This window comes from Nicotiana sylvestris, chromosome 4 (assembly GCF_000393655.2).
Source record: "Nicotiana sylvestris chromosome 4, ASM39365v2, whole genome shotgun sequence".
Classification (NCBI taxonomy): domain Eukaryota; kingdom Viridiplantae; phylum Streptophyta; class Magnoliopsida; order Solanales; family Solanaceae; genus Nicotiana; species Nicotiana sylvestris.
Window position 1 is genome coordinate 35,154,151 of NC_091060.1, and position 72,089 is coordinate 35,226,239.

Consider the following 72,089-nt stretch of genomic DNA (forward strand, 5'->3'; position numbering starts at 1 on the left):
TGTTAGATGCTCGTGACTTGTGACACCCCGGTTAGGGCTGTGTTGGGTTGTACTTCCGCATTTTATTGATATTACGTGCTACTTAGTATTATTAAATCATATTTTAAACTGTTTTCTTGTTGTTTAACTATTTAATGTCGAATTGGGAGTAGTTGGTTGCCTTGTCTTCTCGAGAGGCACCATCATGACCGGGTCCAGGTTTAGGGTCGTGACAAGTTGGTATCAGAGCCTAGGTTACATAGGTCTCACGAGTCATGAGAAGGTTTAGTAGAGTCTCGCGGATCGGTACGGAGATGTCTGTATTTATCCTCGAGAGGCTGCAAAACCTTAAGTAAAAACTTCATATTCTTGAAATTCTTATCATGCGAACTTGTTGATCCGAGTACTAAACTTTTGTTATTCTATCCTCTCACAGATGGTGAGGACACGCGCTACCGGATAGGATGGACGATCACCAGTGCCACCAGCTATGTCCACCAGAGGCCGAGGACACGGTCGTGGTCTTGGTAGAGGCAGATCAGCCAGGAAAGCACCTGCAGATCCACCAGCTGCCCCAGTTTAGGACTTGTTTCCAGTTATGGACGCTCCAGCAGCACCAGTTCAGGCACCAGTTGTGCCCATTGTGATTCCGGGTCTTCAGGAGGCCTTGGCTCAGATCTTATCAGTTCGCACTGGCCTAGCTCAAGCAGTTTCAGCCACTACAACCGCAGCTACTTCTCAGGTTGGGGGAGGCAATCAGACTCCCTCCGCTCGCACACCTGAGTAGGTCGTGCAGGGACTTCAAATGTCGGGGGCACATCCAGCCCAGCCGGTTGCAGCTGCTCAAGACTATGTAGTTCTTTCCATGCCGGAGGATGAGCAGCGTAGGTTGGAGAGATTTGGTAGGCTTCAGGCTCCGACCTTCAGTGGTGTAGAGGGCGAGGATGCCCATGGCTTTTTTAGACAAGTGTTAGAGGATGCTTCGTACAACAGGTATTCTAGAGACCAACGGGGTCACTTTCACTACCTATCAGTTTTTAGGAGCTGCTTTCACTTGGTGGGAGGATTTTGAGAGGTGTAGGCCTGTTGGTGCAGCACCCCTTACCTGGCAGCAGTTTTCCATTCTCTTCATAGAGAAGTATGTGTTGCAGTCTCGTAGAGAGGAGCTGTGTAGGCAGTTTGAGTAGTTGCGTCAGGGAGAGATGACCATGTCGTAGTATGAGTTGAGGTTCTCCGAGTTAGCTCGTCATGCCATCTCGTTGGTTCCAACAGATAGAGAGAGGATTAGGAGGTTTGTTGATGGCCTCACTTATCAGCTCCATATTCTCATGACCAAGGAGAGGGTGACTGGTGCTACTTTTGAGGAGGTTGTGGCTATCGCCCGTGAGATTGAGTCTGTTCGTCGCCAGGAGCGAGAGGAGAGGGAGGCCAAGGGGCCTCGAGGATCTGGTAGTTTCAGTGGTGCTCCTTCGAGGGATCAGTTTCAGCACAGCAGAGGCTGTCCATTCAGGTCTACTCTGCCAGCTCGCCCAGGTTATCATGGGGCGTCTTCGGGTCATGGTTATCACAGTTCTCAGCAGGGCCAGTCATCACTTAGTGCCCTTTCGGCTCAGAGCTTGACCTGTGTTCCATCAGTTCAGGGCTCTTCCATACCGAGTGCATTTGCTAGTCACTCCGGTGTGAGGGGTTCCCTTTAGTCCCCTTCTCCAACACCTGGGAGTTGTTATGAGTGTGGTGAGATGGGTCACATGTGGAGGCAGTGTCCTCATCGTTTTGCTAGTTCGCCCTAGCAGAGGGGACAGTCATCGGCTTCAGCGCCAGTTGCTTCATCACCACCCACCCAGCCAGCTAGGGGTGAGAGTCTGTCAGCTAGAGGCCTTCCTAGAGGGGGAGGTTGATCCGGAGGTGGTCAGGCCCGTTTCTATGCACTTCTGGGTAGACCCGATTCTATTACTTCAGATACTGTCATTACAGGTATTGTTTCAGTCTGTCACAGAGATGCCTCTGTATTATTTGATCCCAGTTCCACATTTTCTTATGTGTCATCATACTTTGCTCGTTATTTGGGTATGCCCCGTGAGTTTTTTGCTTTACCTATTCATGTATCTACCCCGGTGGGCGATACTGTTGTTGTAAACCGTGTGTACCGGTCGTGTGTGGTGACTATTGGGGGCCTGGAGACCCAAGTGGATCTATTATTATTGATCATGGTGGATTTTGATGTTATTTTGGGCATGGATTGGTTATCTCCCTGTCATGTTATTCTGTACTGTCATGCTAAGACAGTCATATTGGCTATGCCGGGTGTGCCACGGATCGAGTGGCGAGGTGTGATAGATTATGTTCCTAGTAGAGTGATCTCTTTCTTGAAGGCCCAGCGTATTGTTAGGAAGGGTTGTCTTTCGTATCTAGCGTTTGTGAGGGATTTCGGAGCTGAGGCTCCCAATATTGATTCTATTCCAATTGTGAGGGATTTTCCCGATGTGTTTCCTGCAGACCTGCCGTGCTTGCCACCGGACAGGGATATTGATTTTGGTATTGACCTGGTGCCGGGCACTCAGTCTATTTCTATTTCGACGTATCGTATGACACCAACAGAGTTGAAGGAGTTAAAGGAGAAGCTTCAGGAACTCCTTGATAAGGGGTTCATTTGGCCTAGTGTGTCACCTTGGGGTGCGCCGGTTCTGTTTGTGAAGAAGAAGGATGGCACAATGAGGATGTGCATCGATTATAGGCAATTGAACAAGGTAACAATTAAGAACAAATATCATTTGTCTCGCATTGATGATTTATTCGACCAGCTTTAGGGAGAGAGAGTGTTCTCCAAGATTGATCTCTGCTTAGCTTATCACCAGTTGAAGATCAGGGACTCGGATATTCTTAAGATGGCTTTCAGGTCCTAATATGGTCATTATGAGTTCTTGGTGATGTCTTTTGGGCTAACCAATGCCTCAGTAGCATTCATGCATTTGATGAACAACGTGTTCCGGCCTTATCTCGACTTGTTTGTCATAGTCTTCATTGATGATATTCTGGTGTATTCGCGTAGTCAGGAGGAGCACACAAAGCATTTGAGAGTTATGTTGCAGAGATTGAGGGAGGAGAAACGTTTTGCAAAATTCTCCAAGTGTGAGTTTTGGCTCAGTTTAGTGGCTTTCTTGGGGCACGTGGTGTCCAACGAGGGTATTCAGGTTGATTCGAAGAAGATAGAGGCAATTCAAAGTTGGCCCAGATCGTCCTCAGCCACGGAGATTCGCAGCTTTCTTGGTTTGGTAGGCTATTATCGCTGGTTTGTTCAGGGATTCTCATCTATCACATCGCCCTTGACCAAGTTGACTCAGAAGGGTGCTTCATTTGTATGGTCGGACGAGTATGAGGAGAGCTTTCAGAAGCTCAAGACAGCTTTGACCACAACTCCAGTGTTGGTTTTGCCATCAGCTTCAGGTTCATATACTATGTATTGTGATGCTTTGAGAGTTGGGATTGGTTTATGTATTGATGCAGGAGGGTAGAGTTATTGCTTATGCTTCTCGTCAGTTGAAGCCCCATGAGAAGAACTACCCCGTTCATGATTTGGAGTTGGCTGTCATAGTTCACGCGTTAAAGAGTTGGAGGCATTACTTGTATGGTGCGTCTTGTGAGGTGTTTACTGATCATCGCAGCCTCCAGCACTTGTTCAAACAGAAGGATCTCAATTTGAGGCAGCGGAGATGGTTGGAGTTGCTTAAGGATTATGATATCACTATATTTTACCATCCGGGAAAGACCAATGTGGTGGCCGATGCTTTGAGCCGAAATGCAGTGAGTATGGGGAGTTTGGCATACATTCCAGTTGGGGAGAGACCTCTTGCAGTTGATGTTCAAGCCTTGGCCAATCGGTTCGTGAGGTTAGATATTTTGGAGCCCAGTCGGGTATTGGCTTGTGTGGTTTCTCGGTCTTCCTTATATGATCGCATCAGAGAGCGCCAGTATGATAATCCGCATTTGCTTGTCTTTAAGGAAAGAGTTCAGCATGATGATGCCAAAGATGTGACCATTGATGATTGTGAGCAAGTGATTTTTTCCCTATGTGAATTACCCCCATAAATTCAAGAAAAATAAATTTTTCCCATTGTTCGCAATTTCTTAGATTTTTGTAGCATTTTGTTAATTGTTTGCATTTGTCTGCGCATGTTTAATTTTATTTAATTCATAAAAATACAAAAATACATTGCATTTGCATTTAGGATTTAATTTTATATTTTTTAGATTACTTAGTAAATTAGTTGTTTTATAAAATATGAAAAATCACAAAAATAGTTTATTTTTGCATTTTAACTATTTAATTTTGAATTTTATAGTTCTTCTTTAAATTTAGGACTTAATTAATTACTGTAAATATTATTTTGAGTATTTAATATAATTTTGTAGGTTAATTTAGTTTTTAAGAGTTAAGTTATGTTTTTATTTTAATTTAAAAAGGAAAGAAAATTGGAAAATGAAAAGAAAAGGAAAAGAAATAAAAGAAGTCTGATTTTTTGGGCCAATTCAATTAAAATCCCCCAGGCCCAAACGATTTTGCCCATTGCCCGTTCAAAAATTGGCCCAAACCCGCGTCCTAACCCGCATCCGCCCGTTCAAGTATCCAAACGACATTGTCCTAAGTTTCCCCCAATCAAACTAATCCTAGCCTTTCATCTATCCTCATCTAACGTCTGAAACCACTTGCCCCATTTTAATTAAATCTGTCTGAAAACCTCAGAGACAGCCTAAGTCCAAAAATAACCCTCCCGTCCATCTATCTCATCTCTTTCAAGAACCCTAGAACGCCGCCCCAAAATGCCAACCTTCTCCGGTGGTGGCGCCGCCTCAAATCGGCCCCAAATCAACACCACAAAACCCCCATGGCCTCACCTCTCCCAATCTCTAACAATTTTTCCTCGATTCCTTTGGCACCTGCTCGAATCTGGAATCTAGTTTTGAAGCCCTAAAGCCCAAAATCAACTTTCATTGAATCTGTTGGCATGCATGACCATAGGCTTCCAGTTCTTTTGAGTTTTGAAGTTTGATTCAATGCAAATTGATGTTGTTCATTTGTTCTTGACAAAGAACAAGTGATTAGCATCAGTTTTGTTTAAATCAAGGCGTCCAGTGTTGGCTTCGAGTTTAATTTGGTAAGTCTTCTTCATCTGTTCTGTCCGTTTTTGTTGTTTCACCATTTCTTCCCCTCTCTTTCTTCTACTTTTCTTTAGTTTAGTTTCTTCTGATGAAATTGGTGAAAGTTTTAACTTCTGAATCTAGGTTTTCCTTATTTGTTTGGTGTTCGTATTTATTCCATGTGTTTTCCAGCTTTCTTTTAAAATTTTCATTAATTTTGTTTAGTTTATGCATTTTGCCTGTTTAGCTTTTATTTAGGTAATGTTAAGTTTCTGATTTTGTTTTAGTCTTATATCCAGCTTAATTAGATTTTGTGTTATTTTGGTCATTTAGTTTAACTATAGCTCATTGTTTAGTTTAAAAGGAAATCAGTCACTTAGTTTATATTTTAGTTTTAAAATCATTCAAAGTTATTTCTTCTTCTGTTTCTCATGAATTACCCAAAATGGATTGCTGATTTGGTTTGGGCCTTGGGGCCATTTCTGACCCATTTTCAAGAACAGCCCATTCATTTGGGTTTAAGTCTTGGGTCAATTTGACATGTTTGGTTCTAGGTGTAAAAACAAAGGGTTTAAGGGGTAGTTTAGGGATTTTAAGTAGGAGAATCTTCAGTTACTGATTTAGGAAGTTGCTAGGAAGGTGGGTTTGGGGTTGTTTTAACAAACAGATTTTTAAACTAAGGACTCAATAGCAAAAATGAAAATTAAAGGATTAATGAGCAAAGTCTGAACTCATTTCTGCTGTCCTAAAACTTCACTATAAAAGGCCCTTACTTCTTAATCAAGTCAGAGATTTTAGAGGCTGAAAAACACTAAAAATTGCAAACGGCTAAGTTTGAAAAGCTTTAAAAGAACACTGAAATTCCTGCAGTTCTTTGGTCAAAATTGGTTCAATTCTGCCTTAAAACTTCCGAGTTTGATCAGAGTATTTGAGTCTTCAAAAGGGGGTATTCATTTGGGCTCTCTACTGGTTTGAAGAAGTTGGTTTTTATTAGGTATTGCTGGGATTTTAAGCTAATTCTGCTGCTGCTGTTGCTAACTCTTCATCCTTCTTGATTCCCTTTTAATTCCCAGGTGCTTGTTTCTGGATCCCACTAAATGTGAAGCTCGATTTGAATCATGAAATTTAAATGTGGGGTTTTAAGCATAGCATCAACTCATTTGATTAGACTCTAGCCTTATTTTTCTGCACTACACTGTTTTATTCTTTGTATTTTGCTTATGCTGAATGATAGTTTCCTCCTAAGGGATGTATTAGGCCTTTACTTAGTATGTGGGTCCAGAATTCTTGTCAAGTATCTTATAGCTGGATTTTAGTTTTAATAGCTGAACTTTTGTCATTATATTTAATATCAGACTGTTAAGATATGGACATAATTTAGTGAATAACCTGTAAGTTGTATGGTGGTGTTGTGTTCTAAGTCAATTTCTATGATTTCGTTTGTCATAAATTTGGTTCTCAAATGACTTCAAAGTCTACTGTTTTGTTTGTAACTAATAGAGGCAAAAGTATGAAGCCTTTGATGTTAGGTTTCTGCTGAAAAGTATCAGTTTTGAACCTTAAGTTAGTTTTGGGTTCTATTTGGTTTGTGGTAAAATCAGTCAGCACTCTTTCATTCTTAAAAAGACCTGGCAGTTAGATAGGTTTTAGTAGATGCATTATTTTGACATCATGTTAGTTTTGTTTTGGCTAAAAATCGGATTTCTACTATGTTAAAAGACGGAATAATGGTGTTTGAACTATATAACATTAAGGTTGACATTATATTATGGAATGTGATTTGAGCTTAAGAATTTTCGTTGTGCATCTGTGCAGAGGTGGCAAGACTTGCTAGCATTTGTTTTCAAACTCAAGACTTGCATGAAAAATGTAATTTGCTTCAAGTATTAGTTTTAAATCATGAAACTGGGTTGTCATCGTTGGCCCAGTTGTGTTCAATTTCCCCTTCAACAATTAGATTATCAATCTGGATTTCATGTTGAGCCCAGTTGTTTCTCGTGCTGGTCATATAGTAATTGGCAATTGGCCAATCGGCCTACACCAGCCTGGGCCTCTTCAACAATCAATGTTGGTTTTGTTTACTACTAGTTCATTGGTTATTAAAGTTTAGTTTAAATATTTGTCTGAAAATAAAGTAGAAATTTCCTTAGTCTTTTAATCAATTAACTATGCCCATTAATTAGTTGAGGGGTGCCATATTAAATAACACCAATAGCTTATGACCCTCATGATTAAAGAATAAGAAATCATTTGAACAATTAGGTTTGAGGCGTGCCATATTAAGTAAGATATAGTTTATGGCCCTCAAAAGATTAGTTCAAACCTCCTTTAAAATTTGGACTCGAGGTGCGCCATGTCGAATAAAATCCCAAAACTAATGGCCCTCACTTAATTAATTTTAACTCTTTAGAAATCGAGGTGTGCCATTAGTTGAATTTTCCATGGCCCTCGCAAACTTGAAAGTGCGTAGTTGCTTTAGGCGTGCTATTTAAATTAATTTCCTTAAACTCGGGTGTGCATTTCATGTGACCTAACTCCAATTCTCAACAACGTTAAATTAAATGTGTCATGGACCACGGGTGCATTTAATGAGGCATGGTTCAAGGCGTGTTTTAAATAACGTTGAATCTTCCTAAAAATAATAAATAAAAGCAGTTTTAAAGTTAAAAATGTACATAGGTTTAAAAGTGTTTTAAAATTAGATAATTAGGCCAATAATAACAGTTGAGCGACCGTGCTAGAATCACGGAACCTGAAAATGCCTAACACCTTCTCCCGGGTTAACAGAATTCCTTACTCGGATTTCTGTGTTCGCGGCCAATAAACAGAGTCAATTATTCCTCGATTCGGGATTTAAAACCGGTTACTTGGGACACCATAGATTATCCCAAGTGGTGACTCTGAATCTTAAATAAATAATCCCATTTTGATTGTCAGTTTATACCCTTTCGGGGGTAGTAAAAAGGAGGTGTGACAGCTCTGGCGACTCTGCTGGGGAACGAACCCAGAATCTATGGTTCAGGGTTCAAGAATTCGAGCTTAGGATAATTGTTATATTTGTCTTTATTTATTATCTGATTTTATTTACATGCTTGGTCCTAATGTGCTAAATGTTGCTTTTTACCGCTTTGATATTGTTGAACTGTATATAAATTGTTACGAAACCCTTCTTCTCTCTAAGTCTTCTAAATCATCTGGGAAGTGTCGTGTGACTTCTTTTCTGTTAGAGTTATATCCTAGTTTTAGAACAAGGTTCGGACAAGTTGCAAAGCCGCTGAAGCTTCTGTATTCCCGGTACATTGCCCCCCTCGGTTCGAGCTGTCCGCTCGGGTAAGCCAGGTCTAGAACAAATAAACCCAGGTTTTCAAACCTAGTATAACATAGCCTCATGCCAGATCCCTAGTAGGAGCGCTTGTTTGCATCATGTGCATTTTGACTTTGGGGACTCAACACAGGGGTTGGGTCCGTCTAGGACAGGTGCACCTGAGATCAAAAGACCATCCTGATGCATTTTGTTTGCTACTTGCGCATTTATTTGACTAGGATTGCATGTTGACCGGCTTCTAGAATAAGGGAAAAATTGAGAAAACCCAAATTGATGTGAGAGAGAGGAAATTATCCGCATGTGAAAAACCTGGTGTCCAAAATACCCCGAAACTCTACCGAAATTTTTAGGAGAAAAAGCTGTTTCAAAAGTTTGTGTTTTCTATTGTGTCAAAATTGGCCGAACTACGCAAGTTTGATTCTCACCGGATGTGGGATATGTAGGCAACCCTCATCGGGTCCAACTACTCTTGCAAAAATAACCCAAAAAATGTGAAGTGTCGATGTTTTGTCATAAATAAATTAGGTGGCGCCATTCTTGTCCAAAATAGCCAAAAAATGCCCCAAAAGGTTCCGGAAGGCTGTTTTTGCAAGAATAGCCGCCTAGGATCCTTTTCAAAATTTTTGGTTGATTAACAGAAACAACCCTAAAATTTTTTTATTATCTTGAGGTGCTGTAGGGTTGTATTCGCAAGAATATTTTGTTTTAAATTTTGTGAAAATGGATATTTTTCTCTTGAGTTAAAGTAAACCACAGTCCTTTAATCAATCACCTTAAATAAATGTGCAGGATGAGCACAATTAAAAATGAACCTTTCACAGTTCGCGAGAAGATCCCGTTAGAACTACATATGTGGTGGCATGATTTGGGAGAGGTCAGCAGAAAAATTATGATAAAAGCTTTGGGTGGTCTTATTGGGCTTCTGAAGATTAAGCCGAGGAAGGATATAATTGAGGCTTTGATACCCTTCTGGGACCCAGCATATAATGTGTTCCATTTTGCTGATTTTGAGCTAATTCCTACGCTTGAAGAAATAGCGGGCTACGCTGGTTTCAATGAGAATCTCAGGAATCAATACCCAGTGGCACCTAGAACAGTGACTCCTCATAAGTTTCTGGACTTGCTAAGCATCAGCCGGAAAGTTCAAGATGGAAATTTGGCCAAGGGATTTTGCACATTCTATTTCTTATACTGACGTTACGGGAATCCCCTCGATTTTGAGATGCCAGATACCGATCTTACTCACTCGGGGAACAAAGATAAGTGGGAAACTCGGCGAGGATTGGCTTTAATAGTGGCATTCCTGGGTGTTTTGATTTGTCCCAGAAAAGATGGAAACATAGAGCTGGGGCTTGTGGGGATAGCAGACTTCATGACTAAAAAGGCAAATGGCACCATTGTATCAATGATCTTGGCAGAGATTTACCGAGCTCTAACCGTCTGCCGAGAAGGGGGAAAGTTTTTTGAAGGATACAATATACTTCAACCATATGGATGGAGGAACATCTTTGCCACCCTCCGGGGTACATGAACTATGGCATGAACGGTCTTGAATGCATTGAAAAACATGAACAAAGGGTGGATAGCTATGAGCTCCTAGATGGTACGGAAACATGGTTTGCACACTTGAGCTCCCTGACTGCAAACAAGATCGAATGGATATTCGGGTGGCTCTCGGTCAGTGAAGTCATTTATATGTTGGCCGATATGTGTTTTCTTCTATTGATGGGCCTCCGGAGCATTCAGCCTTATGCCTCGCACAGAGTTATACATCACTTAGGCAGGTATCAAACCATCCCACATGATGAGGATTTGAGTCGGCAGGTCATTGAATTGGAACCAAAAGCTGCTTTCCCAGAAGAAAGGGTGCGTCGAATTTGGCATTAATGTAGGTTTTTAGAGCCAAATACTCAGGTACGAGATCTATCCATAGGCAAGTTGGAGCCTAGTTACACAGCTTGGTACGGTAAAAGGTTCCAAACACATCTAGAGCCCGAACGGCCTGCAAAAAGGCCCAGTGTCCAACAATTTATTGATGGAGTGCAGGAGCAATGAGATTGGTTGGCAAAAGAGGCAAACTACAGAGCCACCATAAGCAAATTGGAGGGACAGATCTGAGATCTTAAATTTGACAAAATTGTACAGGCCGTTGCCAATGAAGGGGAAAAGAAGAAATTGGCTCAAGAAAACTAGGCTCTTCGAGCATAGATTCAAAAAATGAAAATAGCTGCCGAGAATCTGGAAAGGAGCCAAAAGGATGAAAGACTCATAAGGGGTCTCAAGAGGAAAGTAGCTGAGTGCGAGGATGATCTGGAAAAATCCGAGGGTAATCTGGCGAGAGCTCGGGCATAGTTAGCGAAGAACGCAGAAGGGCGAGCAGAGTTTATCCAGCAGTTGAAAAGGAAATACGAGGGAACCGCCACCAATTTGAAGAAAAGGCTAACTACCCTCGAAAATGAGATGGCCAAGCAAGCTAAGAACTTTAAAGCCGAAAGGGAACATTGCTATGCATTAATGTCCCAGCTGTAGGAAGATATGCAACAATTGCAAGGTCAAAACCATTGTGATTCCCAGCTAGAAGCTTGGACTTATCAAATAGGGTGTTTGCTCCAAGAAAAGGGTATCATCAAGGAGAGGATTAGAGCTATTGTTGACTACATCGTCATGAAGTGCCACGAATATGAAGACATGACTAGAATCACCTTCTTCGCTGTGGTAAAGACTTTTTTTCGTCAAATAATGAGTGACCTGGAGCGCCTTCAAGGGGATTTGGCGCATAGGCCCGTGGCGAGACCGACTGATGTCCCGCGAGCCCCTGGAGCAGTGGAGGCATTGACGTATTCATGATTTTTATTCGAGTTTGTATTTTCATCTTTCTGTTGGAGTCTGTTAGTCTGTTTTTGAGTCTGTATTTTAATCTTTCTATTAGAGTCTGTTAGTCCCCCTTTTCGAGTCTGTTAGTTTTTAAGATTAAATTCGGTAGGACGAGTCGTTGTAATCAAAATATTTTTATTTTATGAAAAATTTGAAAACCTCAAAACGTTTGTTATTATTTTATTTTATTTATTTTTACACTTATCTCCTAGAACTACGCTTGGTTTGATTCATGCGGCGTCATGATACGTAGGCAATCCTCATAGGATTCGATCATAACTAGAAAAGAAAAAAAGAGAAAAAGGAAAAAGAAAAAAAAAGAAGGAAAAAAAGAGAGAAAACAAGAAACTGTGGGAAGGAAACAATGGCAAAACAAGAGAGAAAAAATGAGAGAATAAAGAACAATGAGAAATCAAGCAAAGAAAGGCAGGAGTGAAAAGAGAGAAGTTGAAAAATGGAAATTAGGGAAAGCCAGGATGACGCAAGCAATCGATCAAATGCATAATAGAAATGGTTAACTACTTAGGTGCATTGCATCCCCAACATGTAGTTGCCTATCTGTTAAGCTCTAATCGCTAACAAGTTTGTTGTTGAAATCAGTACAGACAAGTGGTTAGTTTGTTTGGCATTCTGGCAACTCACCCGTACAACACCAGGTCCAAAAACAAGTTGGTCATGGCTAACCAAGAACTGGATGCAAGTGTTATTGATCCATCAAGAGAGGGAGAAGAGTTTGATATTAATCTGAAAGAGGAGTTGTATAAGCTAAAAAAACAGATGGCAGAGATGTACCAGGCATAGGTAAAAGGGCATCCACCACCATCCTACCCCGTCAACCCTGCTTTCGTCCCGCCGTTGGCTAAATCCCAGGAACTCCCACTATGGATTCATCTCCAGGCTTTCCCATTTACCGCCACTACCAAGGCACCAATTCCCAAACACCACAAGCTCCACCACCCAAGCCAGTTCCATACCCTCTTCCACCAGCTACCCCTGTTTTTGTGGCTCCCCCACCCGCTACACTCCACCGATCCTCCAGTGATCCTTTATTCCAGACCAAGACAACCAATACTATCCCCCGGAGCCTACTTTCAAGGCCCTAGAACCTTACTTCTACACTCCTCGTTTCGACCTCCCTGTTGAGACTGAGAAATCACCTAAAAATCCAAAACAGGAGGAGATGTTTAGGAAGGTTAAAAGCCTAGAACAGTCATTCAGAAACATGCAGGGATTAGGAGGCCAAGTGAGTGTGGCCTACTAAGATTTGTGTCTATTTCTTGATGTTCAACTACCAGCGGGATTCAAGATGCCCAAATTTGATCTATATGACGGGCATGGAGACCTGGTGGCCCATTTGAGGGGATTCTGCAGTAAAATGAGAGGAGCTGATGGGAAAGAGGAGATGTTGATGGCATACTTTAGCCTGAGTCTGAGTGGCATAGCGTTGGAGTGGTACACTCGTCAGGATCACAACAGATGGTATACATGGGATGATTTGGCCCAAACATTCGCTTGTCATTTCCAATACAACCTCGAGATTGTTCCAGATCGTTTGTCTCTGACTAAGATTAAGAAGAAGCCCAGTGAAAGTTTCAGGGAGTACGATTTTTGTTGGAGAGAACAAGCGGCAAGAGTTGACCCTCTGATGAAAGAGAGCAAAATGGTGGATTATTTGTTGCAGGCCTTAGAGCCCACTTACTACGACCATCTGGTATCGGCCATAGTCAAGTTCTTTAACGAGGTAGTGAAAATGGGTGGCATGGTGGAAGAAGGGCTTGTGAGCACGTGATTTTTGCCTCATACGAATTACTCCAAAATAATTCCCAGAATTAGGTCTTGGCTTTAATTATGTGTTATTTTAGGAATTATTGTGTGATTTTCCTGATTGTTTGCATGTATTTGTGTGCATGTTTAATTTTATTAATGCATCAAAAATACAAAAAAATATAGCATTTGCATTTAAGATTTGATTTTTACATTTTTTAGAATTAATTAATAATTAGGTGTTTTACAAAAATGAAAATTCACAAAAAATAACATATTTTTGTATTTTGGTCAAATTGTGTGATTTTCTTTTAATTTAAGTGTTTAATTATTTGTGATAGGTGTTATTTAAAGTTAATTAATATTTTAAGCTAATTTAAATCTTCTATAATTTAATTTAGGATTTTTAAGTTTAATTTTTAAAAGAAAAAAAAGAAGAAAGAAAAGAAAAAGAATTAATGAAAGAGAAGGAAGTCAAATTTGGGCCAAATTTTAAATTAAATCTCAGGCCCAAACAATTAACCCAGCACAACACAAGCCCAGTCCGGTCCGTCACAGCTTAGACCAAACGACGTCGTTTCGGTTGTTTCGATCTGGACCGTTGAATCAGCCTGATCGGACGGTCCCAAACCTTCCCCACAACCCGACCCATTCCCATACCCGGACCACCCAGTTACAATACAAAACGACCCCGTTTCATCAGAAAGTTAATCGGAGCCGTTGGATTCCCATCATCCAATGGCCCAAATTAACTGACTAATTTAATATACCAAACACCCCCCCCACTCGTCTCTTCAGAGACCCAGAAATGCACCGCCTCACACCACCGTCCCCCGCCCATCGAAAATCGCCTCACGGCGGTTCCGGTGGCCCAAACAGCCCCAAATTAACACCATAGAACCCCCTCACTCCCCTCATGCCAAATTCCAACTCCCTTTTCCTCAAATCACCCCATAACTCTTCGAATCTTGCATCGAAGATTTGACCCTAAACCCTAGCTCACCCGATCGACCCCAAATTCACACCGTAGAACCACCACAACTCCCTCTTCCCTAATCCATGACTAGTTTCTTTCAAATGGGGCTCGATCTGCTCGAATCTTAAATCCAAGGGTCCGAGTTCTAAAGTCAAACCTAAACTCGAGAAGTGATGATAACTTTAGAGCCGGTTTCATTACGAAATGGTGTTAATCACTTGCTTTTAACAAAGAACAAGTTACTAACATCATTTGGCGATGAAATCGAAAAGGAAATTTTGGGTATCAAGTTGTCTAGTTGAGCCGGTAAGTTTTCTTGATTATTGTTTTTTTTAGCATTTGTTTTACTTCTCTGGTCAGTTTAACTAGATTTTTTTTATTATTTAAATTTGTTTGAATTTGTTTAGTAACAAGTCTAGTTAATTTGGTGTTAATTAAAGATCGAATCACAAATGAGTTCATTTCTTTGCTTATTTCTTGTTTGTTTCAATTCTAAATCACTCATGTATGCGGTATTTTCTGATTTCCTTTCCCTTATATATTCAAAAATTGATGTTGTTTGGTTTGGCTGCTTGATGATTTTTGTTTTTATAGAATTGTTTGTGCAAGTTTGCAAACAACTAGAACTTTTAGTAGTTCTGATCAAATAATTAAGATTTCAGAATATAGTTTGAGAATTGTTTAATAAAAAGGGATATTCACCTAACTTAAGAAGTTTCTAGTGGATAGTACTAATGGATTAGATAATTGAGTGGACTAATTGAGTGGATAATTTAAAAATGAAAAGATAAGTTGTAGTGGAAATGCACTAATGGAATGCCCATTTAAGGGAGCTGAAAATCAGAAAGAAAGAAGAGGAGGAGAGAAAAAGAGGAATGGGAGGAGAGATAAAAAGGAGGGATTTTGAGAGAGATTAAAAAGAGGAGATTTGGATATAGAGAGGGGGAGAAGTGAGAAAAAACTGAAACTACTAAAAAAGCTACTATTGTTCCATTGAGCTTGTCTTTGACTTCTGAAATTTTCAATTTCTGAAACACTTTCTGATTCATCTGGGTTTAGAATAAATGGAATTTTAGTTTGTAAGATCTTGGTTTGAAGTTTTGGCCGTGCTGTGTTGAGTATTGCATTTCATTTCTTGGGTTAAAGCTGATTTTCTTGGTTGTCTCTGTTGCTGAAACACTGCTTCTTGCTATTGTTCTGTTGCTGCCTCCTCATTTACTGTGTTGTTTCTTTCGAATTCCAGGTATTCTCTTGAAACTATGTTGGAAATGAAGCCTGATTAAGTTTGTGTAAAGATCTGTGAACCGAGCTGGAGTTTAAATAAAAAACACTAAGTTCCTGCTGTAATTTCTGCTCGATTCTATCATTTTATTTCATGCTTTCAGTCTAGTTTATTTGGATATTTCATTCCTAGATGTATATTTGATTTAAATGTTGGGTGAACTTTGTTTGAATATAGGTGATTCAGGAATGTTGTAAACCTCGTATAATCATGTATTAATTGAAGATTATGATCCTTAATTTAATTAGTTAAGATTGGATGATTTGGATGTACGTTTCATGGCTGTGGTTCGAATTACAAGTTTAGGCCCTTTATGTTGTTGGTCTAGTAAGCTAGGTTTGGATTTATTTCCCACTGTCCATTTTAGATCTGTTCCTGTATAGCTTGAAATACATCACAATGGTTTTAGAGTTGTCCTTCAGTTCTGTTGTTGATAATGTACGAGCACTTTTTATCTTAAAATGGTTTTTGAATGGAGTTTGAGCTTGGTTTTTGACTTGAAACTTTCAGATTCAGATTAATCTTTCACATTTAGTTTTTCTTTGGCAAGTTTCTATGACATGTGATATGTTTTAAATGTGTTATGCTTGAATCAGAATTTAATATAAACTTGGGGGGGGGGCCTTCGAGTTTTGTTAATTGGTGAATAATTTGTGTAAAGGTGTGTTGTTGCAACTAGGATTGTATCTTCATTTTGGAACCTATGTTAGCATAAAAATGCATTTGATTCAAAGATTATCAGTATTTGTTCAATCCTAGATTTTCTTGAATGATGCAATTTGCTTCAAACATATTTGTTAGGTCGTGTATTGGGCTGCCATCATTGGCCCAATTGCGATTGTCTTCCCCTTCCGCAATCAGGCTGCCGAACTAGGCTTCAAGTTGAGCCCAGTTATTTCACACGCTGAGCCTGCAGTAATGGGCAATCAGACGTGGGTTTTTGACTAACTCGGCCTTTCCACAATCAAATATGGGTGGTCTGCTACCAGTTCAATTTTTTATTAAATTATTAGCTTAAGCTTTGGCATAACATAAGTGGGAATCCCCTTACGTTCTTTGATGAACTAGTCACGTCCTTTTGATTAGAGTTGGGATGCGCCGCACCAAATAAAAATGACAAATGTGTGGCCCTCATATAATTATTTCTTTTAAAAATACTTAAAATTCGAGGCGTGCCATTTAGCTAATTTTTAGGGCCCTCGCAAAGTTAATAACGTGTTAGTTGCTTTAGGCACGTTTAATATAATGTCGTGGTTGTGGACACGTTCGCGTGACATGATTACAATTGTAAAAATAATTCGTAGTATGCGTTCGCGCAACTTCGAACAAATCTTCTCAATAAAAATGGGTTTTCGGAGGTTATTAAATTAAATTAGCTCATATAGTCCGAGGCGCGCCGCCTACCATTTAATCATACAAAAATGACAAATGTTCGTAGTTTGTTTTAAGCACGTGCAACTATGGCCAAATTCATTTTTATAATAAAAATGTTATTAATTCAATTGTGTACACGTTCACGTGACACGATTACAATTTCTAAAAAATGAACACTCGTAGTTTGCTTTAGGCTCGATTTAGACTAGTGTTGTGTTTATGTATACGTTTCGCGTAACATGATGACAAATTTAATTCTAAAAAGTGACTTGAGGGATGCGTTCGCACAACTTCAACCCAATATTTCTTAATAAATTGACAAAAGCATTATTAATCGTGGACACGTTCGCGTGACATGATTTTGACGCGCCAGAAGTGTTATTAATTATATACACGTACGCGTGATATGATTCCTTACATACAAAAATAAAACGAATATACGTACGCGTGATTCGTTTCAAGACAATTCTATAATTACAAATAATTAAGCTAAAAGCGGTTATAAAAGCTAAAAATATACGATAAGTTTAAAACGTGTAATAAGTTAGATAATTAGGCCAAGTATAAATTGTTAAGCGACCGTGCTAGAACCACGGAAGTCGGGAATGCCTAACACCTTCTCCCGGGTTAACAGAATTCCTTACCTGGATTTCTGGCTCGCTGACTGTAATACAGAGTCAATATTTTCCTCGAATCGGGATTCCAACCGGTGACTCGGGACACCATAAATTATCCCAAATGGCGACTCTGAATTTAATATAAGTAATCCCGTTTCAATTGTCCTTTAATTGGAAAAACTCGCTTATACACTCCTTCCCGGGGGTGGAGGTAGAAAAGGAGGTGTGACAGCTCTGGCGACTCCGCTGGGGACCGAACCCAGAATCTCTGGTTCAGGGTTCAAGAATTTGAGCTTAGAATAATTTTTATATTTGGCTTTATTTTTATCTAGTTTTATTCATATGTTTGTGCTTAATATGCGAAATTTTGTTTTTTACCGCTTTGATATTATCTGAACTGTATATATAAACTGTTACGAAACCCTTCTTCTTTCTGAGTCTTCTAAATTTATGGTGCACACGTGCGCTTGGCCCACCTTTCTGTTAGAAGTCATACCAAATAGAGCGAAGTTGGGCCAAGTAACTAGGCCGGGTAGACTTTCGTGCTCCCGGTACGTTGCCCCCACTTTGGCTCAAGCTGTCCGCTTGGGTAAGCCAGGTCTAAAACAGTATACCCCAGGTTTTACACTTAGAATAACTCAGCTTCATGCCGGATCCCTAGTAGGAACGTTTGTTTGCATCATGTGCATTTGACTTCGGAGACTCAACACAGGGGTTGGGTCTGTCTAGGACAGGTGTACCCGAAATGAAAAGACCATCCTGATGCATCTTACTTGCTACTTGTGCATTCATTTGTTTCGGATTTGCATGTTGACCAGCTTATAGGAAAAAGTTAGAAAAGAAAAATCAATGTGAGAACCGAGAAAGAAAATTGGTTGTTTTCGAGAAAAAAAAACAATTTCCAAAATATTTTGAAATTCTGTCAAATTTTGAAAAGAAAAGGAAATGTTGTGTTTCTTTTAAAAATAGTTTTATTATTACGAACTACGTAAGTTTGATTCTCGTCGGATGTGAGATACGTAGGCAACCCACATCGGACCCAGCTTATAAAAAAAATAAAAAAATAAAAAAAATAAAATATAAAAAAATAAATAGATAATAAATAGTTAAAAATGTGGGTACATAAATGTCATTGTATTGTCATAAGTAAGGTGATGCCATTCTTGTCCAAAATGTGCCGAATGTCCCCAAAGGGCGCCGAAAGGCTGTTTTTGCAAGAACAGCCGCCTTTGGTCGTTTTTTTTCTTTCAAAAAAAAAAATTGCCGGCTAGTAAACATAGCTTTTAAATCTTCTTCATCGAAGTGTTGTTTTTTATATATATGAATTTTATTTTAATGCTTTTTTTTTTTCAAAATGAGTCTTGATTTTTTTTTAAATCACTCAAAGGGTACAAATTGAGCACCATCCAAAACCCACCATTCACAAATGTAGATGAGTTTCTATTTCGGCTTCAGATGTGGTGGCATGAGTTAGGAGAAGATGGTCAGAAATGGGTCATTAAGTATTTGGGAGCACTCACAGATATTATGAAAGTTAAACCGCGCAATGATTTGATTACGGCATTAGTGACTTTTTGGGACCCTGTTCACAATGTCTTTCGCTTCTCTGATTTCGAGCTTACTCCCACATTAGAAGAAATAGCTGGATATTCCGGTTTTGACGGAGATTTGAGAAACCAGAATCTTATATTCCCAAAGGCTCCCTCAGTACACCGATTCTTTGATCTCCTGAATATCAATAATCAAATTAGAAAAAGCAACGTTGTCAAAGGGTGTTGTTCTTTCAACTTCCTATATTCAAGGTTCGGAAACCCGGATGGATTTGAAATTCATGAAAAGGTCCTTACTAACAAATAAAACAAAGACACCTCGCAGATTCACTGACGCTTCGCTTTTATGGTAGTTTTCTAGGAATCATGATCTTCCCAAACAAAGAGTGGACGATTGATATTCGCATAGCCAGAGTCGTACAAGTCCTCACTACCAAAGAACATCACACTCTTGCTCCGATCATTCTCTCAGACATTTATCGGGCGTTGACTTTGTGTAAATCCGGGGCAAAATTCTTCGAAGGTTGCAATATTTTGTTGCAAATGTAGTTGACTGATCATCTCCGACATCACCCCAAGTTCGTGCAGTATGGTCCAAGCAGGGACAATTTTATCGAGAGTTATGAAGAAATAATAAAAGATTATAAATTTCTAGAAGGGGTGGAAGCCTGGATATCCCATTTAAGATCTGTAATGGTGAGTCAAATTGAGTGGACTTTGGGATGGCTCCCGGTAAGAGAGGTGATACACATGTCAATCTTGAAGAGTTATTTGCTGTTGTTGGGTTTAAGAAGCGTCCAGCCGTATGCACCACAAAGAGTTCTAAGACAGCTAGGGAGATACCAAGTGGTGCCTGATGATGAAGATTTGAGTGTGCAAGTGATTGAACTACACCCCGAAGCCACTCTCCCTGAGGCTTTAATCCAACAGATTTGGAATGGTTGTCGATAATTGAAAGATGATACCCAAGTTCCAGATCCTGCGAAAGGCGAGATAAATTCGGGTTATGCTAGGTGGTTTGAGAAAAGATCCCTTGTGGATGATGCACCAGAACCTGATCCTAGAAGGTCCATAAAAAGACCGCATGTTCAAGCCTTTGATGACAAAATCCAAGAACGGTTGGCTTGGGGTGAAAAGGAAAAGGGGTATAAAGCAATTATTCATGCCTTGGAAGAAAGCTTGAGGAACCTCAATTTGGAGAAGGACTTATAGGCACAAGAAGCAGAAGGTGAAAATAAGAGTCTGATTAGCGAGAATAAAACTCTCCGAGCTCAGTTTCAACAAATGAAGAAAGCCTTTGAAGAACTAGTGAGAAGTTGGAAAGATCAGAAAATCATTGCCAATCTGATGGAAAAAATGCAAGATTATGACTCCATCTTGATAAAGACTGAGAAGGCATTAGACAAAGCTAAGGGAAAAATCATACAGTTAAATGAGGAGGCCAAATTTAGTAAGGAACGCCAAGTAATGAGATGTGAAGAAGAAATGGCTCAATTCAACAGAGAGAAGGATCATTGGATACATTCAGAAGCTCAACTCCATGCACAGTTGGAAGAAATGAGAAGATATAATAGAGAACATCAGCACGCAGATATTGATAGGCAGAGAGCCCAGGCAAGACTCGATCAGGCCAGACTTCGAGCTCAATTGGAGTCAGCTTTAGATCGCGAAGACCACATAAGAGATATAGCCACCACTCGCCAATAGCAGTTACAAAACCAAGACCAGAATCTCCAGGACTTCAGAGCACAAATTCATGATTTGGCCATTTATACTTCTCAAAGTTACGTAAACTGCCAAGGGACGGATTATGGAAGGTTTCTAGAGCATGCATCTACTTTTGCCCGTCATCTTGCAATGGAGTTAGAGAGGATGTACCATACACTAGGAGGTCAGCCGAGTCAAGCCCCACCGTGAGAAGATGTTCCAGTAATTAAAAGCAAAAGATTGTGGAGTGAAGCATAATCATAATTGTTGGAACTTTTCATATAATAGTCATGTTTTAGTCCATGTTGAGTCTTTTAAACCATTTTCTTAGAGTGTTGTCCAAATGTAATGTCATTTCTGTCTTTGTACTGTTTCTATTGTTAAAAATAATAAATAATTGTGTCCACTAGAACTACGCTCGGTCTGATTCATGCAGGGTCATGATACGTAGGCAATCTTCATAAGATTCGACCACAACCAAAAGAAAAGAATAAAATGAAAAGGGGAGGGAAATAAAAGATAGGCGTGAGTGACAATAAAAGGGAAAGGTCAAGAAAAGCTGGGATGACATAGGCAACCGAGCAAATACATGATAAAAAATGGTTAATTGCCTAGGTGCATTGCATCCCAACGTGCGATTACATATGTGTTAAACTCTTAAAACTAACAAGTTTGTTGTTTTCCAGAGAATTCAAGCAGTTAGTTTATCTAGGGTATACTGGCACATTATCATTACCAAACCAGATCAAAAGGACCAATACCAGAAATCATGTCTATCCCGGATGTCAACACAAGTGTTGAGGTAGAGGAGTTGGACGTTAGTAAAATGAAAGAGAAGATGCTCAAACTTAAGCAACAGATGGCCGAGATGTATCAGGCCTGGTCTAAAGGACAATCACCCCCAGCTTACCCTGCTTCCACCCCACCACCGGCTCAAACTCAGGATCATCCTGCCACTGATCTATCCCCGAGCTTTCCCATTTACCAGCACTACTGTGAGCACGTGATTTTTGCCCTACGAGGACTACTCCCAAAAAATTCAAAATAAAATAGTTTTGTGTTGTCCGTGATTTATTCATATTTGTCTGTGCATGTTTATTTCTACTTTAATTAAAAAAAAATACAAAAATATGTGTCGCATGTGCATTTACGATTTAATTGTGCATTTAGGAATTAATTAAACCTAAATTTGGTTTTAAAAGGAAAATCACAAAAATATGCATTTTTATGCTATTTGTTGTCATTGTGTTATTTTATTTTAATGTTCTAAATTGTGTGTTAATTGTTGTTATGTGTTAGTTAATAGTTTAATCTTTTGTTTCACATTTTTAGGAATTTTGTTAATTGTTAAATTAGAAGAAGGAAAAGAAAAGGTTGAAAAATTAAGGGAAATTCGGATTGGGCTCATGTCAAACCGAAGAAAATCAGGCCCAAAGCTATACATTGACCCAGTCCATAACCCAGCCTCTCAGACAAAAGAAACGACGTCGTTTCAGGAGCTTTGATCTTAGCCGTTCATCTCCCTTGATCCAACGGTCTCAAAAACACCTCATAGCCTGACCCATTCCCGCTTGAGACCGACCTAGTCTCACAATCAAACCACATGACGTCGTTCCCATTGACGAAAAGATCCTGGCCATTGATCTCACTAGATCCAACGGCCAGGATCAAGCCACCCACCCCGTATATAACTCCTCATCTCTCTACCCAGCCCCCCCAAGCTAGACCTCCCTCACCTCTTCGTCTTTGAGCTTTAGATACCAAATGTTACCTCCGCCCCTCACCACTGTACTCCGCCCACCGGAAATCGCCTCACGGTGGTTCCGGTGGTCCAAACAACCCCAAAATTACACCATAGCTTCCCCACGACTTCCTCTTTCCAAATCCCTTATCTGTTTAGTTCGAATCTCAACTGAGCTCTTCGAATCTTCAATCGAAGAAACGACCTGAAACCTCACCTCCTCCTGACCACCCTCATCACGAATCTGTTAACCGTTTGCTTCGAATCAACCCCTAGTTTCTCGAATCTTCAATCTAAGATTCTAGTAAAACCTAAACCTACCCCAACCTACCCCAAACTCATACTACGGAACCCCCTAACATCCCTCATGCCATAAACACCGTTGGTTCCGTTCGAATCTAACCAGAAACCTTCAAGACCCTAATCGACTGTATGAACCCTAGAAATTCAGAACCTTGGGGTCTGTCCAATTAAACGAAGGGTTGGGGTCTAATAGATCTTAATCTAGGTGTTCTCAGTTGAGAACACTTCGATTAAAGTCCGTTCGACCTCAAATGGTCGAGTCCGGTTCGAGCCTGGGTCGTTTTGTTTTTGAGCTTCCAAGATAAGTTTTTCTTTCCCTTCTGTCCTTGTTAGAGTTCTATTTGTGTTTGTCTGCATGTCTAGTTGATTTGTTTGATTTTTTCTGTTATTTTTCTTTCAATTTTCTCCAGCTTCATAAGACCTTTTGTTTGGTTCAAATTAGCTTCTGTTTGTTTGTTGTTCATTGTTATTGTGAGTTGTGTGTCCATCCTGTTTAGAGTCGTAGAATAGTTTAGTTCATATCAAGGTTCCCTGGTAAAATCACTGAAGCTAATTTGGTAACCCGCTTGAGATATTTTGGTTATTGATTGTTAGCTATCTCTTGTAGCTCATATAGTCAACTAAATGAATGTCGTCAATTGAATTCACTGAAAGAAACTAGGGAACCACGAATTGTTCATTCCAGTGTTTGTCATTTCTGCCTCTTTTCTGTTCTTATGTGATTGAGTTAAAGTTGTTGAACATATCCAATTGCTTCTTTGAACCAAACTGGCTCGCTCATTTTAATGCCACATGAACCTCATTCCCTCATCCCTTCTGCCTGAAATCAGTTTGTATGTTTGGATAGGATTGAATTGGTCACAGCTGTATAATCTAATAGTTAGTAATCAATTATTACTTGAATTTATAGGGGTTTATATACTGACTATTAAGAGTTAGGGCATAACAGTAATCTTCAGGGGGTTAAGGGTAATTTTGGCATTTGACAGAGTTTAATTGGAATTAATTTAAGAACATGTCAAGTGGTAATAGATAACATTAGTATAATTGTCAATGGGGAACCAGACAACAGGCATGGGAATTAAATGAATACTAGAAGCCCCATAACTAATGATTATAACAAAGGGAACAAGTGTGGGGAACCAAATAGTTTGCATCAAGAAAAGACACTTAGGCATGGGAAGTTAAGGGGTATGGGCAGAGTTAAGGTCTGAAGGGATCAAGGCAGCCTTGTGCTTGCCTACTTTGCCTATAAATAGGCTCATTTAGAACAAAGTAAGGGGGACGGGACACTAAGATTTCAGAATTTAAAAATCAAAAAAACCGTGCTGGTTTTGAATCTTCATAAGTTAGAGGATATTGAGTGTAAGATAGGATGGAATTTGAATCGAAAGTTCCAGAGTTAGAGATCTTTGGTTCTAGGCTGCTTTCTTATAGTTATTTTCAGCATATTGAGAGATAGAAACTGAAAAGGAGAGGTCATTTCTTTACTGCTGAATACAATACTGTTATAGCTTCATTGGCCTATCGATTGTTCGATATTGCTGGGTTTTTCAAACTGGTTTTGCTGGGTCTGCTACTTGGGTGACCTGTTACTGTTTCATTAAGTGTCCTGAGTTTCTGTTTGGCTTTAAAAATCTATCACTGGGTCCTTGTTGCTGTTGATTGCTGGTTGTTATTGTTGTTGTTGCTGTGTATGCTACTGCTGCACTGATCACTCCTCTTCTTCTTTTGCTTTCCAATATCAGGTACGCAACTGATCCACTGGTTCAATGTAAGCTGAAATTTTGAGGCATGAATGAAAAATGAAGAGTTGAAGTTGTTTTGAATACCTTTTAGTTGTATATTGAACATTAAGCGGTATACATATAATAGTTCATGTCTTCTACTAGAATCATGTAGGTGTGGGCTATGTATAACTGAATAATGTTTTGTAGTAGTTTAGTTGTAAACTTCCTCCCTTGTATGCTTAGTTAAAATGGATTGATGTTGTAGAAAACATGTTCTGTTGTTTCAGTATTATTTGTTAAATAATATATCTCAAAAGCCTGTTAGGCCTGTTAGACTATTTCTAAATACTTAATAGTTACCTCATGGAACAAAAGGCTTGTTTTGAAACTTATAGGAACATTGTTTAATTAGGTAGCACGGGTTCACATTTCAGCCCCTTGTAAATGTCAAACACATATAAAATAAGTTAACTAGGCCCAATTGGAATAAGAATGGCCCAGGCCCAGTTTCACGCCATGCACATTGGGCCTGGGCCCATAACTGTCAAACGGACTGCTCTTACTACGTTCATTTTAGATTTAACGAATCATGCTCGAAACTTAACTATAATAACTCGTAAGTATGTAAATAAAGTAGGACCTTTTCTTCATTTATTTTAGAGACAAACGAAATAGGAAACATAGTCATTATAGGACAACCTTTAAAATAAAATGAGGCGCGCCTCGCCAAATAAATTACAAATCGCGGGGCCCTCAATAAACGTATACAATAATTGGTTAGACTTCGGAGTTGGCCGTTTAGCGAATTTTCACGGCCTCTTCCTAAAATAACAATACGTTAGTCTCTTTAGGACGCGCCTTAATTAATCTTACCTTCTTAAATACGGGTGTGCATTTATGTAACCCAAATCCAAATCCCAACAAAGTCGAAATGCGTCGACCAATCACGAGTACATTGATTGTGACATGGTTCGAAATGCGTTTCCATGACATTGCAATTCTTTAAAACAAAATAACAAATGAGACGAGCCTCGCCAAACAAAAAAATGCACAAGCTACGGGGCCCTCTATACGTGTTTGCGAAGTTGCTTAGACTCTGGGACGGGCCGTTTAGCAAAATTTCACGGCCTCGCCCAAAATAACACTATGCTAGTCGCTTAGGGCGCGTCTTTAATAAAATTATTTCCTTAAATACGGGTGTGCATTTATGTGACCCAAATCCAAATCTCAACGGAGTCGAGACGTGTCGATAGCCTCGGGTATATTGATTGTGACGAGGTTCGAGATACGTTTTCACGACGTTGCAATTCTTTGTAAAAATAACAACAATAATAATAAAAGCGGTAAAAGAATCATAATTTGCAATAAGTACATAATTGTAAAAATCAGATAAATAAGCCGAATATAACAGTTGAGCGACCGTGCTAGAACCACGGAACTCGGGAATGCCTAACACCTTCTCTCGGGTTAACAGAATTCTTTATCCGGATTTCTGGTACGCAGACTGTAATACAGAGTCATTCTTTTCCTCGATTCGGGATTAAATCGGTGACTTGGGACACCCTAAATCCCCCAAGTGGCGACTCTGAAAAATAAGTGAACAAATCTCATTCGATTGTCCTTTAATTGGAAAAAACTCCCTTCCGCGCTCCTTTGTAGGGGCGCGGGCGAAAAAGGAGGTGTGACAGCTCTGGCGACTCTGCTGGGGACGTAACCCAGAATCTCTGGTTCAGGGTTAGAAATTCGAGCTTAGATAAATTGTTATATTTGGTTTTATCTGATTTTGTTACATGTTTGGGCCCAATGTGCTAAATACTGCTTTTACCGCTTTGATATTATCTGAACTGTATATAAAACTGTGTCGAAACCCTTCTCTTCTTACCTCCGGGGATGTGCTTGCTGGTCGAGACTCCCTATTTTGTTAGTGTCAATACCCGAAATAAGAAAGATGCCGGACAATTTACTAAGCCGGATGGCCTTTTGGTTCCCGGTACGTAGCCCCCTCCTCGACTCGAGCTGTCCACTCGGGTACACAGTCTAGAACATATACCCAGGTTGAACCTAGAATAACTTGACTTCATGCCGGATCCCTAGTAGGAACGTTTATTTGCATCATGTTGCCTTTGGATTAGGGGACTCAACACAGGGGTTAGGTCCGTCTAGGACAAGCAACCTGAAATGAAAAAAGACCATCCTGCTGCATCCTGTTTGTTTTGCACATTTATTTGCTTCAGATCTGCATGCTGACCGGCTTATGAAATCCGGAATTTTTGAAAAATTGTGGAAAAAAAAGAAAAAGAAAAAGAAAAATAGCAGTGTAGGGAGATAACTACTTATTTTTAGAAAAATAAAACCAATGCCCAAGTAGTGTCAAAACCTTGCCGAATTTTTTTTTTTTTAAAAATGAAAAAAAAATTTGTCTTTTTTTAGTTGATTTATTTGAAAAACAAAAGAAAGGAGTCCTGTCTACTAGTTTAGTTTATGCGGGCGAACTACGCCGGTTTGATTCTCACAGGGCGTGAGATACGTAGGCAACCCTCGTCGGGTCCAACCTCCCCTTTTTGCTAAAATAACCAAAAAAATATATATGTCAAATATTAATTTCATCATAGAGAAGTCGGGTGACGCTGTTTTGTCAAAATGTAGTCGAATGTTCCAAAAAGGGACGCCGGAAGGCTGACTTTGCATAAACAGCCACCTTTGGGTCATTTTTTAGATTTGGCCTAGTTGACCCACACAGCCTTAAAAGTCTTCGTCCCAGAGGCGCTGAAAGGCCGTGTTTGCAAATACCAGGTCTTTTATTATAATTTGAAGAAAAAATAAGTCATAAATAAGTTGGGTCATGCTGTTTTGTCAAAAAGAGCCGAATATTCTCGAAGGGGACGCCGGAAGGCTAACTTTGCATAAACTACCACTTTTGACCATCCTTTAGAGTTTTGGTCGGTTGACCCTCACAGTCTTAAAATCTTTATTTCCGAAGTGCTGGAAGGTCGTGTCCGGAACCGGATCTTCCTTTAAATCTCGAAGGAAAATACAAAATAATAATATATATATAGCCAACTGATTGAGTCAGATAAATTTCATTTTTGCTTAATCACCCTAATAAATGTGCAGAATGAGCACAAGTCAGACTTCGCACGTAACAATTGTGACAAGATCCCTTTGGAGTTGCATATGTGGTGGGATGACTTAGGCGAGTCAGGACGCGACACAATCAATCTATACCTGGGAGGCCTCCCTGGGTTGCTGAAGATTAATCCTAGAGGGGACATCATAAAGGCCTTGGTCGCATTCTGGGATCCGGCTCACAACGTATTTTGCTTCTCGGATTTTGAACTTACCCCAACATTGGAAGAAATAGCCGGGTACATCGGGAGCCCCAAGATTCCTTTGAGACACCAATACCTGATCGCTCTAAGGGTCGTAGTCGTACACAGGTTCCTAGACTCTCTGAAAATAAGCAGGGGGGTCCATAATCCAGACTTGGCAGCTGGGTTTTGTACTTTGCAGTTTATATACAACAGGTATGGCCACATGGGGGGTTCAACAAGCCGGAAAACAAAATCTGTAGCAAAGGAAACCGCCTTAAGTGGGAAGAACATAGGTGTGTTGCGTTCATGATAGCCTTTCTGGGACTCCTGGTGTTTCCTAGAAAAGACGGGAACATTGACATACGAGTGTACGGGGTTGTCAGTACTTTACTCACTCAGGCCAATAGCACCCTCGTACCCATGGTAGTAGCTGAAATCTTCCGCGCTCTTACGGCTTGCAAAGCCGGGGGAAATTTCTTTGAGGGGTGCAGTGTGTTGCTGCAGATGTGGATGATCAAACACCTATGTCGTCGTCCCCAATTTATGAGTTATGGATCGACAGAGAAAACGTGCATAGAGGAATTTTCCACAAGGATTGACGGAATCAACTTACCAGAGTGGGTCACAAAATGGATAGCCCGCCTCCGTTCTATTACTGCGGGCCGAATAGAATGGACATTTGGATGGTTTCCTACGAATGAAATCATATATATGCCCGCCATGGGACCCCATTTCCTTTTGATGGGACTCCGTAGTATTCAACCCTACGCCCCTTATCGAGTTTTGAGACAGCTGGGGAGATGCCAAATAGTTCCGAATGATGAAGATCTTAGTGGCCAAGTAGTCGAGATCGGGCCCGACGAACAGTTTCCTGAAGCAGCCGTCCGACAAATTTGGAGCGAATGTCAATACCTAACAACCAGTACATGTGTACGTGATCGGTCCAAGGGTGAAGTTTCGCCGGGATACCTTTCTTGGTTTAGGAAAGAAATCGAGTTCGGGAGACCGGCCAAAAGACCCCATCTCCAAGAGTTCGTCCAGGCGTCACAAGAACAGTGGGATTGGTTGGGTAAAGAAGAGAGCTACATGGCAGAAATAGGCAAGCTGAAACAACAGATTAAGGATCTAAAATTTGAGAACAAAGTGCAGGTTGCTGCCGATGAGGGGGAAAAAAACAAATTAGCCAGAGAAAGCGAGATCCTCAAAGCTCAGATCCGGAAGATGAAAATGGATGCCAACAACCAGCGGAGAAGCTGGCCCGATAAAAGGTTGATAGCAGGGTTAAGGAATCAGGTCATTGAAAGTCGAAAAGACTTGGAAAGATCTGAGGCTAGCATAGCAAGAATGCGGGCCAGATGGGCAAAAGGTGCAACAGCGCGGAAAAAGCACCTATAGAAGGTGAGAAGGGATTATGAAGGGAGAATTTCAATATTGAGAGAAACAAATTCCACTCTCAGAGATCGGGTCTTTAAACAAGCCCGAGATGCTAGAACGGACAGGGAGCGCTGCTATGATTCAATAGCCCGAATGGAAGAACAAATGGAGAGGTTCCAAGATCAGCTCGTTGACAACACTCAAGTATTGGGACTGAAGAATCAACGAATAGAACAGCTGTGTATGGAAAGGGATAGAATCAGGGGTAGGATCAATGAGATTGGGCACTACATCATCACGAAGTGCTTAGCATGCGAGGAAATGCCCCGCGACACCCTTTTTGCCTCAGTCATGGGTTATGTCCACCGGATTATGGAAGAATTAAAAAGTTTGCAAAGAGGTCTGGCCCCAAAGCCCGCGGAAAGGCCGAACGATGCCTCGCGAGCACCAAGATTCAAGGCTTTAATGTATCCCTAATCCAAGTCTGCACTTGTTGTTTTTAAGAGTCTGTTGTTTACCCTTCTGTTCTCTTTTCATATCGAACAATGTTAATAGTGGAGTCTGTATTTTGATTGTCTTTTTTCAAATGAGTAGCTTGTAATAGCATATTTTGGGTAATGAAATGGGAAAAAAAAACACGAAGAAATTTTTTGTGTCTTTATTTTCACTTGTGACAGAACTACGCCCGGTCTGATTCATGCAGGGACATGATACGTAGGCAATCCACATAAGATTCGACCACCACTAAAAAGAAAGAAAAAAGGGGCAAAGTGAATAAAGAAAGGACATAAGCCGGAATGACGCATACAGTCAGAGCAAAAACATGTTAGAAATGGTGAAACTGCCTAGGAACATTGCATTCCCCAATGTGAAATTACACTATGTGTTAAACTCTAACGCTAACAAATTTGTTGTTAATATTAGAGAAAGAAGTTTCGAAACAGTTAGATTGTTAGAACGTTCTGGCAGAGTACCACTACCACACAAGATCTAAAGGGCCCATTCTGAAAAGTATGTCTGGTTCGGACAAAAGTGTTGAGGAGGAAAAGATAGAGATGAAAGTAATGAAAGAAGAGGTAAACAGGTTGAGACAGGAGATAGCGGGGATGCACCTAGCCTGGGCTAGGGGACAAACATCAGCAACCCTTCCCCCTACTCCTACCCTCTTGCCAGCTCGGACTCCGGAACACCCTCCCACTGGTCCATCAATGAACTTCCCCATTTCTCAATACTATCAAGGGGAAACTTCCTATAATCCCCAAGCTCCACCACCCAAACTAAACCCTCCTTCGCCAATCGTCCCTGTCTTCAGGGCGCCTCCACCAGCCACACTGTAAAGATCCTCCAGCGAGCCGTTGTTTTAGGCTCATGATAACCAGTATTATCCCCCTGAACCAACCTTTAAAGCACCTGAGCCATAGACTTACACCCCTCACCTCCAACTCCCGGCAGAAACTGAGAGGCCAGCTAAGAATCCGGAGCAGGATGAAGTGCTTCGTAAAATGAAAAGCCTGGAGAAATCCTTCAGGAGTATGCATAGATTGGGCAGCCAAGTTAGTGTGGCCTACAAAGATCTGTGTCCTTTCCCCGATGTTCAATTGCCGGCAGGTTTTAAGATGCCCAAATTTGATCTATACGAGGGACATGGTGATCTCATGGCACATCTACGAGGTTTTTGTAGTAAGATAAGAGGAGCAGGTGGAAAGGATGAGCTCCTGATAGCTTATTTTGGTCAAAATTTAAGCGGGTCCGCACTTGAATGGTACACGAGGCAGGATCCTAGCAGGTGGTATACCTGGGACGATCTAGCACAAGCATTTTCAGGTCACTTCCAGTATAACCTTGAGATCGTCCCAGACCGTCTCACACTGTTAAAACTTGAGAAAAACCCTGGAGAGAGCTTCAGGGAATTCGGATTCCGTTGGAGGGAACAAGCAGCGAGAGTCGATCCTCCAATGAGGAAAGGTGAAATGGTGGACTACTTCTTACAAACTTTGGAGCCAACTTACTTTGGTCACCTGGTGACGTCAGTTGGTAAATCTTTTAATAAAGTAGTAAAAATGGGTGTCATGGTTGAAGAGGGACTTAAATCCAACAAGATAATGAGTTATTCGGTGATCAAGGCCACAACTCAGGCTATCCAAAGTGGCTCGGGAGGTGCGCTCGGGAAAAAGAAGAGAGAGGAGGTCGCAACAGTCGAAGCAGGTACTTGGTCCAGATCAAGAGGTCCTTCCCCTCGATACCAACCCAGACCCAATTACCCAAATTATCCACCCACTCTATACAACCCTCCACAACCCTATTATCCACCACAAGAGCCACATTTCGCCGTCCATCACGCTCAAACTTACACCCAGCCTCCGGCTCGCCCGCAATGGCATGCACCGGCTCCCCAACACACATATCCACCTCCACAAAACACATATCCACCACCAAGGGTCTATAGGAATCCTTCAGGACCAAGCTTCTGCGGAAATCAGGCTTTTAGAAATGAAAGGACGCAGAGGCCGAGAACATTCACTCCATTGGGAGAAACCTATACTACTCTGTTCCACAAGTTGAGGCAGATAGGCTTGTTAAGTCCTGTCGAACCCAAATTGCCAAATCCCCTTCCCAGAAATCTGGACCACTTAGTGAGCTGCGAATATTGTTCGGGGGCTCCCGGGTATGATACCGAGAAGTGTTGGAAGTTGAAGACTGCCATACAAGATCTTATTGACACAAATAGGATCGAGGTTCAGGCACCAGAGGCACCCAACATCAATGAAAACCCGTTACCGGTGCACCATGAGGCCCACATAATCGAACTAGTGCACAAAGGAGGAAAACCCCAAAAGCCCTCACAAATGGTAATGATGATTCGGGCCAGCCCAAACGAAAAGTCAACCAGTGAAAGGGCAGTGGTACAGTCGGGAAAGGTAGATGACAAGCCATTTGTGGTAGTGGGGAAAGGTTCGTCTGTTGCTGCGAAGAAGCCAGAGTCAATCGGGGTAGTGCTGCCGGGAGTATCAAGCACATCAGTGTTGGTAGTGAAGGGGGCCCAAGTAGAACCAGATGTTATTAGGCCAGTAATGCAGTTGCTAATAACAAGTGAGAAAGCAGTGCCATGGAGCTACAGTCAAATGACAGTGATGCATAAGGGGAAGGAAGTTGTGGAATAAATATGCGAGGCCCAGGGCTTAACCCGTTCAAGAAGGTGTTTTGCTCCTGCGGAATTGAGAAGGACCAATCCTGTAACAATAAAAAAGCCAGTAACGGAGGAAGAAGCAGAAGAGTTTTTGAAGAAGATGAAGGCCCAGGACTACTCAATTATAGAGCAGTTGAGAAAAACCCCAGCCCAGATTTCATTGCTATCCTTGTTGATCCATTCAAGCGATCATTGTCAGGCCTTAATGAAGATTCTGAACGAAGCCCATGTCCCGGACAAGCTCTCAGTGAACCATTTGGAGAAAATAGTGCACAAGATCTTCGAAGTAAACCGAGTAACATTCTCTGACGATGAGTTACCGGTAGAGGGTACAGAACACAACAGGGCACTCTACTTGACGGTAAAATGCGAAGACTCGGTGATCACTCGAGTACTAATTGATAATGGATCAAGTGTAAATATCTATACTTTGGACACTATGAACAAACTAAAGGTTGCTGATGATAGGATCCACAAGAATACGTCTGCGTCTGAGGTTTTGATGGAAGCGGTACTGACATAGTGGGTGATATCGTACTGGAATTAACCATTGGTCCAGTCGAGTTCACCATGGAATTTTAAGTGATAGATGTAGCGGTGTCGTACAATATTTTGTTGGGACGACCCTGGATCCACGTAGCTAAAGCAGTACCTTCTACGCTGCATCAAATGGTTAAATTTGAATGGGATAGACAAGAGATTGTGGTACACGGGGATGACGGTACACATGCCGTCAGTGATGCTATTGTGCCCTTCATAGAAACCGACGAGGACAAGGGCCCATGGGTTTATCAGGTTTTTGATGCAGTCTCAGTAGACAAGATTCCTGAGGGTGGGGGCCTTCCACTTCCCAGGATCACAGCTGCAGCCTTCATAATAGCCTCAGAGATGTTGAACAGCGGGTTTGTACCAGGAAAATGTTTAGGGATTGATCTGCAGGGAATGGTCCGGCCAGTTTCTTTGCCCAAGAACCTGGATACTTTTGGGTTGGGGTTCAAGCCTACCGTGGCGGATATAAAGCGGACCTGCAAGATGAAGAAAAGAGTCTGGGTCCTTTCTAAGCTAGTCCCACGACTGTCCAGATCATTTGTTAAAGCAGGGTGCAGAAAGTTACCAGTCCCGGAAGTTCTTGGACCCTTGATCGGGCTGAATGGAGATTTGAATGAGGGATTTGAGAGAATGTTCGCAGATGTCAACATGATAGAGGCTGGAGAGGGATCCAGTAATGCAGAAATACAGTTTGTTGGGCCTAGGGCCAATGTCAACAATTGGACAGCTACTCCTCTTCCTACTTGGAAGAAGTCCTGGTAGTTGGCTCTGATTTTCCTTTTTGTTTTCTGGATTATTCCAGGGTTGTAATCCGAATTCCCTTTTTATTATTAGTATTGCTCAACAAAGTGTGAAACCTTGTTATCCCATGATTCAATAAAATGAGAAGTTTCTCTTTCATTCCTTATTTTATTTTTATTTTTAATTTTTTGTTTCTTTCTTTTCTTTTTCTGAACAGTTCTTTTCATACTAGTCTTCACGACATGGCATGCACAACGGATCTTCAACCTAGTCTAAAAGATCAATCTGATTCCGAATTAACCATACAAGAGGTCGATTATGATAATGAATCGGAATACGATGAGGATGAAGCCTTCGAGGAGATAAACAGGGAGTTAAGCCAGTTTGAAGAAAAATCCAGGCCCAACTTACATGACACAGAAGACATCAATTTAGGGGATGCCAACGATATCAGAGAAACTAAAATAAGCATCCACATTGCACCAAATATCAGGGAGGAATTGATCAAAACACTTATTGAATTCAAAGATGTATTTGCCTGGTCATATGACGACATGCCGGGGTTAAGCACGGATTTAGTGGTCCATAAATTGCCCACTGACCCGGTATGCCCTCCCGTCAAGCAGAAATTGAGAAAGTTCAAGACGGATATGAGTGTGAAGATTAAAGAAGAAGTAACCAAGCAGCTGCAAGCAAAGGTTATTCGTGTCACTCGATATCCTGATTGGTTGGCTAATGTGGTGCCGGTGCCGAAGAAAGATGGGAAAATCAGGGTGTGTGTCGATTACCGCAATCTGAACAAGGCAAGCCCAAAGGACAATTTTCCTTTACCCAACATCCATATCTTGATCGACAATTGTGCCGGGCATGAGCTCGGATCTTTTGTAGATTGCTATGCTGGGTATCATCAGATTCTGATGGATGAAGAAGATGCGGAAAAGACGGCCTTCATTATGCCGTGGGGAACTTATTGCTACCGGGTGATGCCATTTGGTTTGAAGAATGCTAGGGCAATGTACATGAGAGCAATGAATACTGTGTTTCATGACATGATCCACAAAGAAATCGAGGTGTACGTGGACGATGTCATCATAAAGTCTAAGCATCAGGAAGACCATGCAGCAGACCTAAGGAAGTTTTTCCAAAGACTTTGAAGGTATGATATTAAGCTCAACCCGGCTAAATGTGCCTTTGGTGTTCCATCTGGAAAGCTATTGGGATTCATCATCAGTCGGCGAGGTTTTGAACTGGACCCGTCAAAGATCAAATCTATCCAAAATTTGCCACCGCCGAAGAACAAGACAGAAGTAATGAGTCTGTTGGGAAGGTTGAACTAAATCATCATATTTATTGCTCAACTCACAGCAACTTGTGAACCCATCTTTCGACTACTAAAGAAAGATGCTGCGATAGAATGGACGGCGGAATGTCAGGAGGCATTTGACCAGATCAAAGGATATTTATCAAACCCACCTGTGTTGGTTCCACCTAAGCCGGGGAGACCGTTAATTCTTTATCTAACGGTCCTAGAGAATTCGTTTGGCTGCGTGTTGGGGCAACACGACATTACAGGAAAGAAGGAGCATGTCATCTATTATCTCAGCAAGAAGTTTACGATGTATGAGGTTAAGTACACTCAGCTCGAGAAGACATGTTGCGCCCTAACTTGGGTGGCCTAGAAATTGAAGCATTATTTGTCCTCATATACTACTTATCTCATTTCACGCCTCGATCCATTAAAGTATATTTTCCAAAAGCCTATGCCCACAAGAAGGTTAGCAAAATGGCAAATATTACTCACAGAGTTTGACATTGTCTATGTGACGAGGACGGCCATGAAAGCCCAAGCACTGGACGATCACTTGGCTGAGAATCCTGTTGATGAAGAGTACGAGCCGTTGAGGACGTATTTTCCTGACGAGGAAGTAATGCATATAGATGAGTTGGAATTACCTAAGGAACCAGGTTGGAAGCTTTTCTTTGATGGAGCTGCAAATGCGAAGGGAGTTGGAATAGGAGCGGTACTTATTTCTGAAACAGGACGTCATTATCATGTTACAGCTCATCTACATTTCTATTGTACCAACAACATGGCTGAGTATGAGGCATGCACTTTGGGCTTGTGACTAGCTGCAGACATGGATGTCCAGGACGTTTTGATCTTGGGAGACTCGGACCTCCTGGTGCATCAGATTCAGGGCGAGCGGGAAACACGGGATTTGAAACTCATACCATATCGACAATGTTTGCACGATCTGAGCAAGCAATTTCGATCAGTGGAGTTCAGACACATTCTGAGAGTTCACAATGAGGTTGCCGATGCATTGGCCACTTTAGCATCGATGTTGCACCACCCAGACAAAATTCATGTTGACCCGTTGTACATCCAGGTTCGTGATCAACATGCTTATTGCAACATGATAGAGGAAGAAGTGGATGGCGAGCCATGGTTTTATGACGTCAAGGAGTACCTCAGGATGGGGATATACCCAGAGCAGGCCACCAGAGATCAAAAAAGAGTCATTCGGCAATTGTCAAGTGGATTCTTCCTCAGTGGAGGAGTGTTGTACAAAAGAACCCCAAATTTGGGATTGCTGAGATGTATAGATGCCAGTCAAGCCACGACAGTTATGACAGAGGTACATGCCGGAGTTTGTGGGCCACATATGAGCGAATATGTATTGGCGAAGAAGATTCTTCGAGCAGGGTATTATTGGCTCACTATGGAGAGTGATTGTATCAATTTTGTGCGGAAATGCCATCAATGTCAGATACACAGAGATTTGATTCATTCTCCGCGGACAGAATTGCATACAATGTCAGCGCCCAGGCCATTTGTTGCATGGGGCATGGATGTCATTGGACCTATTGAGCCGGCAGCTACCAATGGTCATAGGTTCATTCTGGTGACCATCGACTATTTTACTAAGTGGGTTGAAGCTAAAACTTTCAAGTCGGTAACCAAGAAGGCAGTAGTGGATTTTGTTCACTCCCATATTATCTGTAGATTTGGGGTCCCAAAAGTGATCATCACGGATAATGGTGCTAATCTTAACAGCAATTTGATGAAAGAGGTATGTCAACAGTTTAAGATTACACACTGTAATTCCACACCATATCGTCCCAAGGCGAATGGAGCAGTTGAAGCATCCAACAAGAACATCAAGAAGATACTGAGGAAGATGGTAGAAGGATCTAGAAAATGGCATGAGAAATTACCATTTACGTTGTTGGGTTATCGCACTACTGTTCGAACTTTAGTAGGGGCCACTCCTTATTTGTTGGTGTATGGAACCGAAGCAGTAATATCGGCGGAAATCGAAATTCCATCCCTTCGGATTGTCGCTGAAGCTGAGATTGATGATGACGAGTGGGTCAAAACCCGTTTGGAGCAGTTGAGCTTGATTGATGAAAAGAGACTGGCAGTTGTGTGTCATGGCCAGTTATATCAAAAGAGAATGGCAAGATCATACAACAAAAAGGTACGTCCCCGGAAGTTTGAAGTGGGCCAGCAAGTGTTGAAACGCATCCTCCCACATCAGGCTGAGGCAAAGGGCAAGTTTGCCCCGAATTGGCAAGGGCCATTCATTGTAACCAGAGTATTGTCCAATGGCGCTTTATGTTTAACAGATATCGACGGGAAATGCATCGACATGGCTATCAATTCTGACACAGTTAAGAGATATTATATATGATTTCTTTTGATTGTAATTGTTGTTTGTGGTTGGCATTTATCGGAGAATGAAATGACGGAGGCAATTCTTTCTTTTATCCAAACACTTTATACTTTGCTTCCCCTTTTGAGCCTTATTTATTCTTTCATATCCCTCTTTTGGAATCAGTAATTAAAATGAAAGAAAAAGAAAAAAAGAGAAAACAATGATAATAAAGACAAAAGAAAAATCACAAGAAAAACAAAGGAATTGGGAACTACGTTTGACCTGATTCCTCAAAGAAGGATACGTAGGCGCCTTACGGCTCGGTCATAGTGTAACAAAAAATAAAAATCCCCAAGCAAGAAAAACTAGGGCAGAAGTTTGTGTTTATAATTTTGGGAAAGAAAGTTGATTCCAAAAGTTGTAATGTTTTACCCATCAAAAATTATTTTGAACCTCTTGTTACCCCTTTTCTTTTAACCATACACAAAAACCCATATTGATGTCCAAAAAAGACCTTCCGATCAGTATCCGAGAAGTGCTAAATCAATGCAAATGGAAGTCGGAAATAACACTTTGATCCCCAACAAAAGAAGAAGATCATAAGCTGGAAATGAATTGATAGCCGAAAGAATCCCCAACAGAGAGAGTCATATCGGTAGCACTCTGATCCCCAGTTGAAAAATAAAATAAAATATGAGAGTCTTATCGGTGAAAACCTTCACAGGCACCGTAAGGCAATGAGAGTTGAGAGAAATGAGAGAGTCTTATAAGTGAAAACCCCTCGAAGGGCATTATGAGGCGACAAGACAAGATTGGCGGAAAGGATCCCCATTTGGCAAAGAGCTGAGTGCCTATTTATCCCCAGCAACATGAGGTCGTCCGAAAGGTGGATTGATACAAATAGACTGGGTTGATTAATCCGGAATGCGCGACATGATCGTTGGGATCGGTTATATCATTCAGATAAGTTTCCTTTCTTTCCTTTTCCCCAGCATTTGTTCAGAAAGACTTCTTCTTTTTCTATTTTTTGAGATCATCACTTTTTCATTTCTTGGTTTAAAGACTTTACTTCCCCGGCAGTTGTTTTTGAAAAGGATTTCAGAGCTTACTACCAGTCGCCAAAATAATGCAAAACAAAATGCAAATAGGACAGGCCCAAAAGATAAGGCGGCAAAGCGAAAAGAGGTTGGTCTCAAGAACAAATGATGAATGGGTCTAGACCCCAAGAGGACCAAATTTCTAGGGGAAGTTGGAGAAAATGGAAAAGCAACAGTTAAAAGGTTCTGAGGATCCCCAGCAGACTTGCAAGACACAGGGACAACTCCGACAGATTCTCGACCAAGCTCCACAATGGTCGGATAACACATAGCGGGGAAGGAAGAGAAGAGAAGAACCATCCCCAGCAGAAAGGGCACGACAACTCGGCCTGTTTTAAACTAACAAATTTTTCTTTGATTTGAAGCAGGGAAAGGGAATATTACTGACAGCAGAAAGACAGGGTCACAAAGAAGATTATCAAACTGGGGCAGAAAATTTTCGTTCATTTCGAAATTTTTCAAGAAGTCTAACACAGGTTTGGGAAAAGCGATATCCCCAGCAGTTTTTCGGGAGAAGGCAAAACAAGCTTTAAAGAAAGCAATGTCAGGAAGAAGGTAACACGAGTTTTAAGAGAGATAGTCTTCGAAGGAAGAATATAAACAGAGAAACAGTTTGCCGAGGAATGAAACATCAGTCTTAAAGAAAGTAGTCTTTGGAGGAGTAAGATAACACATTTTTGAGAAATGTTATCCCCAGCAGTTCGCATAGAAGACAGTACAAGTTTTGAGGGAAGTAGTTTGAAGAAAGATAATTCAGGACAGAAGGAAAAGGGTTGATAGCATCCCCAGCAGGAGTAGCGCAACCAACCACCATGTTTAAACTCACAAGTTTCCTTTGTTTAAAATAGGGATGGAAACTAGGTTCATATCAAAGCTAGGAATGGTGAATTTTTCAGGTGTAGTGCCCCAATTCTGCTTGCGCAAAAGGCTATTTGAGACGATCACACGTCACCACTAGGAAAAGCATTTCCTAGGCTAGGTCTTTCAAGTTTATTTTACTCCTAGGAGACGCATTTCCTCCTAAGTTTATTTTTCCCATAGGAGATGCATTTCCTCCTAAGTTTATTTTTACCCATAGGAGAGGCATTTCCTCCTAAGTTTATTTTTACCCATAGGAGACGCATTTCCTCCTAAGTTTGTTTTACCCATAGGAGACGCATTTCCTCCTAAATTTATTTTTACCCATAGGAGAGGCATTTCCTCCTAAGTTTATTTTTACCCATGGGAGACGCATTTGCTCCTAAGTTTTGTTTTACCCATAGGAGACGCATTTTCTCCTAAGTTTATTCCTACCCATGGGAGAGGCATTTCCTCCTAAGTTTATTTTTACCCATAGGAGTCGCATTTCCTCCTAAGTTTATTTTTACCCATAGGAGAGGCATTTCCTCCTAAGTTTGTTTTACCCATAGGAGAGGCATTTCCTCCTAGGTTTATTTTTACCCATAGGAGAGCCATTTCCTCCTAAGTTTATTTTTACCCATAGGAGACACATTTCCTCCTAAGTTTATTTATACCCATAGGAAACGCATTTCCTCCTAAGTTTATTTTTACCCATAGGAGAGGCATTTCCTCCTAAGTTTATTTTTACCCATAGGAGATGCATTTCCTCCTAAGTTTTGTTTTACCCATAGGAGACACATTTCCTCCTAAGTTTATTCCTACCCATGGGAGAGCCATTTCCTCGTAAGTTTATTTTTACCCATAGGAGACGCATTTCCTCCCAAATTTATTTTTACCCATAGGAGAGGCATTTCCTCCTAAGTTTGTTTTACCCATAGGAGAGGCATTTCCTCCTAGATTGATTTTTACCCATAAGAGAGGCATTTCCTCCTAAGTTTATTTTCACCCATAGGAGACGCATTTCCTCCTAAGTTTGTTTTACCCATAGGAGACGCAATTCTTCCTAAGTTTATTTTTACCCATAGGGGAGGCATTTCCTCCTAAGTATATTTTTACCCATAGGAGACACATTTCCTCCTAAGTTTTGTTTTACCCATAGGAGACGCATTTCCTCCTAAGTTTATTCCTACCCATGGGAGAGGCATTTCCTCCTAAGTTTATTTTTACCCATAGGAGACACATTTCCTCCTAAGTTTATTTTTACCCATAGAAGAGGCATTTCCTCCTAAGTTTGTTTTACCCATAGAGAGGCATTTCCTCCTAGGTTTATTTTTACCCATAGGAGAGGCATTTCCTCCTAAGTTTATTTTTACCCATAGGAGACGCATTTCCTCCTAAGTTTATTTTTCCTCCTAAGTTTTGTTTTACCCATATGAGACGCATTTCCTCCTAAGTTTATTCCTACCCATGGGAGAGGCATTTCCTCCTAAGTTTATTTTTACCCATAGGAGACGCATTTCCTCCTAAGTTTGTTTTACCCATAGGAGAGACATTTCCTCCTAGGTTTATTTTTACCCATAGGAGACACATTTCCTCCTAAGTATATTTTTACCCATAGGAGACGCATTTCCTCCTAAGTTTATTTTTACCCATAGGAGAGGCATTTCCTCCTAGGTTTATTTTTACCCATAGGAGAAGCATTTCCTCCTAAGTTTATTTTTACCCATAGGAGACGCATTTCCTCCTAAGTTTATTTATACCCATAGGAGACGCATTTGCTCCTAAGTTTATTTTTACCCATAGGAGAGGCATTTCCTCCTAAGTTTATTTTTACCCATAGGAGATGCATTTCTTCCTAAGTTTTGTTTTACCCATAGGAGACACATTTCCTCCTAAGTTTATTCCTACCCATGGGAGAGGCATTTCCTCCTAAGTTTATTGTTACCCATAGGAGACGCATTTCCTCCTAAGTTTATTTTTACCCATAGGAGAGGCATTTCATCCTAGGTTTATTTTTACCCATAGGAGAGGCATTTCCTCCTAAGTTTATTTTTACCCATAGGAGACGCATTTCCTCCTAAGTTTATTTATACCCATAGGAGATGCATTTCCTCCTAAGTTTATTTTTACCCATAGGAGAGGCATTTCCTTCTAAGTTTATTTTTACCCATAGGAGATGCATTTTCTCCTAAGTTTTGTTTTACCCATAGGAGACGCATTTCCTCCTAAGTTTGTTTTACCCATAGGAGAGACATTTCCTCCTAGGTTTATTTTTACCCATAGGAGAGGCATTTCCTCGTAAGTTTATTTTTACCCATAGGAGACACATTTCCTCCTAAGTTTATTTTTACCCATAGGAGACGCATTTCCTCCTAGGTTTATTTCCTCCTAGGTTTATTTTTACCCATAGGAGAGCCATTTCCTCCTAAGTTTATTTTTACCCATAGGAGACGCATTTCCTCCTAAGTTTATTTATACCCATAGGAGACGCATTTCCTCCTAAGTTTATTTTTACCCATAGGAGATACATTTCATCCTAAGTTTATTTTTACCCATAGGATATGCATTTCCTTCTAAGTTTTGTTTTACCCATAGGAGACACATTTCCTCCTAAGTTTATTCCTACCCATGGGAGAGGCATTTCCTCCTAAGTTTATTTTTACCCATAGGAGACGCATTTCCTCCCAAATTTATTTTTACCCTTAGGAGAGACATTTCCTCCTAAGTTTGTTTTACCCATAGGAGAGACATTTCCTCCTAGATTTATTTTTACCCATAGGAGAGGCATTTCCTCCTAAGTTTATTTTTACCCATAGGAGACGCATTTCCTCCTAAGTTTGTTTTACCCATAGGAGACGCATTTCTTCCTAAGTTTATTTTTACCCATAGGAGAGGCATTTCCTCCTAAGTATATTTTTACCCATAGGAGACACATTTCCTCCTAAGTTTTGTTTTACCCATAGGAGACGCATTTCCTCCTAAGTTTATTCCTACCCATGGGAGAGACATTTCCTCCTAAGTTTATTTTTACCCATAGGAGACACATTTCCTCCTAAGTTTATTTTTACCCATAGGAGAGGCATTTCCTCCTAAGTTTGTTTTACCCATAGAGAGGCATATCCTCCTAGGTTTATTTTTATCCATAGGAGAGACATTTCCTCCTAAGTTTATTTTTACCCATAGGAGACACATTTCCTCCTAAGTTTATTTTTCCTCCAAAGTTTTGTTTTACCCATATGAGACGCATTTCCTCCTAAGTTTATTCCTACCCATGGGAGAGGCATTTCCTCCTAAGTTTATTTTTACCCATAGGAGACGCATTTCCTCCTAAGTTTGTTTTACCCATAGGAGAGACATTTCCCCCTTGGTTTATTTTTACCCATAGGAGAGGCATTTCCTCCTAAGTTTATTTTTACCCATAGGAGACACATTTCCTCCTAAGTTTGTTTTACCCATAGGAGACGCATTTCCTCCTAAGTTTATTTTTACCCATAGGAGACGCATTTCCTCCTAAGTTTATTTTTACCCATAAGAGAGGCATTTACTCCTAAGTTTGTTTTACCCATAGGAGACGCATTTCCTCTTAAGTTTATTTTTACCCATAGGAGATGCATTTCCTCCTAAGTTTATTTTTACCCATAGGAGACACATTTCCTCTTAAGTTTATTTTTACCCATAGGAGATGCATTTCCTCCTAAGTTTATTTTTACCCATAGGAGAGGCATTTCCTCCTAAGTTTATTTTTACCCATAGGAGAGGAATTTCCTCCTAAGTTTATTTTTACTCATAGGAGAGGCATTTCCTTCTAAGCTTATTTTATCCATAGGAGATGCATTTCCTCCTAATTTTGTTTTTACCCATAGGAGATGCATTTCCTCCTAAGTTTGTTTTACCCATAGGAAACGCATTTCCTCCTAAGTTTATTTTTACTCATAGGAGACGCATTTCATCCTAAGTTTTGTTTTACCCATAGGAGACACATTTCCTCCTATGTTTATTCCTACCCATGGGAGAGGCATTTCCTCCTACGTTTATTTTTACGTATAGGAGATACATTTCCTCCTAAGTTTATTTTTACCCATAGGAGAGGCACTTACTCCTAAGTTTGTTTTACCCATATGAGAGGCATTTCCTCCTAGGTTTATTTTTACCCATTGGAGAGGCATTTCCTCTTAAGTTTATTTTTACCCATAGGAGACGCATTTCCTCTTAAGTTTATTTTTACCCATAGGAGAGTCATTTCCTCCTAAGTTTATTTTTACCCATAGGAGAGGCATTTCCTCCTAAGTTTATTTTTACCCATAGGAGAGGCATTTCCTCCTAAGCTTATTTTACCCATAGGAGATGCATATCCTCCTAAGTTTGTTTTTACCCATAGGAGATGCATTTCCTCCTAAGTTTATTTTTACCGATAGGAGATGCATTTCCTCCTAAGTTTATTTTGCCCATAGGAGATGCATTTCCTCCTAAGTTTATTTTTTACCCATATGAGACGCATTTCTTAAGTCAATAGTTCAGTCATGGGAGACGCACTTCCTAGTTTTAGTCACTAAAGTTTTCACCCATAGGAAACGCACTTCCTAGTCTTGACCATTTAAATTCATCTTTAGGAGACACACTTCTTAAGTTTGCCTCATTCAGGTTTCAGGATAGCAGACGCATCTGCTAGTCAGAGTCTTTGTTTTACTCATAGGAGACGCACATCCTAGTCTAGTCTTTAGTTTAATCTCATCATTGCATCAATAGTAGAAGCGGTTTACAATTTGGCTAACAACTCACAAATATTCCTAATGCAAATAGGGGCAAAAAAATTTGTTATTTTTTTTTGTTTGTTTTTGTTTACTTTGGTTGCAGGAGCTCGCCTGGAGGACAAAGGAATACATTTCAGTCTTTGCATTTTAAGTATTGAAGGTGGGAGCCCGCCCATATAATAGAGGAGTACATTCAAGTTGAAAGTCAGGAGCCCGCCTGTATAACAGAGGAATGCATTTCAAGATCAAGTCAGAAGCCAGCAATGCGGAGGGTTACAACAAAAAATACCCCTAACATGAATCCCAGCGGAAATCCGAAGGAAGACTACAAGTCGAGCCGAAGTAGAGAAACAGCGGTGGAAACACAAATCAACGAGACATCAAGGCAACGAGAGACACAAGAGCAATACTGAAGATCTAAATAAGATTTTGTAATGCATAGACTATAGTTTAGTCTAGCTTCTTGTTTTCTTTCAGCATGGTATAATAAGGAGGTCAGTAAGTAGCGGCAGCAGTAGCAACAACAGTAACAGTAAATCCACAGCCCCATGGTAGTCCCAGCTACCAAAACTTCCCGAACTACATTGACCTGATTCCCTTTTAGCCAGGGATATGTAGAAAACCTTTGAAGCAGAGGTTCGGTCAAATATTTCAAAAATGCTTCACACGGAGTAGCCGAACGGGAAAAAATCGCTTATATACGCTCACTTTATCTTTGCACGAAAACCCTTCGTGTTTCCGGACAAAGAGGGGCAGCTGTGAGCATGTGATTTTTGCCCTACGAGGACTACTCCCAAAAAATTCAAAATAAAATAGTTTTGTGTTGTCCGTGATTTATTCATATTTGTCTGTGCATGTTTATTTCTAATTTAATTAAGAAAAATACAAAAATATGAGTCGCATGTGCATTTACGATTTAATTCTGCATTTAGGAATTAATTAAACCTTAATTTGGTTTTAAAAGGAAAATCACAAAAATATGACTTTTTATGCTATTTGTTGTCATTGTGTGATTTTATTTTAATGTTCTAAATTGTGTGTTAATTGTTGTTATATGTTAGTTAATAGTTTAATCTTTTGTTTCAAATTTTTAGGAATTTTGTTAATTGTTAAATTAGAAGAAGGAAAAGAAAAGGTTGAAAAATTAAGGGAAATTCGGATTGGGCTCATGTCAAACCGAAGAAAATCAGGCCCAAAGCTATACATTGACCTAGTCCATGACCCAGCCTCTCAGACGAAAGAAACGACGTTGTTTCAGGAGCTTTGATCTGAGCCGTTCATCTCCCTTGATCCAAAGGTCTCAAACACGCCTCATAGCCCGACCCATTCCCGCTTGAGACCGACCTAGTCTCACAATCAAACCACACGACATCATTCCCATTAATGAAAAGATCCTGGCCATTGATCTCACTAGATCCAACGGCCAAGATTAAACCACCCACCCCGTATATAACTTCTCATCTCTCTACCCAGCCCCCCCAAGCCAGACCCCCCCTCACCTTTTCGTCTCTGAGCTTCAGAGACCAAATGTTACCTCTGTCCCTCACCACCGTACTTCGCCCACCAAAAATCGCCTCACGGCGGTTCCGGTAGTCCAAACGACCCCGAAATTACACCATAGCTTCCCCACGACTTCCTCTTTCCAAATCCCTTATCTGTTTAGTTCGAATCTCAACCGAGCTCTTCGAATCTTCAATCGAAGAAACGACCTGAAACCTCACCTCCTCCTGACCACCCTCATCACGAATCCGTTAACCGTTTGCTTCGAATCAACCCCTAGCTTCTCGAATCTTCAATCTAAGATTCGAGCAAAACCTAAACATACCCCAACCTACCCCAAACTCATACCACGGAACCCCCTGACAACCTTCATGCCATAAATACCGTTGGTTCCGTTCGAATCTAACCAGAAACCTTCAAGACCCTAATCGACTGTATGAACCCTAGAAATCCAGAACCTTGGGGTCTGTCCAATTAAACGAAGGGTTGGGGTCTAATAGACCTTAATCGAGGTGTTCTCAGTTGAGAACACTTCGATTAAAGTCCGTTCGACCTCAAATGGTCGAGTCCGGTTCGAGCCTGGGTCGTTTTGTTTTTGAGCTTCCAAGATAAGTTTTTCTTTCCCTTCTGTCCTTGTTAGAGTTCTATTTGTGTTTGTCTGCATGTCTAGTTGATTTGTTTGATTTTTTCTGTTATTTTTCTTTCAATTTTCTCGGGCTTCATAAGACCTTTTGTTTGGTTCAAATTAGCTTCTGTTTGTTTGTTGTTCATTGTTATTGTGAGTTGTGTGTCCATCCTGTTTAGAGTCGTAGAATAGTTTAGTTCATATCAAGGTTCCCTGGTAAAATCACTGAAGCTAATTTGGTAACCCGCTTGAGATATTTTGGTTATTGATTGTTAGATATCTGTTGTAGCTCATATAGTCAACTAAATGAATGTCGTCAATTGAATTCACTGAAAGAAACTAGGGAACCACGAATTGTTCATTCCAGTGTTTGTCATTTCTGCCTCTTTTCTGTTCTTATGTGATTGAGTTGAAGTTGTTGAACATATCCAATTGCTTCTTTGAACCAAACTGGCTCGCTCATTTTAATGCCACATGAACATCATTCCCTCATCCCTTCTGCCTGAAATCAGTTTGTATGTTTGGATAGGATTGAATTGGTCACAGCTGTATAATCTGATAGTTAGTAATCAATGATTAGTTTAATTTAGAGGGGTTTATATACTGACTATTAAGAGTTAGGGCATAACAGTAATCTTCAGGGGGTTAAGGGTAATTTTGGCATTTGACAGAGTTTAATTGGAATTAATTTAAGAATATGTCAAGTGGTAATAGATAACATTAGTATAATTGTCAGTGGGGAACCAGACAACAAGCATGCGAATTAAATGAATACTATAAGCCCCATGACTATTGATTAAAACAAAGGGAACAAGTGTGGGGAACCAAATAGTTTGCATCAAGAAAAGACACTTAGGCATAGGAAGTTAAGGGGTATGGGCAGAGTTAAGGTCTGAAGGGATCAAGGCAGCCTTGTGGTTGCCTACTTTGCCTATAAATAGGCTCATTTAGAACAAAGTAAGGGGGACGGGACACTAAGATTTCAGAATTTAAAAAGCAAAAAAACCGTGCTGGTTTTGAATCTTCATAAGTCAGAGGATATTGAGTGTGAGATAGGCTGGAATTTGAATCGAAAAGTCTAGAGTTAGAGATATGTGGTTCTAGGCTGCTTTCTTACAGTTATTTTCAGCATATTGAGAGATAGAAACTAAAAAAGAGAGGTCTTTTCTTTACTGCTGAATACAATACTGTTATAGCTTCATTGGCCTGTCGATTGTTCGATATTGCTGGGTTTTTCAAACTGGTTTTGCTGGGTCTGCTACTTGGGTGACCTGTTACTGTTTCATTGAGTGTCCTGGGTTTCTATTTGGCTTTAAAAATCTGTCACTGGGTCCTTGTTGCTATTGATTGCTGGTTGTTATTGTTGTTGTTACTGTGTATGCTACTGCTGCACTGATCACTCCTCTTCTTCTTTTGCTTTCCAATATCAGGCACACAACTGATCCACTGGTTCAATGTAAGCTGAAATTTTGAGGCATGAATGAAAAATGAAGAGTTGAAGTTGTTTTGAATACCTTTTAGTTGTATATTGAACATTAAGCGGTATACATATAATAGTTCATGTCTTCTACTAGAATCATGTAGGTGTGGGCTATGTATAACTGAACAATGTTTTGTAGTAGTTTAGTTGTAAACTTCCTCCCTTGTATGCTTAGTTAAAATGGATTGATGTTGTAGAAAACATGTTCTGTTGTTTCAGTATTATTTGTTAAATAGTATATCTCAAAAGCCTGTTAGGCCTCTTAGACTATTTCTAAATACTTAATAGTTACCTCATGGAACAAAAGGCTTGTTTTGAAACTTATAGGAACATTGTTTAATTAGGTAGCACGGGTTCACATTTCAGCCCCTTGTAAATGTCAAACATATATAAAATAAGTTAACTAGGCCCAATTGGAATAAGGATGGCCCATGCCCAGTTTCATGCCATGCACATTGGGCCTGGGCCCATAACTGTCAAACGGACTGCTCTTACTACGTTCATTTAGATTTAACGAATCATGTTCGAAACTTAACTATAATAACTCGTAAGTATGTAAATAAAGTAGGACATTTTCTTCATTTATTTTAGAGACAAACGAAATAGGAAACATAGTCATTATAGGACAACCTTTAAAATAAAATGAGGCGCGCCTCGCCAAATAAATTACAAATCGTGGGGCCCTCAATAAACGTATACAATAATTGGTTAGACTTCGGAGTTGGCCGTTTAGCGAATTTTCACGGCATCTTCCTAAAATAACAATACGTTAGTCTCTTTAGGACGCGCCTTAATTAATTTTACCTTCTTATATACGGGTGTGCATTTATGTAACCCAAATCCAAATCCCAACGTAGTCGAAATGCGTCGACCAATCACGAGTACATTGATTGTGACGTGGTTCGAAATGCGTTTCCATGACGTTGCAATTCTTTAAAACAAAATAACAAATGAGACGAGCCTCGCCAAACAAAAAAATGCACAAGCTGCGGGGCCCTCTATACGTGTTTGTGAAGTTGCTTAGACTCTGGGACGGGCCGTTTAGCAAAATTTCATGGCCTCGCCCAAAATAACACTACGCTAGTCGCTTAGGGCGCGTCTTTATTAAAATTATTTCCTTAAATACGGGTGTGCATTTATGTGACCCAAATCCAAATCTCAACGGAGTTGAGACGTGTCGATAGCCTCGGGTATATTGATTGTGACGAGGTTCGAGATACGTTTTCACGACGTTGCAATTCTTTGTAAAAATAACAACAATAATAATAAAAGCGGTAAAAGAATCATAATTTGCACTAAGTACATAATTGTAAAAATCAGATAAATAAGCCGAATATAACAGTTGAGCGACCGTGCTAGAACCACAGAACTCGGGAATGCCTAACACCTTCTCCCGGGTTAACAGAATTCCTTATCCGGATTTCTGGTACGCAGACTGTAATACAGAGTCATTCTTTTCCTCGATTTGGGATTAAACCGGTGACTTGGGACACCCTAAATCTCCCAAGTGGCGACTCTGAAAAATAAGTAAACAAATCCCGTTCGATTGTCCTTTAATTGGAAAAAACTCCCTTCCGTGCCCCTTTGCGGGGGCGCGGGCGAAAAAGGAGGTGTGACAACTACCGGGGGACCACTTCTCATACACCACAATCTCCACCCCCTAAACCAATTCCATACCCTCCTCCATCAGTAACTCCTGTCTTCGTAGCACCTCCACCAGCTACACTCCACAAATCTCCTAGTGAGCCTATGTTCCAGGCCTAGGACAACCAATACTACCCCTCGGAACCCACTTTCAAAGCTCCAGAAACCCATTCCTATACTCCTTACTTTGACCTCCCGATAGAAGCGGATAAACCGGTCAAAAATACCGAACAGGAGGAGATGTTCAGGAAATTTAAAAGCTTAGAACAATCATTCAGAGACATGCGGGGGTTAGGAGGGCAAGTCAGCATGGCCTACAACGACCTATGTTTGTTCCCGGTTGTGCAATTACCGGCAGGTTTCAAGATGCCCAAGTTCGGTCTATACAACGGACACGACGATCTAGTAGCCCACTTGAGGGGTTTTTGCAGCAAGATGAGGGGAGCTGGAGGAAAAGATGAATTGTTAATGGCTTACTTCAGTCAGAGTTTGAGTGGATCAGCATTGGAATGGTACACCTGCCAAGACCATGGGAGATGGTACACATGGGATGATCTGGCACAAGCATTTGCTTGTCACTTCCAGTACAATCTTGAGATCATTCCAGATCGACTGTCCTTGACTAAACTTGAGAAGAAGCACAGTGAAAGCTTTAGAGAATATGGTTTCCAGTTGAGGGAGCAAGCAACAAGGGTAGATCCCCCAATGAAGGAAAGTGAGATGGTAGATTACTTCCTACAGGCTTTGGAACCTACTTACTATGGCCATTTGGTCTCAGCTGTGGGAAAGTAATTCAACAAAGTAGTAAAGATGGGGGGCATGGTAGAAGAAGGCCTCAAGTCGAATAAAATCATGAGCTATTCGGCTATCAAAGCGACTACTCAGGCTATTCAGGGCGGTATATGAGGGATTGGGAAGAAGAAGAGAGAGGAAGCAGCAATGGTTGATTCAGGAACTTGGTCCGGATCCAGAGGTTCACTTTACCACTACAATCAACCTCGACCCTACCAACAAACTTATCACCACAATCCACCCCAACACTACTATCCTCCACCAGAACCTCATTTTTCCGTCCACCATGCACAAGCATACAATCAACCTCTTGCCCACGCTCAATAGCGTGCTCCTGTCCTACCAAATACTTATCCACATCCACGAGCCTACCAAAACACTCCCGGACCAAGTTTTAGGCCTAGTCAAGCACTCAAGGGTGAAAGGTTGCAGAAAAAGAAAACCTTTACTCCATTGGGAGAATTATACACCAGTCTGTTCCATAGGCTAAAACAGCTAGATATGCCAAGGCCGATACAGTCCAAACTGCCAAATCCTCCTCCAAAGAATCTTGACTATACTGTCAGTTGTGAGTATTGTTCTGGTACTCTGGGTCATGATACAGAAAGGTGTTGGCACTTAAAAAGTGCAATACAGGAGCTGATTGATACCAATAGAATTGAAGTTCAAGCTCCCGAAGCACCCAATATCAACAAGAATCCAATGCCAGCCCATCAGGAGGCAAATATGATCGAAATAGTGCATACATGAGGAGAACCCAAGAAGCCATCATAGACCGTCATGATGATTCGGTCTAGTGGAGTCAAGACAGATGAACAATCAGCAGATGAGAAGTTGGTGCTCAAGCAGAGCAATAAGAGTGTTGAGCCATCTGTGGCAGTTGAGAAGGGGTCTTTAAGCAAAGTGGCAACGAAACAGGAAAGGGGTGAAGGTGATTGTACCGGGAGCGGCTAGCAAACCCATCATAATCGTGGAAGGAGCCCGCGCAGATCGGGTTATTATTAAGCCAGTAAACCAGTTACCAATAATCAACAGCAAGGCTATTCCATGGAATTACGAACGGGTAATGGTGATGTACAAAGGGAAGGAAGTCAAAGAAGAAATCTGTGAAGTACAGGGTCTGACTCGCTCGGGAAGGTGTTTTACTCCCGAGGAGTTAAGAAGAGCTAAAAATAATCCAGCACTAATAAAGAAAGCTGTAACTGAAGAAGAAGCAGAAGAATTCTTGAGGAAAATGAAGCTGCATGACTACTCTATCGTGGAACAATTAAGAAAGACGCCCGCTCAAATTTTCCTATTGTCATTATTGATCCATTTGGATGAGCAACGTCAAGCTTTAATGAAGATCTTGAATGAGGCACACGTTCCCGATAAGATCTCCGTGAACCACTTGGAAAAAATAGCCAACAAAATCTTCGAAGTAAACAAAGTCACATTTTCCGATGATGAATTGCCTGTAGAAGGTACTGAGCACAACAAAGCTCTTTACCTTACATTAAAATGTGAAAACTCTGTGGTGACCCGGGTATTGGTTGACAACGGGTCAAGCGCAAACATTTGTCCTCTCTCCACTCTAAGCAAGTTGAAAATAAAAGATGAGAGGATCCATAAGACCAGTATTTGCGTGCGGGGATTTGATGGCGGAGGTAAAGATTTAGTTCGGGACAAAGTGCTGGAGCTGACGATAGGGCCAGTTGAGTTCACAATGGAGTTTCAGGTGCTGGATATAGTCGTTTCCTATAACTTACTGTTAGGTCGACCATGGATCCACGCCTCTAAAGCAGTCCCATCAACACTACACCAGGTAGTCAAATTTGAATGGGATAGACAAGAAATAGTTGTGCATGGGGAAGACAGTTTATGTGCTCGCAGCAATGTCATTATACTAGTTATTGAAGTGGAAGATGACCAGGGACCATGGGTCTACCAGGTTTCAGACACGATGTTGGTAGAGAAAGTTCCGGAGGGGAAATACATTCCAAATCCAAAGATAACTGCCTCATCAGTCATGGTAGCCTATGAGATGTTGAAGAATGGTTTTGTACTCGGTAAAGGTTTGGGCTTGTTTTTGCAAGGCATCATACAGCCGGTGTCTCTTCCCGAAAACTTGGGAACATTTGGTTTGGGATTCAAGCCCACTGCTGCAGACATAAGAAGGGCCAGAAAGATAAAACAGAAGGCATGGGTCCTTCTAAAGCCAGTCCCACGTCTTTCCAAATAATTTGTCAAGTCCGGTACCAGACGTCGCCCGGTAACAACAATTCCTAGTTCTATGATTAATCCTGACGAGGGGTTAGTTGAAAGATTTGAAAGGTTGTTTGACGGTGTGAACATGGTGGAAAGTGGTGAAGGTCCTAGCAACGCATAAATTCAATTCGTTGGGCCAGAAACAAAGCTTAATAATTGGAAAGTCACTCTTCTCCCCATTCGAAGAGAGTCTTGGTAGTTTATTTTGATTTTCCTTCAGTTTGTCTGGATCATTCCAGGGTTGTAATCCAGATTTTTATCTTTCAGTCTGTTTGAAGTGTGCAAACCTTGTTTCATTCAATGAAATGCAGTTTCCCTTTCTTTATCATTCCTGATGGTTTTTATTTTGTTTTTATTCTCTGTATAGTTCTTTTTACGCTGGCTCTATTGATATGGAATGCATAAGGAATCCTCAGCCTAGTCTTAAAAACCAATCTGATTCCGAAATAATAGTTCAAGAAGTAGGTTGTGATTACGAATCAGAATACGACGAGGATGAGGCCTTCGAAGAGATTAGTAAGGACTTAATTCACTTCAAAGAAAAACCCAAACCCAACCTGAATGATACAGAAGCTGTCAATTTAGGAGACACAGATAATATCCGAGAGACTAAAATAAGTGTCCACCTCGAGCCAAAGATCCGGGAAGAGTTAATCAAAGAACTCGTCAAATTCAAAGATGTTTTTGCATGGTTATATGACGGCATACCGGGCTTGAGCACTGATTTAGTGGTCCACAAATTGCCCACCGATCCAGTGTTTCCTCCCGTCAAGCAAAAGTTGAGTAAATTCAAAACTGATATGAGTGTGAAAATTAAAGAAGAAATCACCAAACAATTGGATGCAAAGGTCATTCGGGTCACTCGATATCCTGTTTGGTTGGCTAATGTCGTGCCTGTGCCAAAGAAAGACGGCAAGATCAGAGTATGCGTCGATTACCGCAATCTTAACAAAGCAAGTCCGAAGGATAACTTCCTATTACCCAATATCCATATTTTGATCGATAATTGTGCCAAGCATGAGATAGGATCTTTTGTGGATTGCTATGCCGGGTATCATCAGATTTTAATGGATGAAGAAAATGCAGAAAAGATGGCATTCATCACGCCGTGGGGAACTTATTGCTACCGGGTAATGCCATTTGGTTTGAAGAATGTCAGGGCAACTTACATGAGAGCAATAACTACAGTGTTTCATGACATGATACATAAGGAGATTGAGGTATACGTGGACGATGTGATCATAAAATCAAAGCATCAGGCCGACCATATTGGGGATTTGAGGAAATTCTTCTTGAGACTTCGCAGGTACAACCTCAAGCTTAACCCTGCCAAGTGCGCATTTGGTGGTCCATCCAGAAAGCTGTTGGGATTCATAGTCAGCCGGCGAGGCATCAAGTTGGACCCATCAAAGATCAAATCCATCCAAGAATTGCCACCTCCGAGGAACAAGACTGAAGTGATGAGTCTGTTAGGGAGGTTGAACTACATCAGCAGGTTTATTGCTCAGCTCACAACAACTTGTGAGCCTATTTATAAATTGCTGAAGAAGGATGCTATGGTCAAGTGGACTGATGAGTGTCAAGAAGCATTTGATAAGATAAAAGGATACTTGTCAAACCCACCCGTGCTGGTTCCGCCAGAATCAGGAAGACCTTTGATTCTTTACTTGACAGTCTTGGAAAATTCATTTGGCTGTGTACTGGGGCAACATGACATCACCGGCAGAAAGGAATAGGCCATCTACTATCTTAGAAAGAAGTTCACGACTTATGAGGTTAAGTACACTCATCTGGAAAGGACATGTTGTGCCCTAACTTGGGTGGCTCAGAAATTGAAACATTATTTGTCATCCTACACTACTTACCTCATTTCGCGTTTGGATCCGTTGAAGTATATCTTTCAAAAGCCTATGCTGACAGGGAGACTTGCAAAGTGGTAGATATTGCTCACAGAGTTTGACATCATCTATGTGACTCGGACCGTGATGAAAGCCCAAGCATTGGCCGATCATTTAGCCGAAAACCCGATCGATGAAGATTACGAGCCATTAAGAACTTATTTTCCCGATGAAGAAGTGATGCATATCGATGAACTGGAGCAAATTGAAAAACCAGGCTGGAAACTTTTCTTTGATGGGGCTGCCAATATGAAAGGAGTCGGGATAGGAGCTGTGCTTATTTCTGAAACAGGGCATCACTATCCTGTTACGGCTCAGCTTCGATTTTATTGCACCAACAATATGGCTAAGTATGAAGCCTGTATTTTGGGTCTAAGGCTAGCTGCAGACATGGATATCCAGGAAATCTTGGTCTTGGGAGACTCGGATCTTCTGGTACACCAAATCCAAGGAGAATGGGAAACGCGAGACTTGAAGCTCATACCGTACCGACAATGTTTACATGATCTTTGTCAATGGTTTCGATTAGTGGAGTTCAGGCATATTCCAAGGGTCCATAATGAGGTCGCCGATGCTTTGGCTACCCTGGCATCAATGTTGCACCATCCGGACAAAGCTTATGTCGATCCTCTGCATATTCAAGTCCGAGATCATCATACTTACTGTAACATGATTGGAGAAGAACTTGATGGCGAACTATGGTTCCACGATATCAAGGAATACATTAGAATGGGGGTATATCTAGTGCAAGCCATGGGGGATCAAAAGAGAACAATTCGACGGTTGGCAAATGGATTCTTCTTAAGTGGAGGAGTTTTGTATAAGAGAACACCAGACCTTGGATTATTAAGATGCATAGATGCTAGACAAGCTACGACTGTCATGTCCGAAGTACATTCAGGAGTCTGCAGACCACATATGAGCGGATATGTGTTGGCAAATAAAATTCTCCGAGCAGGCTATTATTGGCTTACCATGGAGCGAGATTGTATAAATTTTGTGTGCAAATGTCATCAGTGCCAGATACACAGAGATTTGATTCATTATCCACCATCAGAATTGCACACAATGTCGGCACCATGGCCCTTCATTGCTTGGGGCGTGGATGTCATTGGACCAATTGAGCCAGCAGCATCCAACGGGCACAGGTTCATTCTGGTAGCCATTGATTATTTCACCAAGTGGGTTGAGGCCAAAACTTTCAAATCAGTGACCAAGAAAGCAGTGGTCGATTTTGTTCACTCAACTATCATTTGTCGATTCGGAATCCCAAAGGTGATCATCACAGATAATGGTGCTAATCTTAACAGTAACTTGATGGAAGAGGTATGTCAACAATTTAAGATTACAAATCGCAATTCTGACCCAAATCTTCCCAAGGCGAATGGAGCAGTCGAGGCAGCCAACAAAAACATAAAGAAGATACTTCGGAAAATGGTAGAAGGTTCGAGGCAATGGCACGAAAAATTACCATTCGCGTTGTTAGGATATCGCACTATTGTTCGTACTTCGGTAGGTGCAACTCCTTATTTGTTGGTATATGGAACTGAAGCAGTAATACCTGTAGAAGTTGAAATCCCTTCCCTTCGGATTGTCGCTGAGGCTAAGATTGATGATGATGAGTGGGTCAAAACCCGTTTGGAGCAGTTGAACTTGATTGATGAAAAAAGATTGGCAGCAGTATATCATGGCCAGTTATATCAAAAGAGAATGACAAAAGCGTACAACAAAAGGGTGTGTCCCCAAAAGTTTGAAGTGGGTCAGCAAGTGCTGAAACGTATTCTTCCACATCAGGTTGAAGCAAAAGGCAAGTTCGCCCCGAATTGGCAAAGGTCATTCATTATGACCAGAGTATTGTCCAATGGTGCTTTATGTTTAACAGATATTGAAGGAAAATGCATAGACATGGCCATCAATTCTGACGCGGTCAAGAGATATTATGTATGATTTCTTTGTTATAATTGTTGATTGTTTGTACTTGGCATTGTTTCAAAGATTGGAATTACGAAGGCAATTTGTTCTGCTATCTAAACACTTTACCCTTTGTTCCCTATTTTGAGCCGCATTTGTTTCTTTCATACCCCTCTTTTGGAATCAATAACATAAAGAAAAGGAAAAGAAAGAAAAAGAGAAAAGAGAAAAGAAAAGAAGTGAAAAGTATAACAACAAGGAAATTCAGGTGTGAACTACGTTTGACCTGATTCCTGTTAAGGATACGTAGGCAGCCTCACGGCTCGGTCATAGTAAAATAAAATAGCAAAAGGTCCCCAAGCAAGAAACTGGGGCAGAAATTGTACTTGTAATAAGAAATGTGATTCCAAGAGTTGTAATTTTAAACCCGTGTCAAATTGTTTTGAGTCTTTGATACCCTTTCTTTCTAACCCCATCCAAAAGGCCACATTACGGTCCAAAGAAAGACCTTCCGACCAGTCTTCGAGAGATGCCAAGTTGAGCAAATAGAGGTGATTCATATCAGGATAATACTCTGGTCCAAGCAGGAAAAGTAATGAAAATGAGAAAATCTTATTGGTAAAAACCCTCATGGGCACCATGAGGCGACGAAAGCTGAGAGAAAGTGAAAATGAGAGAGTCTTATCGGTGAAAACCCTCATGGGCACCATGAGGCGACGAAAGCTGAGAAAAAGTAAAAATGAGAGAGTCTTATCAGTGAAAACCTTCGCGGGCACCATAAGGCGACAAGGAATTGAGAAACAAACGAATGAGAGAGGTTTGTCGGTGAAAACCCTTTAGGGCACTGCAAGTCGAACAAGGTACGTAAGTTGGTGGAAAGTAAAATTGGGTTGTGGAAATCTTGGAGAACAAAGTAAAACAATTGGAAAGGAAATTGGTTAAATAGACTGGGCTGATTAATCCAAAATGCATACCATGATCATTGGTGTCAGTGACTACGCTCAGATAAGTTCCTTTTTCCTATCTCCAACAGTCATCCAAATTTGGATTTTCTTCTTTATTCTTAATTCTCAAAATCGTCGCATTTCATTGCTTTTAATTTTTACTCCCTTAAAGCTCTTCCAAGGTTAGCCTTGTTCCAACAAATAAGAAGGAATGTCAAAGTATACTACCAAGACTCAAAATTGCACAAAGCAAAATACAGCTAGGATATGTTGGAGATAATATGATGAAAAATGAGACATAGGGCGTAAGAAAAAGTGGAATCGGTGGAATGGTTCAGTAATGTCATGGGATATATATGAGTTCAGACAGAAGGGTCAGAAGTGAAAACAATAGTTGGGGATCCTGTAGTTGAGGATCAGTCATGAGGTCAAAACAGTCCTTTCAACCAGTTCAAGGCAGTCTGTTGAAGCAAAGCAGGGCAAAGAGAAAACCCTCCCCAGTAAGGATGCCACAACTAACCACCCCGTTTTGAACTGACAAGATTTTCTTTGATTTGAAATAGGGGTAAAGATGACATTTTTTTCAGGAAGCACCCTGTGAGGGAAGCAAGTACCATGCAGGTTTGATCATATAAATTTCCAGGACCCTCCTGGAAAATGGGACTTAGTTTAAAATTTAAAACAATCATGAGTAGCAAGATCCAGTATAAATGTACCCCCAAAAGAATATAAGTTGGATTTAAAGCTTTTATTGCTAGGATATGATTTAATTTAAAGTTTTCAGGACCCTCCTGGAAAATGAGACCTAGGTTAAACTTTAAAACAATCATAAGTAGTAAATATAGGACAAATGTGCACCAAAAAGAATATAAGTTGGCTTCAAAGTTCGCGTAAGTTATCAGGACCCTCCTGGATAATGAGACATAGTTTAAAACTGGTTTAGATAACAAGATTTAGCAGAAGTCATGCCTTTAAAAGATATAGCTTAGATTTAAAATTGTCGTTTAGTTAGGAGTTGTCAGGACCCCCCTGGATAATGGGACATAGCTTTCAAATTCTTAATAATATTTGGTAATATGATTCAGTTTAACACTCACAGATGCGCCCAGCTACCAAACTGGGGCAGAAAACTTTCTTTTATTTTGTGTGTTTTTTTTAAATCAGGCGTCCACCTGGAGAACGAGGAACAACAGTTGAAGTATCAGCAATCAGGCGTCCACCTGGAGAACAAGGAATAACAGTTGAAGTATCAACAATCAGGCGTCCACCTGGAGAACAAGGAACAACAATTCAAGTTTCAGCAATCAGGCGCCCACCTGGAGAACAAGGGAGTACAATTCAAGTTTCCACTTTCAAGTTCTTACTGATTTAGTTTACACTCACATATATGCCTAACTACCAAACTGGGGCAGAAATTTTTCTTTACTATTGTCTATTTTTTTGAAATCAGGAGCCCACGTGGAGAACAAGGGAATACAATTCAAGTTCCAGCAATCAGGAGCCCACATGGAGAACAAGGGAATACAATTCAAGTTTCAGCAATCAAGAGCCCACCTGGAGAACAAGGGAAATACATTTCGAGTCTCAGAAATCAGGAGCCCACCTGGAGAACAAAGGAATACAATTCAAATTTCAAGTAGTCAGGAGCCCGCCTGGAGAACGAAGGGAAGAAGCAATTCAAATTTCAAATAATCAGGAGCCCGCCTGGAGAACAGAGGAAAGGAAACAATAGTCAAAGGAAGACATTTAAAGGGTCAGCAATCAGGTGCCCGCCTGGAGAAGAAGGGAAAGCATTTCAAAGAATATCATTCAAGTCAGCCACAAAGGAACTTATGAGGAAGATACAAGTCAACGAGGCAACGTCAGTCACAAGATCAAGTTTGGAAATAAATCTTTGTAAAGCATAGATTATAACTTAGTCTAGCTTCTTCATTTTTGTCATGGTGCAATAAGGAGGTCAGTAGGCAGTATCAGCAGCAACAACAACAGTAACAGTAAAACATCAGCTTCATGGTAGTCCCAACTACCAAAACTTCTCAAACTACATTGACCAGATTCCTTTATAGCCAAGGATATGTAGGAAACCTTTGAATCAGAGGTTCGGTCAAATCTTTCAAAAAATGCTTCCCACGGAGTGTTCAAACAGGCAAAAATCGCTCGTATCTGTTCACTTTATTTTTGCACAAAAACTCTTCGTGTTTCCGGACAAAGAGGGGTAGCTGTGAGCACGTGATTTTTGCCTCATACGAATTACTCCAAAATAATTCCCAAAATTAGGTTTTGGCTTTAATTATGTGTTATTTTAGGAATTATTATGTGATTTTCCCGATTGTTTGCATGTATTTGTGTGCATGTTTAATTTTATTAATGCATCAAAAATACAAAAAAATATAGCATTTGCATTTAAGATTTGATTTTTACATTTTTTAGAATTAATTAATAATTAGGTGTTTTACAAAAATGAAAATTCACAAAAAATAACATATTTTTGTATTTTGGTCAAATTGTGTGATTTTCTTTTAATTTAAGTGTTTAATTATTTGTGATAGGTGTTATTTAAAGTTAATTAATATTTTAAGCTAATTTAAATCTTCTATAATTTAATTTAGGATTTTTAAGTTTAATTTTTAAAAGAAAAAAAAGAAGAAAAAAAAAGAAAAAGAATTAATGAAAGAGAAGGAAGTCAAATTTGGGCCAAATTTTAAATTAAATCTCAGGCCCAAATAATTAACCCAGCACAACACAAGCACAGTCCGGTCCGTCACAGCTTAGACCAAACGACGTCGTTTCGGTTGTTTAGATCTGGACCATTGAACCAACCTGATCGGACGGTCCCAAACCTTCCCCACAACCCGACCCATTCCCATACTCGGACCACCCAGTTACTACACAAAACGACCCTATTTCATCAGAAAGTTAATCGGAGTCGTTGGATTCCTATCATCCAACGACCCAAATTAACTGACTAATTTAATATACCAAACACCCCCCCCCACACACACACTCGTCTCTTCAGAGACCCAGAAATGCACCGCCTCACACAACCGTCCCCCGCCCATCGGAAATCGCCTCACGGCGGTTCTGGTGGCCCAGACAGCCCCAAATTAACACCATAGAACCCCCCCCCACTCCCCTCATGCCAAATCCCCACTCCCTTTTCCTCAAATCATCCCATAACTCTTCGAATCTTGCATCGAATATTTGACCCTGAACCCTAGCTCACCCGATCGACCCCATATTCACACCGTAGAACCACCACAACTCCCTCTTCCCTAATCCATGACTAGTTTCCTTCGAATGGGGCTCGATCTGCGTGAATCATAAATTCAAGGGTCCGAGTTCTAAAGCCAAACCTAAACTCGAGAAGTGATGATAACTTTAGAGCCGGTTTCATCACGAAATGGTGTTAATCACTTGCTTTTATCAAAGAACAAGTGACTAACATCATTTGGCGATGAAATCTAAAAGGAAATTTTGGGTATCAAGTTGTCCAGTTGAGCCGGTAAGTTTTCTTGATTATTATTTTTTTAGTATTTGTTTTACTTCTCTGGTCAGTTTAACTAGATTTTTTTTATAATTTAAATTTTTTTAGAATTTGTTTAGTAACAAGTCTAATTAATTTGGTGTTAATTAAAGATCGAATCACAAATGAGTTCATTTCTTTGGTTATTTCTTGTTTGTTTCAATTCTAAATCACTCATGTTTGGGGTATTTTCTGATTTCTTTTCCCTTATATATTCAAAAATTGATGTTGTTTGGTTTGGCTGCTTGATGATTTTTATTTTTATAGAATTGTTTGTGCAAGTTTGCAAACAATCAGAACTTTCAGTAGTTCTGATCAAATAATTCGGATTTCAGAATATAGTTTGAGAATTGTTTAATAAAAAGGGATATTCACCTAACTTAAGAAGTTTCTAGTGGATAGTAAGGTTAGGATTGCACTAATAGATTAGATAATTGAGTGGATAATTGAGTGGACTAATTGAGTGGATAATTTAAAAATGAAAAGATAAGTTGTAGTGGAAAATGCACTAATGGAATGCCCATTTAAGGGAGCTGAAAATTAGAAAGAAAGAAGAGGAGGAGAGAAAAAGAGGAATGGGAGGAGAGATAAAAAGGAGGGATTCTGAGAGAGATTAAAAAGAGGAGATTTGGATACAGAGAGGGGAGAAGTGAGAAAAAACTGAAACTACTAAAAAAGTTACTACTGTTCCATTGAGCTTGTCTGACTTCTGAAATTTATAAAAGCTAAAAATACACGATAAGTTTAAAACGTGTAATAAGTCAGATAATTAGGCCAAGTATAAATTGTTAAGCGACCGTGCTAGAACCACGGAACTCGGGAATGCCTAACACCTTCTCCCGGGTTAATAGAATTCCTTACCTGGATTTCTGGCTCGCTGACTGTAATACAGAGTCAATATTTTCCTTGATTCGGGATTCCAACCAGTGACTCGGGACACCATAAATTATCTCAAGTGGAGACTCTGAATTTAATGTAAGTAATCCCGTTTCGATTGTCCTTTAATTGGAAAAACTCCCATATACACTCCTTTCCGGGGGTGGAGGTAGAAAAGGAGGTGTGACAGGGCTTAAATCAAACAAAATCATGAGTTACTCGGCTATTAAGGCAACTACCCAAGCCATTCAAAATGGTACTGGGGGAGTAATCGGAAAGAAGAAGAAAGAAGATGTGGCAACAATTGATTCAGGATCATGGTTTGGACCCAGGGGCCCGTCACACCATTATACTCAGCATCGACCCCACCATCAAACCTATACCCAAACCCCGTATAATCCACCCCAGCATTACTTCCCATCACCAGACCCTCATATTTCTGTCCATCATGCCCAAACATACACTCAACCTCCTGCTCACGCACAGTGGCATGCGCCAGCCCCACAAAATACCTACCCAGCTCCAAAAAATGCTTACCCACCCTCACGAACCTACCAAAACCTTGTCGGCCCAGGTTTCTGGCCCAATCAAGCATTTAAAAACGCGAGGTTGCAGCGGAAGAAAACCTTCACCCCGCTGGGGAAGTCCTATACTAGTTTGTTCCACAGATTAAGGCAATTGGATATGCTGAGGCCGATTGAGTTGAAATTGCCAAACCCTCCTCCATAGAATCTTGATTACTCTGTAAGCTGTGAATATTGTTCTAGTACTCCGGGGCATGATACGGAGAAGTGCTGGCACTTGAAAAATGACATCTAGAAGCTCATTGACACAAACCGGATTGAAGTCTAAACTCCAGAGGCACCCAACATTAACCAGAACTCGTTGCCAACCCATCAGGAAACGAACATGATCAAGATAGTACATAAGGGAGGGGAGCCCAAGAAGCCTTCGCAGACCGTCATAATGATTTGGTCCAGTGAGGTCAAGCTAGTCAAAAAACCCACGATTGAAGGATCAGTGAACAAGTTCAGTGGGACAAAAGGTGAACCATCTGCGGTAGTCAAGAAAGGGTCCCCAAGTGATGTTGCAGCAAAACAAGAAAAGTCAAAAGTGGTTATGCCAATAGTGGAAAACAAGCCTATCATAATTGTAGAGGGTGCTCGTACGGATCCTGTCATCATCAAGCTATCCTGTGGAACTATAGTCAACAACAAGGCTATCTTGTGGAACTATGAACAGGTGATAATGACCTACAAAGGAAAGGAGGTGAAAGAAAAAGTCAATGAGGCCCATGGATTAACTCGTTCGGGTAGATGCTTTGCTCCGGAAGAGTTAAGGAAAGCTAAAACATCCAGAGATAACCCAGTTCTAGTGAAAAAAGCAGTGATTGAAGAAGAGGCAGAGGAGTTTCTGAGAAAAATAAAGGTACAAGACTATTCCATCGTGGAGCAGTTGAGAAAGACGCCTGCTCAAATTTCATTGTTGTCATTGTTAATCCACTCAGACGAGCATCGTCGGGCCTTGATGAAAATTTTGAATAAGGCTCACGTTCCCGACAAAATTTCAGTGAACCATCTGGAAAAGATCGCCAACAAAATATTTGAGGTGAACAGGGTCACTTTCTTTGATGATGAGTTGCCTATGGAAGGTACTAAACACAACAGAGCTCTCTATCTTACGGTAAAATATGAAGATTCTGTGGTTACCAGGGAATTAGTTGAAAATGGTTCCAGTGCAAACATCTGCCCTCTCTCTACTCTGAACAAGTTGAAAGTGGATGATGAGAGGATTCACAAGAACATCATCTACATTCGGGGATTTGATGGTGGAGGGAAAGATTCAGTTGGTGATATAGTGCTTGAGTTGACAATAGGACCGGTGGAAGTCACCATGGACTTTCAGGTGCTAGACGTAGCCGTCTCTTACAATTTGCTATTAGGTCGACCTTGGATTCATGCCGCCAAAGCAGTCTTGTCCACTCTGCACCAGATGGTCAAGTTCGAATGGGATAGACAAGAGATCGTCGTACATGGTGAAGATAATTTGTGTGCTCAAGTAATGCCTCTGTCCCATTCGTTGAAGTTGAAGATGACAAAGGGCCTTGGGTCTATCAAGTTTTTGAAACAGTGCCGGTCGAGAAGGTTCGAGAGGGAAAATGTGTTCCAACTCCAAAGATAACCTCCGCATCGGTCATGGTGGCCTTTGAAATGCTGAAAAATGGTTTTGTGCCCAGTAAAGGTCTGGGTGCATCTCTGCAGGGTATCGTAGAGCCAGTGTCCCTCTCTGAAAAATTGGGTACGTTCGGTCTGGGATTCAAACCCACAGCAGCAGATGTGAAAAGGGCTAGAAAGTTGAAACAGAAGGCGTGGGCACTTCCAAAGCCTATCCCGCATCTCTCCAGGTCTTTTGTCAAGCCCGGTGCCAGGAAACGCCAGTGACAATAGTTCCAAGTTCTGTGGTTGACATTGATGAAGAGTTAATTGAAAGGTTCCAGAGGTTGTTAGATGATGTGAACATGGTGGAAGTTGGAGAAGGTTCTAGCAAGGCAAATGTGCAGTTTGTCCGGCCGAATGCAAAGCTTAACAATTGGAAGGCTACTCCTGTCCTTACCCGGAAGGAGTTTTGGTAGTTTGCTTTGATTTTCTTTCAGTTTATCTGGTTATTCCAGGGTTGTAATTCAGATTTTATTTTTTGTCCGTTTGGATGTACAAACCATGTTATCCTTTATTTTCAATAAAATGTAATTTCCCTTTTCCATCATTCCTGATAGTTTTATTTTGTTTTTTCTTTTCTTCTCTGTACAGTTCTTTTTATGCTGATTTCAATTATATGACATGCATGATGAATCTTCGGCCCAGTCTTAAAAGTCAATCTAATTCTGAAATAATAATTCAAGAAATAGAGTGTGATGATGAATCATAATATGATGAGGATGAGGCCTTTGAAGAGATTAGTAAGGAATTAAATCATTTTGAAAAAAAAACCCAAGCCCAAACTGAATGATACGGAAGCAATCAATTTAGGGGACCCAGATAATGCTAGAGAAACTAAGATAAGTGTCCATCTTGAACCACAGATCAGGGAAGAAATAATCAAAGAACTATTTGAATATAAAGATATTTTTGCATGGTCATATGACCACATGCAGGGTCTAAGCACTGACTTGGTGGTTCACAAATTGCCAACTGACCTGGCATTCCCTCCCGTCAAGCAGAAGTTGAGGAAGTTCAAAACTGACATGAGTGTGAAGATTAAGGAAGAAATCACCAAGCAGTTGGACGCAAAGGTCATTCGGGTCACACGATATCCCACTTAGTTAGCTAATGTTGTGCCAGTGCCAAAGAAGGATGGCAACACCAGAGTGTGTGTTGATTACCGCGATCTCAACAAAGCAAGTCCAAAGGATAACTTCCCACTGCCAAATATCCATATTTTGATCGATAATTATGCCAAACATCTTTTGTGGATTGCTATGCAGGGTATCATCAGATTTTAATGGATGAGGAAGATGCGGAAAAGACGGCATTCATCACGCCATGGGGACCTTATTGCTATCGGGTAATGTCATTCGGTTTAAAAAATATTGGGGCAACCTACATGAGGGCAATGACTACTGTGTTCCATAACATGATACACAAGGAGATTGAGGTTTACGTGGATGATGTGATCGTAAAGTCAAAGCAGCAGGCCGACTACGTGGGAGATTTGAGGAAATTTTTCCAGAGGCTTCGCAGGTACAATCTTAAGCTTAACCCCGCCAAGTGCGCATTTGGTGTTCCATCCAGAAAACTGTTGGGATTCATAGTCAGCCATCGAGGTATTGAATTGGATCCGTCAAAGATCAAAGCTATCCAGGAATTGCCACTGCCGAGGAATAAGACCGAGGTGATGAGTCTATTAGGGAGGCTGAACTACATCAAGAAGTTTATTGCTCAGCTCACGACAACTTGTGAGCCTATCTTCAAGCAGTTAAAGAATGATGTTGTGGTCAAATGGACTGATGAGTGTCAAGAAGCATTTGATAAGATAAAGGGGTACCTGTCAAACCCACCTGTGCTGGTCCCACCAGAACCAATGAGACCTTTGATTCTTTACTTGACAGTCCTGGATAATTCATTTGGTTGTGTGTTGGGTTAGCATGACATCACTGGCCGAAAGGAGCAAGCCATCTATTATCTCAGTAAGTAGTTCACATCTTATGAGGTTAAGTTCACTCACCTTGAAAGGACATGTTGCGCCCTAACTTGGGTAGCATAGAAGTTGAAGCATTATTTTTCATCCTAAACTACTTACCTCATTTCTCGCTTGGATCTGTTAAAGTATATCTTTTAGAAGCCTATGCCCATAGGAAGGCTCGCAGAGTGGCAGATCTTGCTCACAGAGTTTGACATTATATATGTGACTCGGACAGAGATTAAAGCCCAAGCATTGGCCGATAATTTGGCCGAGAACCCGATCGATGAGGAATATGAACCATTGAGAACTTATTTCCCAGATGAAGAGGTAATGCACATTAAAGAGGTCGAGAAGGAGGAAAAGCCCGGTTGGAAACTCTTCTTTGATGGAGCTACAAACATGAAAGGTGTCAGGATAGGAGTTGTACTCATTTCTGAAATAGGGCATCACTACCCTGTTACAGCTCAACTTCGTTTCTATTGTACCAACAACATGGCCGAGTACGAGGCATGCATTTTGGGTTTGAGGTTAGCTGTAGACATGGGTGTCCAGGAAGTCTTGGTCTTGGGAGATTTGGACCTTCTGGTGCACCAGATTCAAGGAGAATGGGAAACACGAGATTTAAAGCTCATACCATACCGACAATGTTTGCATGATCTTTGTCAACGGTTTCGATCAGTAGAGTTCAGGCATATTCCAAGGATCCATAATGAGGTTGCCGATGCTTTGGCTACCTTGTCGTCAATGTTGCACCATCGAACAAAGCTTATGTCGACCCTCTGCATATTCAAGCCCGCGATCAACATGCTTACTATAACATGGTAGAAGAAGAACTTGATGGTGAGTCGTGGTTCCACGACATCAGGGAGTACATCAGAATGGGGGTGTATCCGGTACAAGACACGGGGGATCAAAAAAGAACAATTCAACGTGTGGCAAGTGGGTTTTTCTTCAGTGGAGGAGTTTTGTACAAAATGACTCCAAATCTTGGTTTGTTAAGATGCATAGATGCTAGAAAATCATGAACTATCATGACCGAAGTACATTTTGGGGTTTGCAGGCCGCATATGAGTGGGTATGTTCTGGCGAAGAAAATTCTCCAAGCAGGTTATTATTGGCTCACCATGGAGCAAGATTGTATCAGTTTTGTGCGCAAGTGTAATCAATGCCAAGTACACAGAGATTTGATTCATTCTCCGCCATCCGAATTGCACACAATGTCTGCACCATGGCCCTTCGTTGCTTGCGGCATGGATGTCATTGGACCAATTGAGACAACAGCATCCAATGGGCACAGGTTCATTCTGGTAGCCATTGACTATTTTACTAAGTGGGTTGAAGCTAAAACTTTCAAGTCTTTCATTCAAATATCATTTGTCGGTTCGAAATCCCAAAGGTGATCATCATAGATAATGGTGCTAATATTAACAACCATCTAATGAAAGAAGTGTGTCAGCAGTTTAAGATTACGCATCGCAATTCCACCCCCTATCACCCCAAGGTGAATGGAGAAGTCGAGGCAGCCAACAAGAATACAAAGAAGATACTTCGAAAAATGGTGCAGGGTTCCAGGCAATGGCATGAAACGTTTCCCTTTGAGTTGTTGGGTTATCGCACTACTGTTCGCACTTCAGTAGGTACAACTCCTTATTTGTTGGTATATGGCACAGAAGCAGTAATACCCGCGGAGGTTGAAATTACATCCATTCGGATCGTTGCTAAAGCTGAAATTGATGATAATGAGTAGGTCAAAACCCGTCTGGAGCAATGATTGATGAGAAAATATTGGCAGCGGTATGCCATGGCCAGTTGTATCAAAAGAGAATAGCAAGAGCGCACAACAAGAAGGTGCGTCCCCAAAAATTTGAAGTGGGTCAACAAGTATTGAAACGCATTCTTCCACATCAGGCTGAAGCAAAAGGTAAGTTCGCCCCAAATTGGCAGGGGCCGTTCATCTTAACGAGAGTGTTGTCCAATGGTGCTTTGTATTTAACAGATATAGAAGGCAAATGTGTAGATATGGCTATCAATTTTGATGCAGTCAAAAGATATTATGTATGATTTCTTTGGTTTAAATTATGTTTGTTTGTACTTGACATGTTTTGAAGATTGGAATGACGAAGACATTTTGTTCTGCTATTTAAACATTTTATCCTTTGTTACCCCTTTAAGCCTTATTTATTTCCTTTCATACCCCTCTTTTGGAATTAGTAACAAAATTCAGGAACATGAACGCACAAGATAAGTAAAGGAAAGGAGAGAAAAAGATAAGAGAAAAAGAGAAAGAAAAGAATGAAAAAGAGTGAAAAAAGAAGAAGAAAAAAAGTAAAGAAAAAAGAAGAAAAGAAAAGAAAAGAAAGGAAAAAATCACAACAACAAAGTAATTCCTATGTCATGAACTACGTTCGACCTAATTCCTTTTAAGGATACGTAGGCAGCCTCACGGTTCGGTCCCATCAAAATAAAAATTCAAAAGTCCCTAAGCAAAAAAACTGGGGCAGAAGTTGTGGTTGTTGTAAGAGATCTAATTCCAAAAGCTGTAATTTTGAGCCCTTTTAAAGCTATTTTTGAGCCTTATGATACCCTTTGTTTCTAACCCTATCCAAAAGCCCATATTACGGTCCAAAGAAAGACCTTCCGACCAGTCTTTAAGAGATGCCGAATCGAGCAAGTAGAGGTGACTCATATCAAGGGCAACACTCTGTTCTGAGCAAGAGAAATGAAAAATGAGAGAGCCTTTTTGGTGAAAACCCTCACGGGCACCGTAAGGCGACAGCGAGTTGAGAGATGAACAAATGAGAGAGGTTTGTTGGTGAAAACCCTTCAGGGCAACGCAGGCCGAATAGGGTCAGTGATTTGGTGAAGAAATTGGGCTCTGATGATCTCGGGGCATAAAGTATGACAACTGAAAGTTGATGGGTTGGATAGACTGGGCTGATTAATCCAAAATGCATGTCATGATCATTGGTACCAGCTGTTCCACTCAGATAAGTCTCTTTTCTTTTTCCCCTTCAAATAGTCATCCTATTTTGGATTTTTCTTCCTTATTCCTAACTCTCAAAGTCATTGCATTTCATTTCTTTTAGGTCTATTTCTCTAAGATGTTTCCAATGTCAGTTTTATTTAAGCAAACAAGAAAGGATTTCAAAGCTCACTACCAACTTCCAAAATTGCACAAAGCACAGTGCGGCCAGAGCATGCTAGAGATAGTATGATGTAAAATGGGACATAAAGTGTCAGTGAAAGTTCCATCGATGGAATGGTTTAGTAATTTCGGGGCAAATGCAGAGGTTCAGATAGAAGGGTCAGAAATGTAAAACAACGGTTTAGGTATAGAGCACTCGGGTCATCCAGGGTCCTACGATTGAGGATCAGTCAAAAAGTCAAACCACCATCAGCCAGTTCAAGGCAGCCAGTCAAAGCAAAGCACGGCAAGGGAAAAGCCATCTTTGACAAGAATGCCACAAACTAACCACCATATATTTTTAAACTAACAAGATTTTTCTTTGATTTGAAACAGGGGTAGAAAATTTTGTTTGTTTCGGAGAAACCCTACGTAAGAAAAAGCAAGCACCAGACAGACTTGACCGTAAATTCTCAGGTCCCTCCTGGATAATGGGACCTAGTTTAAAATTCAAAACATTCATGAGTAACAAGATCTAGCATAAGTCTTACCCTAAAGAAACATAAGTTGGCTTTGATGTTTTCATTCTTAGGATATGATTCAATTCAAAATTTCCAGGACCCTCTTGAATAATGGAACTTAGCTTTAAGGCTTCCATTAGATAACAAGGTTTAGCGTAAGTTCTATTGTAAGGAAGTATAATTTAGCCTTAAAGTTGTCACTCTTAAGATAAGGCTTGATTTTGATTTTCAGGACCCTCCTGGATAATGGGATATAGTTTTAATACTTTCTTAGATAACAAGATTTAGCGGAAGTCGTACCTTTAGAAGATATAATTTAACTTTAAAATTGTCATTGGGATCTAGCTTGTAAATTCTTAGAGATATTTGGTAACATGATTCAATTAACACTCACCGATGTGCCCAACTACCAAACTGGGGCAAGAAATTTTCTCTGTTGTGGTTATTCTGTTGTAATCAAGCATCCACCTAGAAAGAAAGGGAAAACAAATCAAATTCCAAGGGAGAAGCAGTTCAAGTGTCGGTAATCAGGTTCCCACCTGAAGAACAAAGGGAGAAGTAGTTCAAGTGTCGGTAATCAGGAGCCAACCTGAAGAACAAAGGGAGAAGCGATTCAAGTGTGGGAAGTAAGGAGCCCACCTGAAGAACAAAGGGAGAATCAGTTCAATTATCGGTAATCAGGAGCCCACCTGGAGAACAAAAGGAGAGCAATTCAAGTGTCAGCAATCAGGAGCACACCTGAAGAACAGAGGAAAGCAGCAAGGTTCAAAGGAGTTCAGCAATCAGGAGCCCACCTGAAGAACAAAGGGAAGTAGCAAGGTTCAAAGGAGTTCAGCAATCAGGAGCCCACCTGAAGAATAAAGGGAAACAGCAAGGTTCAAAAGAGTTTAGCAATCAGGAGCCCATTTGAAGAACAAAGGGAAAGCAGCAAGGTTCAAAGGAGTTCAGCAATCAGGAGCCCACCTGAAGAACAAAGGGAAGCAGTTCAAGTTTCGAGGAAAAGCCGCGCAAATGTTGGTAATCAGGAGCCCACTTGGAGAATAAAGGGAAGCAGCAATGTTCAAAGGAAGACAGCAATCAGGAGCCCACTTGGAGAACAAAGGGAAGCAACAATATTCAAAGGAAGATCGGCAGTCAGGAGTCCACCTGGAGAACAAGGCAAGTTTCGGAGGAAAGGAAGATAATTCAAGTGTTGAAAATTAGGAGCCCACCTAGAGAACAAAGAGAAGGCAACAGTGGTCAAAGGAAGACGGTTCAAGTTCAGCAATCAGGCGCCCACCAGGAGAAAAGGGAAAGCATCTCAAATTACAATTCAAGTAAGAAACAAAGGAATTTCACCTGGAAAGTACGAGTCAACAGAGCAACAGGAACTGCAAGATCAAGTTTGAAGATATAGATAGGATTCTTGTAATTCATAGATCATAGTTTTGTCTAGCTTCTTTTATTTTGTCTTGGTGTAATAAGGAGTTCAGTAAGTAGTAGTAGCAACAGCAACAGTGAAATCACAGCTTCCTGGTAGTCCCAGCTACCGAGACTTCCCGAACTACACTGACCTGATTCCTTTATAGCCAAGGATAAGTAGGCAACCTCGGAAGCAGGGTGCGGTCAAATCTTTCAAAAATGCTTCCCACAGAGTATTCAAATGGGCAAAATTCGCTCGTATCCGCTCACTTTATCTTTGCACGAAAACTCTTCGTGTTTCCGAGCAAAGAGGGGAAGCTGTGAGCACGTGATTTTTGCCCTATGTGAATTAACCCCATAAATTCAAGAAAACCAAAATTTTCTCATTGTTCGCAATTTCGTAGATTTTTGTAGCATTTTGTTAATTGTTTGCATTTGTCTGCGCATGTTTAATTTTATTTAATTCATGAAAATACAAAAATACATTGCATTTGCATTTAGGATTTTATTTTATATTTTTAGATTACTTATTAACTTAGTTGTTTTATAAAATATAAAAAATCACAAAAATAGTTCATTTTTGCATTTTAACTATTTAATTTTGAATTTTATAGTTCTTCTTTAAATTTAGGACTTAATTAATTACTGTAAATATGTTGAGTATTTAATATAATTTGGTAGGTTAATTTAGTTTTTAAGAGTTAATTTAGGTTTTTATTTTAATTTGAAAAAGAAAAAAAATTGGAAAATGAAAAGAAAAGGAAAAGAAATAAAAGAAGTTTGATTTTTTGGGCCAATTCAATTAAAATCCCCCAGGCCCAAACGATTTTGCCCATTTCCCATTCAAAAACTAGCCTAAACCTGTGTCCTAACCCGGTCCGCCCGTTCAAGTATCCAAAAAACATCGTCTTGAGTTTCCCCTATTCAAACTAATGCTAGCCCTTCATCTATCCTCATCCAACGGCTAAAACCACTTGCCCCATTTTAATTAAATCTGTCTGAAAACCTCAGAGATAGCCTAAGTCCAAACACAACACCCCCCTCCCGTCCATATCTCTTATCTCTTTCAAGAACCCTAGAGCGCCGCCCCAAAATGCCAACCTTCTCCGGTGGCAGCGCCACCTCAAATCGGCCCCGAATCAACACCACAAAACCCCTGTGGCAGCGCCGCCTCAAAGGCCCCAAATCAACACCACAAAACCCCTATGGTCTCCCCTTTCCCAATCTCTAACAAGTTTCCCTCGATTCATTTGGCATCTGCTCGAATCTAGAATTTAGTGTTGAATCCCTAAAGCCCAAAATCAACTTCCGTTGAATCTGTTGGCATGCATGACCATAGGCTTCCAGTTCTTTCGAGTTTTGAAGTTTGATTCAATGCAAATTGATGATGTTCATTTGTTCTTGACAAAGAACAAGTGATTAGCATCAGTTTCATTTAAATCAAGGCGTCCAGTGCTGGCTTCGAGTTTAATTTGGTAAGTCTTCTTCATCTTTTCTGTCCGTTTTTGTTGTTTCACCATCTGTTCCCCTCTTTTTCTTCTACTTTCCTTAGTTTAG